This window comes from Apodemus sylvaticus, chromosome 1 (assembly GCF_947179515.1).
Source record: "Apodemus sylvaticus chromosome 1, mApoSyl1.1, whole genome shotgun sequence".
Taxonomy (NCBI): Eukaryota; Metazoa; Chordata; class Mammalia; order Rodentia; family Muridae; genus Apodemus; species Apodemus sylvaticus.
Window position 1 is genome coordinate 74898167 of NC_067472.1, and position 60948 is coordinate 74959114.

The following is a 60948-nucleotide window of genomic DNA, read 5'->3' on the forward strand; positions in this document are numbered from 1 at the left end:
TTTGAGGTCAACTGTGCCCTCTGGTGGACAGGAGTGATTTCTCAGAATTAAAACAAATGAGTGTGTGTGTGTGGTTGGGGTATGGGGGGGGAGCTTAGGGGGTTCTTAGAGAGGCTGTATTGATACTGTATTAGAGGATGATTTTTTTCTTCTTTTCACCAGGGTGGTAAAATAGATTCCTAAGCCTGTTGTTTCATGGGTGTTGAGGGTACTAGGAAGGAAGGCAAATGTGTGTGGCACCATGAGGATCTTCATTGAGAAATGGAAGCTTCTAGACTGCAGTCTTTTCTAGCATCACCCACAGATCTCCTGCAACCATGTATTGCATAACCCATTTATTTTATTTATTTATTCATTTTGTTTTTTTGAGACAGGGTTTCTCTGTGTAGCCCTAGCTGTCCTGGAACTCACTCTGTAGACCAGGCTGGCCTCGAACTCAAAGAACCACCTGCCTCTGCCTCCCAAGTGCTGGGATTAAAGGCGTGCGCCGCCACCACCAGGCGCATAACTCATTTATAATGAAAAACAATAAAACCCCTCAAAGAGGCCCCTTCCAACCATGCCAGAGGGTGTGCCCATCTCTGTTCTATGTTTTTGTTTTCTCTCTCATTGTTCGTTAGTAACCCATTGATAAGACCACTGACTTTTCTAAGGAGTTTCCCTACAATGCCTGTCTGGTAAACTGTACCTCCAGGCAACTATGGTCCAATCTGAGACATGCTATTGGATGAAAGTGTGCGGCCACAAAGGATGCCTGTGATGGTGAACGAGGATTGTCAATCTGACAGGACCTAGAATCACCTATGAGACAAGCCTCTTGGTGTCTTTCAGTGAGTTCCTAGATCAGGTTAACTGAGGTGGGAAGACCCACCTGAATGTGGGTGTCACCATCCACCAGCTGGGGCCCCAGCCTGAAGAGAAAGGAGAAAATGGATGAGAATCAGCATCAACCTCTGTTTCCTGACAGCAGAGGCACTGCCACCAGCTGTGGGGGCACCAGCTACAGGGGCACCGCCACCAGCTGCGGGGGCACCGTCATCAGCTGCCTCAAATTCTAGATGTCACGACTCCCCTGCACCCTTAGTTGTTTCTTGTCAGGTATTTGATCACAGCAACAAGAAAAGTAACCAGCACAATGGCTGAGGTGCATTTCTGTTTATCAGTCAGTCAGACACCATGACCAAGGCAACTCTTATAAGGACAACATTTAATCAGGACTGTCTTACAGGTTCAGAGGATCAGTCCATTATCATCAAGGTGGGAACATGGCAGCATCCAGGCAGGCATGGTGCAGGAGGAGCTGAGAGTCCTACATCTTCATCGGAAGGCTGCTAGCAGAATACTGACATCCAGGCAGCTAGGATTGGGGTCTTAAAGCCCACACCCACAATGACACACCTACACCAAGACCACACCTACTCCAACAGGGCCACGCCTTCTAATTGTGCCACTCCAGGGGCTGAGCATATACAAACACTGAGCACTTGTGGGGCTTTGTTACTTCATAGACTTTGTACCTGAGTGTCTCGCTGGCCCTCACCCTAATGTGAATTATGGAGGCCATGTTTCCCAATATCTATCGCACTGTGTCATACGTATCTCCAGCTCTCCCAAACCCTTGCTATATAGCCTGGAAAACATAAAAACAGAAACAAAACAAGACAAAAACAAAACAAAACAAACAAAAAACAAAAAAACAAAAACCCAGGCAGTTGAAGCAGAGTAAATGGAATATGAAGACCCAGACATACTAATAAAGCAAGAGCTAGTTGGCCAAGCAGAGGAGATTAGTGCAGCCCAGAACTGCTTTGACAGATGCCTCCATCACCTGAAGGCTGGTAGGTGGCTAATATCAGAAGAAGGACAGGGCCCTGTGTTGGATCCTGGGATGATGGAAGGAAACTGCTGGGTGGCAAATGGCGGTGCCAGAGCAAGCTGGAACCTTCGTGGGACACAGTCACTGCAGAAAGACGACCCAGGGACCCAGAGGTGATAGCTACTCCAGTGTCTCTCCTCTCCTGTCTCCCCAGCTCCCATGACTGCTTCCCTTTTACTGGACTTGAGTAGGAGCAACAGCATAGAAATGTAGGACATGGGAGGGTGGGGGCAGACCTGGAAGCAGGCTCCCAATATCCAGTGCCTGGGTTGTGGTTCTCCTCCCAGGCCCACCTCCCATGGTCCCACCAACCCTTCTCCCGAGATTCTCTGTTGGATCGAAGACTCCCTCAGCTGTATGTGTCCCACAGCAGCCATTAGACTGGATGTGTCCAACTTACTGTCTTCATAACTCTACCAAGTCTCTGGGATCTCAAAGAAAACTGGCAACACGGAGAGGTGACAAAGGTGACCCTTTGTACAACCCTCTCTCTTAGGAAAGGGTGCAGCATGTGACTTAACTTCTAAACCAGAGGAGATGGGATATCTTAGCTCTGCAGAACACTGTGTGAAACCATTAGTAGCTGCTAAGGCCTTTGATCAGGCATCTGCAAGATTAGCCTGTCAACAGCCCCAGTGAGCTTAAACGTGAATTATCCCAATCCTATCTTCAGATGGAAATGGAAGCAGATTGCCACTAAACTCTAATGCCTGAGCAGAGGATCCAGGGGAGCTGACAAGCACAGGCAGCGGGACACCACGCTCCCCTCCTTAATGTCATTTTTATTTCTCTTATGGAGTCAGGCTGGTCAGGGAAGGGGATCCTGTGAACGCTATCAAGACGCCGGGAAGATGAAGGCGAAGCTGGCGTAGATCGGGATGCCCACGGTTTGGATTTTCAAGGCCTGAATATAAGAAATGACGTGATGTGAGACTCAGATTAACACTGCTGTGCCAAAGGGTTGTATGAGTTGGTGGTTCCCAGACCAGCCTACCGCAGAGCAGCCCAGGGAGAGCATAAGTAAACATTTCAGACATAGTTTAGATAAAGTGCTTAAGTACTTGGGAGTTGTCGAAAGACTACACCTGTGTTGTCACCTGATCTAGGTGAAGCATTTCCAACCCTCAAGGCTTCCTTCCCGGTCCTATGATCAGCCTAGCCTCTCCCAGCCTTCGACAGAGAGGATGGCTGTGCTGACTCAAGCCCCCCACAGAAAGCCTTGATAAGCATTAAACCCAGGTCCCATCTGTGGAGCATTTGATCTCGCTATTTGTGTGGTCTCTTGATCTCCAATGGGTGCATCTCGAAGCCCCAGGTCACTCTAATGCGTCCCCAGGGTCAGGACTGAGAATGGCTCTGTGGTTTGTGGTATAGCACCAGTCTCAATAGGGTACCAGGGTGAGTCCCAACCTCAAAGCCACACACAGCCTAAAGAGACTTTTTTTTTTTTTTGTAGCTGTCAAAAACCAAGCAAGTACTAAGTCTACTGAGATGTTGGTTCCACTCTAGGGTTGATGGGCTCTGTCCTTCTGTGTAAGCCAGAAGGAGGCAGAAAACCTGGGAGGGATTTCAGAGGGATTGAAGGGTTATGACTCCTTCCATCTATACACAAATGCCTATTGACGTTTACAAAATGGGTCTGCGGTGCCTCTGACTTGATCTGTTAAGAGTGACCCGCAGCTAATGCTTTTCATTTTAGAAGGGGTTTCTTTGGCATCATTTGGAACCATTATAATCCTAAAGAAACTGAACACAGTCCTCAGATGGATCACTGGTGATTTGAAGATAGGAGTGCCCAAAGAGTGGTGAGGGAAAGGAGGAGACAAAAAGGAAACAGGTGAGAGGGAAGCCAGAGGCCAGATGCACACTCACGTGGCTTTTGCAGCCTGGCTTGATAAACCCAAACTTCTGCATGATCTGGTTTGTTCCGAACTCCTGCCACCTGCCGTCCACCAGCGTCTGGGCGCGGATCTCATACTTCACCAGGCGCTCCGACCTCAGGCTGATGGTACTGTGCTCACAGACTGGTGAGGAGCACTCCAAGTCTGTGTGTCTTATTCTCTGCAAAGAAAGTGACCCGTGCCAGGGAGCCCTGTGACTAGGGTGACCAGAGCTAGCAAAGGGTTCCTGACACACTGCCTTTCTGTTTCAAGTCTATACAGACAGTATGAGGCAGGCCATTCTCCAAGTGGCATAGTTTCCTGAAAGCCACCACTGGAACCAAGATCTCGCCATGTGCAAATGGTTTTCGACAGACTGGGGCTTGGCCATCAAATCAAGCTTCCTTATTGCTTTGCTGGGATAAAGCTCCAACAGTGTATGCATAAAGGTCTTCTGAGTGCCGGTGTTACATAATTCATCTCTTCCACTCAGTTAGGAAGATGCCTGAGGGTCTGGTGACTAAGAAGAGAGGACCCAGAAAGAGAAGGGACTTTCCTGCCGAACATGCTAGAAGGTGGTGGGCAAACTGAGACTAACATTCTGATTCCATCATTTGCTCGCTCCTTCATGCATCCGTCCTCTTGTCCATTTAAACTCTCCCTAGCTTTGCAAGTTGGGGAGTTAGAAGGAGTGGGGGGAGGGGAAACTGTGGATGTAATGTATTGTATGAAAGAAGAATCTATTTTTTTTTTTAAATGTCCCCCAGGTCCTAGGTATGGTGACTGGCGGTGAAATCAAAAAGCCAAGTTGGAGATAGTTTCTCGGGGAGCTTGGCACTTAAGACAAGAGAGATGCTAATGCTAAGTGGGCTACAGCCGTCCTTCACCACAGGAATCATCACTGTCACCACCCTTATTGCTAAACATAAGCAGTGCTGGTCTGGGAGCATGGCTCAGCAGTTCAGCACATGCTTAGAATGCACAGAAATAAAATGCATTCAAGGCTTTCTGTGCTAAACCTGTGGCAAACCCTTTGCACAATTATTTAATACTCTGAGGTTGGTCCTGGTACTGTCTTTTGTTTTTTAACCCCAAGACAGGGTTTTTGTGTGTTAACAGAGCCCTGGCTGTCCTAGAACTACCTCTGTAGACCGGGCTGGCTTTGAATTCAGAGTTCCACCTGCCTCCCCTTCCCCAGCGCTGGGATTGAAAGACTGAGTCTCTACTGTCCAGCTTCTGTTACTGTCTTCATCTTAAAGGCAGGAGACCCATGGGTTGTGCTGAGCGTAGCGAGTCTAATTGCACTTCTCTGCCCTTACATGGTCTTCTTCACCCTCTCCTGGGGCTCATAGATAACAAGGAGACCTCACTCTCTCACCTGATTCCTCAGATGTCACACATGCTGTCCTTCCGTGTCACTTTGATAGACTCTTCTCCTCTGCTACTTGTAGGCACTGTCACTTCCTCAAAGTGACCACTCAAAGAGTGGCCATGGGCCAAGTATTGGCCACTGTGTACAAACTGATGATGATATGGCCCCCAGTTCACACAGACTGAACCCTGGCTTTGCCAAGAGGCCACGTGACATGAAAGTGCAGTCCCTCAGAGGCGACAGCCTCATCAGTACCAACCTCCCTGGCTGCTTGTGAAAATCACATGGCAGTACATGTGACTGTGAACAGCGCTTATGACACAGCTTGTATGAATGATGAACTAATGATTTCTCAGTTCCTTCTAATTCCATTTGAATTGGCCAGCAGGAGGTGGAGGGGCTGTTTTGGAGGCCAACCTTCCCTGAGCTCCTGCCTTCTTACCTGCATAGAAAAACTGTAAGAGGTAGTGTCGTGTTTGATTCCCTTTATTTCAAAGAAGTATCCGTATATAGAAATCCTTTCTGAGTAAGTGGTGTATTCCTACATTGGGAAGAGGAATCGACAACATGAATGGGGTAAACACCATCAGTATCCAAAGGTGACAGGATGTAGCAAGGTTAACTCTAGTGACAATCAGAGGGAATCACTTAAAACCTGTCACTGCTCAGAAACAGCTGCTAATGTCTTCCAACGTTTCTAATCATTCTTTTGCATGATCCTTTGGGGAAGAAATAATGAGTTAGATATGATCTTAAATCACCCATATGTCACAGTGCACTTTTATTTTCAATCAGATGGACATGCCATACTACTTTGGTGGGTCACTGCAACCAGGTACTGAATCAATCTCTCAGATGGTAGGTGTATGTCCCCAATTTCTGAAACATGAGTTCTTTAAAGATCTCTAATTACCTTTAAGAAGTCATGTAGCAGCATTTAAAAAAAATTATGTCTATTGCACGCTCAAGACAGGGCACAGTCACCAACCCCAGACCCCGTCCCAGCTCCTCACTGAGATGTCTCACACTGGAGCTCCTTGGCCAGCCATGGTTTGATTGCGATCTACTGAACCTGCTAACAGAGTGAGGCAGGTCTTGCGACTTTCAACATGCACTTGAACTTGAGACTTGTTGAGCATTTGGCAGCTGTCAGTCCATGTGTGTGTGTGTGTGTGTGTGTGTGGACTACTAGCCCATGGTTTCCCCAGATGTTTTCCTCTTTTAGGAAGAAAACTCTCAACTCCCAGGAAATCTCTTCCATCCTGGGAAAAGTGCTATTGTTGGTCATCCTATAGGAAAAACTTGGATCCCACCCATGAGATTGCTGATTGGCCTGTTCCAGCCTTCTGTCTTATGAACTCGATTTCCTAGGACTTTGTTGGCTCTACTACCAGAGGTCAAAGTGGCCATAAATGCCCATCCCCCACCCCCAGAGCTCTATTGCTCAGCATAGAAGGGACTTTCCTTTCCCTTGGTTGGGTCAAGTTCTTAGTACCTGCCTAAAGAGCAGCCCGAACCTCATGGCCTGTGTAGAAAGATCTTTCAGGTGGACCATGTTGCCCCCGCTCTCCAGCTGGAAAGGAAATGCACACAGCTTACCTGATGTATGTACAGGAGCACCCCTCAACGCTTCCCATCTGCTCCTCAATTCCCAGCCCTCATGGTTCTGTCTTCAGACATTTACTGCAAACCTACCGTATCTAAGTACTATTTATATCCCCAGTGTCTCCAGATCACGCAGAGGAGAGAGGGGGGAAATGTCTAGGCAGAGTGACGGGGGATAAACTATGTGTGTCAATAGCCCCTTCATGGGAATGATCATGGTCACAAACTCAATGAGCAGGATCCCTGCATGACATTCCATGGAGAAGGCTGGAAAGGTGGGGTGTGGATCTCAGGAACGTGAGCTGCAGCCAGGGGTGAGAAGAAGGGTCAGGTAGAGTCAGTGTGGGTAGGAAATGGAGCTGGGAACTTTCTCAGTGTGAATCTCTTTGGCCGCTTTGGGAGCAAAGCTCTGAATCACGGCCTAGAGAAGCAAGGGTCTTCCGTGGAGTCATCCTCACATGTGCAGGGAGCAGGGCGCTTGGAGGGCTGGTTCCAGCATCACAATGAGGACTTGTGAAGTCGGCTGAATTTTAACTCGTGACTCATGCGTGTTCAGAACTCCCAACACAGCCCAGCTTTATCTCTGAAAATGTGCCATTGGAAATGTACAAGAAGCAGGGCAGTTTGTATGGACAATCCACAAAGCCAACACATGGAAAATACCCGCGTTTGTCAGTCATAAAGGAAATGCATATTGAAAGACGAAGTGCCTTTGTTCCCTCCTCAATGAACAAAGGTGATTTGAAATTTAAATGCTCTAAGCTGCTGAGTGTGTGTAGAGTGGGATGAGTTCATGTCTTGCTGGGGGCAGAGTCATTTGGACCCAACATTTATTAGTGTGTACCAGGAGCAAAATGGTACATATGTTATAATGCATTTCTGTTGTGGAGAATCTCCTATAAACAAAGCGTTAACAGACAGAAAATAAGCTATTCTATGGAAATGTGATTGCTACTGAAAGGCAGCAGAGACAGAGGAGTGCTGACTGTGGCTGTTGTCTTTGGCTGATGGTCTTAGGGGGGTTCTTTTCTATGCAGTTTCAATAGTTTCAGTGATAAGTACGTTTATATTTGTGTCGAGTAGGGCCTGGGTTTGGAGGGATGGGATCTCACTCCCTCCCTTCCCCTGGAAGAGGCTCTAGATATGCCCTGACCTCAGAGGCCCAGAGATTTCAAATGAAGAACGTATTTCCAGAGAAAGCAAAGCTGAGGACACAACACATTTCGCTCACTAATCGCTCGCTTGAGACGCCCACTCACTGCGTGATAATGGTTGGCTGTAACCCGGACCAGCCAGGACTCAGGGAAGAAATTAATGTGCTTTAACTCCTCCAGATCCTTGCCTTAGAGAAACACAAGGGGAAGTGGTTACAGGCTTATTCATAATAGAACCTCAAATGTCTGACTTATAGAAAGAAAAGGGGAGACATCAGACACACAGCAAGGGCTGGTTTCCTCTGAATGTTCATAAAATGGGAAGATGACGCCTATGAATCACTATGGTTGTACACAGAAGTGTATTTTTTCCCCAAATTTATTCTTAAAGGAAAAACAACTTACAGGACCAAGGAGATAGCCCAGTGGGCAGTGTATTTTCTAGGCAAGTGTGAGGATTGGAGGTCTAAGTGGACACCTGTAGTCCCAGGGTTGAGGAGGCAGAGACAGGTGATCCCTGGAGCAAGCTGACTAACTAGACCAGCCCAACTGGCGAGCTCCAAATTCAGTGAGAGACTCCACCTCAATACAAAAGACGGAGAATGACGAGGAAGATGCTTGATGTCAAATTCTACACGAACACACAAATGCACATGCTTGTATGCTTGCATATATGTGAATGTGGATATACACACACAAACTTATGTAAAATAAGTGAATCACTCCACATTGGAGGGAAATTTCAATCTGAGAAGAAATTCCTCATGCTATATCCTGTTCATTAAAGTTTAACTTAGCTAGGCATGGTGGTGGTTCATGCCTTTAAGTTCAGCACTTGGGAGGCAGAGGCAGGAGGATTTCTGTGAGTCTGAGGCCAACCTCCTATACCCCCCATTGAGCTTCAGGCCAGCCAAGACTACACGGTGAGACCTCATATTAAAACAAGCAAAAAAAAAAAAAAAAAAAAAAAAAACCAAAACCAAAACAAAACCTAAATATAGCACTTAAGTTATATTATTTTAAAAGAAACATGTTCTCAGCATTCCTGCAAAAACTCTTCACTGCCAAATGGTTCTCAGGAAACTATATTAAAGCAGAAAGTTGATGTGGATGACCAGGCAGGGCCTCACCCTCTGAACAATCCACCGCACACTGCTAAGGGTTTTGCATCCTCTTGACATTGTTATCAACCTCCATTATGCTGGGTTCCACCCTAGCACCTACATCAGGCCGCTAGCTCCAAACGAGGGAACCTGACGTTCTTCTCTGGCTTCCATAGGCAACTTTATTCCCAACCCCATACAATTAAACATAATAAATCTTTTTTTAAAATCTGCATCTGACCAGGCATGGTGGCACACAGCTACAATCCCAGCACTTGTGAAATTTGAGGCCAGCCGTAGCCAATTCAAGGCTATTCTGGGTGACATGAGACTGTCTTAGAAAACAAAACAAAACAATACAATACAAAACAAACAGCAGTAGCAGCAGCAGCAGCAGCAGCAGCAGCAGCAGCAGCGGTAAAAACAGCCAATGAGATGACTCAGTGCAAAAGGGTGATTGCTGCTAAATTTTATGACCTGAGTTCAAATCCTCGGGATTCATAAAGTAAAAGGGAGTCGACTCATGTGAGTTATCCACTGACCTGCTTCTGTTTTTATCCCCTCCCCCTATAGACACACTTTTCCAGAGTCCCTAAGATACTCATAAATTACAGAACACACCATTTCTCCCCACACCCAGTTCAAACATTTTAGTCTCCTGGCTGCAATCCTGCCTGCCAAGGGGTGGGGCTTAAAAGGATGTTATCAATGTCACTAAAGCATCTGGAAGCAGCTTGTCCAGAGCTCCCTGACTCCATCAGCTGTTCCTAAGTTTGCAGCTATTACCACACCCGCAGGTCTGGCAATGGCTTTGAAATAGTTCTCAAAATCCCTTCAGGTACCTCTGTCTCAGAGTGCCCACCCGGGGAGCCCAAATCATGTGGGCAATGTTTTCCTCCTCTTTCCAAATCAGTTGCCTTCCCGTCTCCCTGAGCGTGAGGTCCAGGCAACAGAAGCCTCATTTAGGGAATAGGCCCGGAGCTTTGGGATTCATTGAATATTGCCTTTCAAACGTATTCAAATGAAATAACCGTGTCCCTGGCGTATGCAGCCAAGGAACCATGGAGTTAGTTTGTAGGAAACTGGCCCCATGTTTGTCATAAAGGGGAACTGAAAACATTGTCCCGAGGCCTGTTGGACCACATCAGTTCAGCCAGTTATAAAACCAACGAACAACCAAGAACTCTTCGGGCCTCATGCTCCGTTTCCCATTCGCCTCAGGAGGGGACAGGAAATCGAGCTGAGGTTGATATGCTTAGCCTGAGCATGGTAGAAACCAGAGAGAGAGAAGGAAGCTCACAGATGGGTAGGAAGGACAGAGCAGGGGCCGCTGTGCGTTGCAAACGAGGCAGCAACTCTGAGCAGAAGTCACTAAAGATTTCTAAAGAACTGGGGTCTGGTTGATGAATAAGCTGGATCTGTGAGGCAGAATCCGGGAAACCTGTTCTTCCTTCTCCAGAGAAGAACACAGCACGCTTCAACTGCTGGGACAAAAGGTTCCAGCAGCTGAAATGCTTCAAGTGAGAGCCAATTTCTCTCCCAAACTGCCCAACAAGGGACCCAGAAGCCAGTCCTGTGCTGCAGCAGGTGACTCAACTGGATGGCAAGAAAACAGCCTTGGGGTATGAGTGGATCGCGCTGCTCAGGGGGTAGAGGGCTTTCCCAGCATCCATAGCTCAGCAGGATCAGAACCCCAGAACCCCATAAACAGAGCGAGGGAAACATCTACAATCCTAGTACTTGGGACATGGAGGTGGGAGGACCAGAAGTTCAAAGTCAACCTTGGATCCATATTGAGTTTGAGGCTAGCCTGGGGTATAGGTACCCTGTCCCAAGAAATAAACAAAAGAGATTGTTAGTATTTTGTCTAGTCTCCACCTCCTCCCCCCATTACCTGGTAACAGCCGGGTGTGCCTGACTCACTTTAAAAGGGGCTGCTTGCCCCCTCTGCTAGCTCTTGCTTTCTTGCTCCCATAGTCCTCTCAACCCTTCCCCTCCCCCTTCCTCTTCCCCCTCTATCTTCACATGCTCATGGCTGGTCTCTACTTCTCTATTCCTCTACTCTGTCTCTCTCTGTCTCTGTTTCTGTCTCTGTATCTCTCTCTCTCTCTCTCTCTCCCCCCACCCTTTTAACTCCCCTCCCCAGGCCCTGAATAAACTCTATTCTATGCTATACCTTTGTGTGGCTCAGTGGGAAGGGATACCTCAGCATGGACCCACAGAGGCACCCTCCTTCCCCCATACCTGTCTACGCCTCCACCAAAACACATTTCTTCTCTCCTTATCTTTTTATGAACACAACAGAGATGAGAAGGGAGAGCCTTACAAAGGCCTGTCATCTCAGCACTGGGGAAGCTAAGCTGAGAAACATCACAAGCATGAAGTCAGCCTTGGCCGTCAATTTGACATATCTGGGAGAAGGGACCCTCAGCTGAAGACTTGCCTCCAGCAATTGACATGTGGGCGTGTCTGTAGGCCATTGTCTTGATTGCTAATTAATGTAAGAGGGCCCAGCCCACTGTTGGCAGTGCCATCCCTAGGCCGGTGGACATGGCCACATAAGAGAGATACCTGGGAATAAGCCAGTCAGCAGCTCTTCTCTGCTTCTGCTTGAGTTCCTGCCCTGATTTCTCTCCCTAACAGACCACTACCTGGAAGTGCAAGCTAAATGTACCTTTCCTCCCCAACTTGCTTTTGGTCATGATGCTTAATACAACAACAGAAAGCAGACTATGTACCCAGCATGCTATTCATGGAACTTCTAATTATCTCCCATTTTACAGGTGGGGTTACTGAGACCAACGTCAGACATCTTAGGAGTGACAATCCCAAGAAGCATTCCTGTGGCAACATCTGCTGGGGCTTCTGGGGAATATCTGGGACAACATCTGCTGGGTGTTCATTCCAAACAGCCTTCCCATGCATGCATCACGTGGCTGGTGACACTTACCACTGGTGATGCCGTGCAGACGCAGGCAAAGGAAGAGCGGCATCCAGGTCTGTCCTGGATCCTGTTCTAGGAAGCAGCACTTCTTGGGAAAGCTTGGAAGATAAGAGTAGAAAACCTTCAGAAAACTCCTCTCTGGAATGAATGAGCTTTTGAAAGCCATGACCTAGAGACCGGTGGTCTCCCCAGCAAGGCTAGAAGCAGGCGCATGAAATCAGGGACAGCTTAGATAATACAGAGATATGAGTGGCTGTGTTCCCCTCTACCTCTGAGCTGCACACTCAGTTGGTACTTAGAGCATACATAGTAAATGACTGATAGCAACATATGCCATGTACAGAGGGCTTCAACCTGCGCTTTCTTCTTTGAGTCTCACAAATCTATGGAACAGACAACTTAAGTTCTGTCAGCTCTGTTTTTACAGAAATCTGAGCCTTGGCCAGGACTTGAACCCCTGAATTGATCATCTGACTCCTGTACAGATGTCTCCCTTGCAGCAAGAACCAAGCCTTTCAAAGTACTGCTAGTAGAATTAGGAAGAACCTAAGAGCCAAGTATGGGTCCCTTGTTTGACTACCTGTTTTTCGATGGCCTGTGGCAATGCTAAATGCTGATTAATTGTGAAATATGCTAAAGGTCAGGGACGGGTAGAGAAGGTCAGAATCTCCAGGGAAAAATGCTCATGGAGACACACTCCCACCACCCCTGACATACTCTTTCATAAAACTCTTTCTTCACATGGGGGACAATGAGGGATACTTTCCCAAGCCTCTTTGGAAATGCCTTCAGCTACTTGAGGAGGTTCCCGAAAATTATCCAAGGGCATGTTTAGAATATTCTGTTTTTCTTTTGCCTTATTTATTTGTTTGTTTGTTTGTTTGTTTGTTTGTTTGTTTGTTTATTGGATGGTTTGGATGCGCAGGTCACGGTACACAAGTGGAGGTCAGAGGAGAACTTGTAGACCTTGCTTCTCTCCCATCACGTGGGTTCTAGGACTCAAACTTACATCACCAGGCTTGTGGCAAGTGTCTTTACCTTCTGAGGCATCTTGCTGACGCAGAGTCTTTTGCCATGGACCAAGAATTCAAATCATACTCTGCCCTAGCTGGACTGGATGTACCTTTGGCTACTGGGAACTGTTACTGGTCAGGAGACCTGGGCCCCTATAACTCACCAGCTCCCTTCAATGTCAGGGGTTACCATATATACGCCTAGGGGTGCTACAGAGCTATAGCAGGGCATGGATTCAATTCCATGAGTAGTTATCAGATTCTACTGTGCAGCAGTCTCTTTTGGGGTTGTTGATGCGTTGGTTCATTCTCTGCCACACATGACCATGACAGTGTTCTAAGCCCACTGGTATCTTAGTGGGACAGGTGACACTGACTCTTGCCCTTTCTATATCCTGATATGGATGACACCTGGAGTACCAGGTAAGGAGGTGACAAGTGTCAAGGAGGGCCAAGCTGGTGTGGTCCTCCCCAGCTTCCTTGAGTGCTCTGGGAAATAAGCCAATACTCATGACCAGGGCTTTCTTAGCCCAGGCTAGCCAGGATCAGTGAACCTAGGTTGGTCCAGAGCCCTGAGCCCCAGATGGAGCTGCAGGCTAAATACAGTCAGATGCAACCACAGAGGGAGAAGGCCAGGCCTACAAGAGGCATGACTTCCTCCAATGTAGAAGTCACGAGGTTCCCATTTTCCTGCTCTGCTTGGAGTGAGAAGCTTCTGGAAGAGACCCAGGGCCTGATCCTCCCTTTGGGAATCACTTGGGCCGGAAGGACAGCCAACCAAACCCTCTCTGGACAGTCCTCCAGTCTCAGAGAACTGGAGAAGTGCTTTAAGACTTGCATTTGAACTTCATAAGGAAAGTGGTGTTCACACACATTGTTATGAATAGTCTGAAATGTCACAGGCAACCATATGGAGTCTGGAGTCAGGCATACCAACCAGGTTCAGTCCTGGCCTGGCCACCCATCAGTCATGCGACTGAGCCTGTCTGAACTTAATTCACCTCTATACAGCCAAGAGCCAAGTATCTCCTTGGGTGAATAGGAGAAACTGAGGGGACGCTGCTTGGAAGTACCTGGCACAGTTGTTGGAACCCAGCAAAGACCTCTGTGCCTTATAAATCTTCTCACCCCAAAGGGATCCGGACTCAGACACGTTGGGATCATGGAGTTGCTCCTGGTGGCATTCGTTATCATTGCTGTCCATCAAACCACCCAGCACAGGCCACCAGGATTGGCCCCTGATTTTCTAAGTAAACTTTCAAGGGGCCTGAGGGTTGGGTCCCATACTCTGGACCCAGTCAGTTTCTCATCTCCTATGGCCCAGTGATACCCTCTGTCTACATCACCTCACAGGTCTAGCCCAGGACTTTTCTGCCTGTCTTGATAGTGAGAGCAGACATCATTCTAATGTCATACAAGGGGAGCAGGAGGTCTGGGAACCTCCTGCCTGGCTGTGGTGGATTCCAGGTCTGCACGTCTTTCTCTCTCTCACTGATGGTGAGCGCTTCTCAGGGGCAAATCGTCTTAGGTTCTTCAAACCATAGGGACTGACCCCTTGAGGAAAGACAGTCCCTGGAAACTAAAACACAAACTGGTTGCCTCTGGGTCCTGCTTTCAAGGTATACTTCCCCTGCCCTCACTTCTCTCCCTGCCCCCAACCCCTAGACCTCCAAAGAGGTGACACTTGGGGTAAATCCCCTTCTGAGGTGGCAGACTGTGATCTTAAAGCTCAGGGCAGCCACAGTTTTCTCATTTCTCCTTCTCATTATCTGCCGGAGTCTGTTTCCCTTCCTGATGAGTAAACCTGAGACTCAGAGCTCGGTGGTCCCTGCATTTCAGATCTGAGCCTCGAGGTACAGACCTGAGCGTTCTGACATGTGCTATACTGTGGAGGGATCTGAAGATGTTATACCTGGTTAAATTAGATTAGTTACATTTTGTTTGCTCCTTGCCATGACAAAACACCTGACAGAAAGGAGAGGTGGGTTTTGTTTTGAAAAAGTTTTTTTTTTCTTCTCACAACTTCAGAGGGATTTCTGTCCCTCATAGAAGGGAAAGCATGGTGGAGAAACCACTCTCTGTGGGCAAGAATCTGCCCTCACATCTTGGCAGAGCAGGGAGCGAGGAACACAGGATGGAACTGTGTCAGGCAAGACTTTTGAAGGCCAGGTACGTCCACCAGCCAGGACCCAGCTTTTAAAGGATCTATAGCCTTCAGACAAGCACCACAGAAAGCAAGCCTGGAGCCACAGGCCTATAACCCAGGCTTCTTGAGACTGAGGCAGGAGAATAGCAAACCTTACATGGACTAGAGAGTGAGTTCAAGGCCAGTCTGGAGAACTTGTGTCCCAGTGCATGCCAAGCATCCATGTGACACTATGCTCAGTACTCACAGACTCCCTGACTCACACATGTGCACACACAGACCACAAACTGGGGACCAAGAATTTAAAACACGAATCTGTGGGGCCATTTCAGATTCAAGCCATAGCACCACAGACAGCATGTTCCAGGGCAGACACCAAGGGCAAATAACCAGCTTTCTAGTCCTCCAGGAACTAGATCAGCCAAGTCTATAGAGAACTGAGGCGAGGAAGGGCATGGCTTAGGATAACGGATCACAAGCTTCGGTTTGTGAAGGCAAGAGAGTTCTGAAGGTGGATGCATAACTGCATGATGTTGTATGTAGCGTATATTTGGCCACAATGTTAAAAAAAAAGATTTAAGGTTTAAAAATTATTTTGCTTCTTTGAGAAGTGTTTGAAACTATAGAATGCTAGGGTACAGTTTGGGAGGAAAATACATTTGGGGGCAACAGCTCACCATGAGGAGAGAATATGGTTTTTTGATCAAAATTTGGTGTGGAAGACCTAGACATATTATGGGATCAAAGAGGCAGGAAATGGCCTCTTGCTCCTAACCTCAACATGGGGTAAGCAGCACAGGTCTACAGGGTCTAACTATGCTACTGCTGCTGCTGCTGCTTCTGCTCAGTTCCTCCTGCCAAGGGCTTCCTGGGTCGCTCTCCTCAGCTCCTGTCTGGGGCATGAGCGTGTCATGCACTATAGTTAGGTGTCTGGTCCAGAGCTTTGGTGGAGTAAGTGGCAGATGTGATAAGAGGTAGCATCATGTCAGTAGAGGAGAGGCACATCAAGGACCTGCGCCTTACCTATGTCTTCTCTCCGCTCCCCCATCTAAGCTGTAGGAGGAACAGGATTTGTGTCCCTTCTGCTTGCCCCTTGTTCCCACAAGGCCTTGCACAGGCCCCGGCACCTTGTCTTACAAGGTGTTGGGTAGATTGACTGGCAAGACCCGGTTCCTGCCAACCTTCCATCTCTCCATCCACCCACAGTGTGTGTAGTGGGATGTCAAGGATGCAGGTCCTGCTACACCGTGGGTTTGTGTGAACACCTCTGTGCCCACAAACTTGGTCTGCTTGTCGCCAGGTTCCTCTGTCAAGGCAAGCCCTATCAGCTGCACTGCAAGACCCAGTCTGGTGGCTCTCTAACAGTGAAGACAGCTCTTGGCAAATGCCCAAAAGGGGAAACGGGGCAAGATTCAGTCACTCGAATCTGTTTGATGACAGGCCACAGCTGTCCTTTGGAAGGACCTCCTATGTTCAGGCTCCTTATGGGCCTCCTCCTATTTCTCTAGGACATTGTAGGATGTCTTGCTGCTTCGCCATATTCTGAAAGCCAAGAAGGTACTTGGAGGAGTAGAGAACTGGGAAAGACTGAGAACCACAATACTGGGGGCGGGGGGGACTGAGAGGAAGGAAGACTGAGGTTTTAGAGAGCTATGCAGAAGGCAAACAAAGGCAGAAGCTCCAGTCAAAGCAAGAGGAGATATGGGCCAGGCAGGGAGCATGGGAGCTGGGTGCAGGAAAACCTTTGTCCCAGAATATGCCTCCCCACTCCCAGCACAGGGTCTGAGGAGCTGTTCTAAGACAGAACAGCTTAATGTTTCGTGCTGGGTCTGTGCACAGCCATATTCATACGTGAAAAGTCTCTTAAGGTCTCTAAAAACACTTCAGGGCTGGAGAGATGACTCAAGAGTTAAGGGCCCTGCATACTCTTCCCTATGACATGGATTTGATTCTCAGCTCCCACACAATAGCTCACAATGTCCTTTTTAAACTCCAGTCCTAGGGGATCTCATGCCCTCTTCTGTGGGCACTGCATGCATGTGGGACAGCTATGTACATGCAGACAAAACACCCATACGCAGATAGGTAGATAGAGAGATAGACAAGACTGATGCTTTTTGTTGTTTTGTTTGTTCAAGACAGGATTTCTCTGTGTAGCCCTAGCTGTTCTGGAACTCACCATGTAGATCAGGCTGGCCTCAAAGTCACAGAGATCTACCTGCCTCTGCCTCCTTAGTGCTGGGATTAAAGGCGTGTGCTGCCACCAGCCAGAAATAAGTAATATTTTAAGAGGACTTTGAAGTTTCCTGCTTTGGTCCTTCCCAAGTTAATGTTTTTTGTTTTTTGTTTTTGAGACAGGGTTTCTCTGTGTAGCCCTGGCTGTCTTGGAACTCACTCTGTAGACCAGGCTGGCCTCGAACTCAGAAATCCACCTGCCTCTGCCTCCCAGAGTGCTGGGATTACAGGCGTGCGCCACCACCGCCTGGCTGAGTTAATGGGTTTTTACCAGCTGTTTGATTAGTTTTTGTCAAATTGATATAAACTAGATACACCCAGAAGCATGGCTTCTGTAGACTGGCCTGTGGTACATCTGTGGGGCGTTTTCCTGATTAATAGTTAATGTGGGAACACCCAGGACACTGTGGGCCCTGGCACCTCTGGATACATGGTCCTGGGTAGTACAAGAAAGCAGGCCAGGCAAGCTAGGACTCTTCTATAGTCTCTGAGTGGCTTCCTTCTATGGTGGGCTTTCTGTAAATCAAAATCAGTCTTTCCCTCTCTAAAATCTTTTGGTCAGTGTTGTTTGGTTGGTTGGTTTGGGTGTTTTTTGTTTTGTTTTGCTTTGTTTTGTTTTGCTTTGTTTTTGCTTTGTTTTGTTTGCTTTTGTTTTTTAAATCCCAGCACATGTGTGTTGCCTTGTGTGTGTGTCTAAGTGTTCACATGTGTGCTTATGTGGGAGCACCGGCTCCCTTCCTGCACCTGGTGTCCTTCCCAACAGAAACACAATTAATGATGTTTCAAAAACGCCGGGCTGAATAGGGAGACCTCCCGTCAGTGTGCCAGGCACATGGTGCACGTTCGGAAAAACTTGGTGAGTGAATGAAACATTTTGTGGAAGTCCATGAGAGGAAGAAAATGGAGCTCAGACATAAACACCTACATGTGCTTCCAGCCTTTCTTAGGGTGCAGCTGGAGCAGGTGAAGAGGGAGCTATGTGACTGTTGCTCCTGCATGGATAGTATTTTTAGGCTCCTTTAGGATGCCCTGCCAGCCAGACCCCCCACCTGCCCCCCAGCTGGGACTCTGCCTCCTCCGTGGAAGGTTGCAAACCCTTGCTCTCTAGCGTTTATGCAGCCTGTCTTGCTTTTACCACATTCTGATGGTCTCACCTTGGAGATTCCCCATGTGTGGTCCTCAGTGTCCACTCCGTCTCTTCTCAACAAGATGGCTTAAGAGTACTGTCATTTAAATGCCTTCCTCAGTATGTGCACTGCCCCAGAAGAGGATGCTATCATCACTGCTTAGGCTGGTCCCGTGAGATGGAAGAAGGCCTGTACGCCACGAAGCCAGCCGTGGTAGTGGCCTCCCCACACCAACTCCCTGCTAGCACACTTTTTTCACACGCCAACCACAGCTATGATGAGTCACATGATAACTCCCTGCCTATCTCCCTGTGCCAAGGCAGGAGCTGACCTGCAGCCAAGCAGCAATTTTTCCTGGTGGGTATGACTCACTGGTAAGTGTCTCTGAGATATTAAAAGAGGGAGGGCGTGGAGCTAAAACATTTGGGTTCAAAGCAAATTATATAGAAACGAAGCACAGTGCACACAATTCTGCCACCAGATAAAGCTTTCCCCAAATAACAAGACAAGAAGAAAACAGGCTTTGTAGTTAACACTGAGCACAGATGGTCCAGGAATGGGTGAAGTGTCTCAAAACAATACAGATGAGGCTTGGCTGAAACAGGGTCAATTTGCTCATTAATATGTGAAGATGTACTTATCTGCTAAGTTCTTATGTGCAGAGAACATGCCTCCTTATGCTAAGAGGCCCCAATTCCTGTTCCTACAAGAACATGGACCAGAATTGAAAGCAAGGCTGCCCAGGGCTTCCTTGCTAGGGCAGAGCCTTTACAGCTACTGGGATAGTCTTTGGCTACAAGGTCACCACACTTGTCTGCCATCTTGGATGATACAAAGGTGATTTTACATTTAATATAGAAGTGTTATGGTTTGTTCTTGAATACCCCCCCCCCCACTAAGTGCAGGTATTAAAACTTGGTCATTAGGCATGGATAAACATCAGTTTTGGGCTTAGTGGGAGAAAGTGAGGTCTCTAATGTATGCTAAAGGAAGAGATATTGGGACCCTAATCCTTTCTCTCTTTTTGTTTCCTGGTTACCACAAAGTGAGCAGCTTTGCGCCCGCCATGGTGTTCTGTGTCTACACAGGCCTAAAGGTAAGAGAGGCAGCCAGCCACATATTGAAACCATTACAACAAAACAGGAATAGGCCTTCAGTGGGGAAAGTGCTAGTCATGTAAGCACGAGGGCCTGAGTTTGGATCCTTGGGATACATGAAATGCCAGACCCAGGAGTAGCATGTGTGTCTGTGACCCAGTGCTCCTGAGGTGAGATAGGAGGCAAGAGACAGAAGAATCTCCAGAAGCTCGAAGACCAGCTGACATATTGCCCCTAACAGCAAGCAAGAGACTATGTTTCAAACAAGGTGGAGCATACAGACCAACACCCAAGGCTGGCCTTCTCATGTGTGCTGTGGCTCACATATCCCTGCACTCACACATAAATCCATGCAGGCACACACACACACCCTCCACACAGCACACCATGCACACACACATATATGTCACACACTATATATCCCATATACACTACGTACATGTGCGCGCGCATACACACACACACACACACACACACGGGGAGAGAGAGAGAGAGAGAGAGAGAGAGAGAGAGAGAGAGAGAGAGAGAGAGAGAGAGAGAGAGAAAGAGATTAAAATGAACAAGAGACTAAGAGACTGCTGGTCCTCCTACAGGGTTTCCCTTCTCCTCAGCTTCTTTCAGCCTTCTCTAATTCAACAACAGAGGTCTGCTGCTTCCGTTCAATGGTTGGGTGCAAATATCTGCATTTGACTCTTTCAGCTGCTTGATGGGTCTTCTGGAGTATGGTCACACTAGGTCCCTTTTTGTGAGCATGTCCATAGCCTCAGAAATAGCATCAGGCCTTGGGACCTTCCCTTGAGCTGGATTCCACTTTGGGCCTGTCCTTGGACCTTCTTTTCCTTAGTCTCAAACACTGGACCACCAACCAGGCAGCATACACCAGCTGATATGAGGTCCCCAGCATACATACAGTAGAGGACTGTACAATCTGTGTTCATTCAAAGATGATGCACCTAACCCTCAAGAGACTGAAGGCCCCAGGGAGTTTAGAGGTCAGGTGGTGTGGGGTGGGGGACATCCATGTAGAGACAGGGTGTGGGGAGGAGGTATAGGATGTGGAATAGTCAGAGGGTGGACGGAGGTGGGGAGAATAAAATATGGAGTATAAAAATTAAATTAATTGGGGCTGGAGAGATGGCTCTGTGGTTAAGAGCACTGATTGCTCTTCCGAAGGTCCTGAGTTCAAATCCCAGCAACCACATGGTGGCTCACAACCATCTGTAATAAAGATCTGACCCCCTCTTCTGGTGTGTTTGAAGACAGCTACAGTGTACTTACATATAATAAAATAAAGAAATCTTTAAAAAAAATTAAATTAATTAAAAAATGAACAAGAGACCTTCAATAATGTGCAGATAATCAGGGGTAATGAATAGAAAACATTCTCAAAAGAGCTCAATAAGACATACTTAAAGTATTATCAATCTAATTATTATTTTTCTTTGAATGTTGAAGTATATCAATTTTATATCATTTAAGTTTAGAGAGTATAAGAAACTGGACTCATGCTAAAAACCTTGCACATCCAAAAGCTTTCCGTTTTTTCCAGAAAACCTAGAATTTTATATACAATTAAAAAAAACATAAATGAAACATCGGGCCTGATGTTTTAAGGTCTGCGTAGCACAGTTATTTTCCTGAACAAACGGTTATTACCCTCTGCATCATGGCTGTTACTGCACATACCAGTTCCTGGAAGCATGCAGCTACCTCATAGAGAAACAACCGTGTGCTATCAACTCTTCTAAGTGTTTGAAGAATTCTATAGTCACAGTCCCCCTATGCTCTCCAGATGGTGCTAATGAAAATTGTATTGCTGACATTGCTTTTTTCTATTTTATTTTACTATTTTTAAGCAAAATAGACAGCTACGGGGATGGTTCAAAGAATAAAGACACTTGCCACCAAACCTGACAACCCAAGTGTGAGCTCAGGGATTCACATGGAGAGAACTGACTTGTCTGCCCTCCAGGTGCATTCGGTGGCGTGCACACCCATACAGTAAATAATTAGTTAATTTAAATAGTCCAAACATACACTTTATCGATCGACATTGAGGCGCATTACCTGTTGAAAAACGCCAGCATGGCTCGTGGATCGGGATCATCTGGACCTTGCAGTTCATCTGCAGGTAAACCCACATGAGTAAGGTTTTCAGGAGGTGGAACTCGCTGAAGGTGAACAACCTGGCCAGAGAGACAGGAGATGCATTAGGACTAGGAGGGAAAGACCATTTGGAAGAAGAAGAGGAGGAGGAGGAGGAGGAGGAGGAAGAGGAGGAGGAGGAAGAGGAGGAGGAGAGGAGGAAGAGGGGGAGGAGGAAGAGGAGGAGGAGGAAGAAGGAGGAGGAGGAAGAGGAGGAGGAGGAAGAGAAGGAGGAGGAAGAAGGAGGAGAGAAGAGGAGGAGGAGGAGGAAGGAGGAGGGGGAGGAAGAAAGAAAGAAAGAAAGAAAGAAAGAAAGAAGAAAGAAAGAAAGAAAGAAAGAAAGAAAGAAAGAAAGAAAGAAAGAAAGAAAAAAAGAAAAAAGAAAGAAAAGAAGAAGGGGAGAAGAAAGAAAGAAAGAAAGAAAGAAAGAAAGGAAAAAGAAAGAAGAAAAGAAGAAGAAGGGGAGAAAGAAAGAAAGAAAGAAAGAAAGAAAGAAGAAAGAAGAAAAGAAGAAGGAGAGGAAGAAAGAAAGAAAGAAAGAAGAAAGAAAGAAAGAAAGAAGAAAGAAGAAAGAAGAAAAGAAGAAGAAGGAAGAAGGGAAGGAGAGAGAAGAAGAGAAGAAGCAGAAGAAGAAGAGGAGGAGGAGGAGGAAGAGAAGGAGGAAGAGGAGGAGGAGGAGGAGGAGGAGGAGAGAGAGGAGGAGAGAGGAGGAGGAGGAGGAGGAGGAGGAGGAGGAGGAGGAGGAGGAGGAGGAGGAGGAGGAGGAGGAGACAGAAGTGAGGTCTGGGGATGAGACAAGCCAGCCTGAGTCTGTAAGCGACCTCAGACAGTGAGACACTGAACAACTTATTCAAGACAATCAACTCAGCTCTGAGGGAGCCGTGGGAACCGGATGCTGGGCCCTGCGCTTCTCAGCCACCTGCCATGCCATTACACATGTGATGTGCTCATTCAGTGAGCTCTCCAGATGCTCTGAGCTCCTGAGTCCTTCTAGTTTTAGCTGTAATTCATGGCAGGAGCCTATGAAATTGAGACAGATGTACCTTGCTTTGATAGCTGTTGAAGTTGGTCCTTGCTTGTGTTTGTTTAACATTTCAATTAGTGTTTATTGTGGTGCTTTGCATTAATTTTTATTTTAAACATTGCACACAGATACACTTATCCTAATAAGTTAGGTGTGTCAGTCAGCCATTGTCCCTTCATGCCTGCTAAATTTTACAGCCCAAGTGTCTCTTAGCATTGGCCTCACTGGACCTCGGCCTGCTTAGAGGCTGAAATGAATAACTTATCAGGTCACACAGTTCTGGGCTCAGTCCCAGGCATGGGTCGGGAACCTCTGGGGTATGACTGGGATCACTCAGCTGTGAAAGGGCAAGTGTAGCCACTTCTCAGAAAGGCAGTGGTAAAGATCAGAGGACGGGATTCATCTTGTAAGTTTCTAACTGATGCTGCAACTGTTTCAAAGCACCTTAAGCTCACACAAATTCATCATGGTTCTGGGCATCAGAAGTATAAGATGGAGTTGGCTGGGCCCTGATCATGGTGTGAACAGGACCAGTTACTCTCCTGGAGGCTCCAGGGAGAGCCTTTCCCTTGCCTTTCATGGCACTTAGAACGCGCTGTTATTCCATGGCTTTTGGCCCTTTCTTTGGCTGAGTCAGCCATGCAGCATCTTTTGATTCCTTCTGTCTCTGATTCTTCTTCTGCATATGGAAAAGACCCTTCCAGTGATACTGGATATACCCAGGGAACCTCACATGTTGAAGTTGGCTAATTAGCAGCCTTCATTCCACTTAGAACCCCCAACTCCCCTTTGTCATGTACTCTGACATAGTCACTGGCTCTAGAGACTGTGTGGACATCTTTGGAACCGTTGCTGTGATGAGCACACACAGATAAAGCCGTTAGGATAGAGCTCAGTGTATGATGATACATATGCTCAGCGATGGCAGATCTTACTCAACGTGCCAGGGATGGCTCCTGGCTCCAGAGCCCAAGCTGGGGCCACAGCAGCAAGGGACATCTCCTCAAGAACCCACTATGCCGCCCGATGATACATGGTGACACATGTCTTTAATGCCAGCACTGGGGAGACAGAGGCAGACAGATCTCGCTGACTTTTGAGGTCAGCCTGCTCCATATAGTGAATTCCAGGACAGCCAGAGCAACATAGTGAGAACCTGTCTCAAAAAAAGAAACAAAGTTCACTATGACCAAAGTCACCTCGACCCTCTATCTTTTCTGCTGGCTAGACTCTCAAAGGAACTGTTGCAACACTCCTTAAACCCACTGATACTTCTGACCCTAGGCACAGCACCTGGTTATAAAGTGTCATAGCCTCTGTATTCCCTACCCCAAGGGTCACTGTAGGTGAAAAACCAAGCTAAATCATGTCTCTAGAGAGCAAGCAATGCAAGCAAAACCCTCCCACTTCCCCCCACTATTTCTGGACACAGTGTGTAATTACTTCATTGTTTTTATTTGTTTCCAGGCAGATGCCCTTTCTTGAGTCTGGCCAGACAGAACCAAGCTGGTCACTATCTGGTCCACAAAGAGGCTGATGCTGCATCCCCATAGACCAATGGTCCCCAACCTTCCTAATGCTGTGACACTTTGGCACAGTTCCTTATGTTGACTTGACCCCCAGCTATTAAATTATTTTTTGCTACTTCATGACTGTAATTTTGCTGCTGTCGTGAATTGTAAACACCTGATATGCAGGACATCTGATATGCCTCCGTGGGAAAGAAGTCATGAGCCACAGGTTGAGAACTGCTGTCATTCATAGAGACTTTAGGTCAACTGGGTGAGGGAAGCTGTGTGGGTTCTAGAGCAGATGCTGCCCTTGCAAACCTCAAGTCTAGAAAGTTTCTTGGGCTTTTACCAAGGAGGAGTCAGAAGTAGCAAGAGGGATGGCTCTGTCACACAGGATCTGGCTTTTATAAAGGCATTTGCTGAAGTTAAGGTTTAGAACACTATCAGTCTCTGGAAGCATTTCCAGGCGTCTCCAACTCATGGCCTATGTGCCACATGGACCCTTAGGAGAGTGATGGGTGTGGTCAATATGCAATCATAAAGTTATTGAAAGCATTGTGAGATTTTTTTTTGAAACTTGAACATTATAGATGACAATAGTGTCTCATTGTCAAAGGTTAGACATGGCTGGTTTAGCCCCACTGTAGGAAGTAACCACAAGGAGAACATTCACACATACTTTTAACTAAGCCAAGAGCTTTAGAGACTTCAAAGAGATAGAACTCAGTCTCCCACCCTGTGCTGTGCGTGTTTCCAGTCGCTTGCAGCCGTCTCGCGTAACTTAACCGATGCTTGTTCTTTAGGAGAAAAATCATTGTCTTCCATGAGACACTAGCCTCTTATTTTATGTTCAAGGAAAATGCTGTGCATAAACAATAAGCCTCCTTTCTGAACACTCACCATGGAGAAAGCCACGCCCACATGAGCAGGCCAAGAACAAGGGCGTCCATTGCTGTGCTGTTTGCCACAGCAAAAAACTAAATAAAATAGAAGGCCTTCAGAAGAGGGATAAAAGAGATGGCTGGGGAACCCTGCCCAGTGCTTAGAACTAGAAAATCTGATTAAATACATCAGTGTGGCCTGGGACGGAGCATGAGAGCTGGCCTCACAGTGAGCAGGCGTGATTTCTTCCTCCTGACAGAAGGATGATGATTTGCAAGACGAAATAATGTATTATTTGTGAATGTACAAGTATGCAGAGAGAGCTCACTTGCATGATGAGGGAGTCTACAAGTTCCCACCATCCAGGCCCTGTTTGGAGGAATGGATTAGCACTGAGGAAGAGAGGTGAATGGCTCTGTAGGTAGTGCTTTAGTTTTTGTTGTTCGTTTTGGTTTATTTGTTTATTTGTATTTTATTTTGTTGCATTTTTGAGAGCCTTCTCACTATGTAGTTCTGGTTGGCTTGGAGCTTTCTAGGTAGACAAGGCCAGCTTTGAATGCATAGAGGTCCACCTGCCTCTGCTTCCTGAGTGCTGGGATTAAAGATGTGGGTGTCACCCACTCCTGGCCTATTGTTTTCCAAGATTTATTTATCTTATGTGAGTACATTGTCACTGTCATCAGACACCAGAAAAGGGCATTGGATCCCATGACAGATGGTTGCGAGCCACCATGTGGTTGCTGGGAATTGAACTCAGGACCTCTGGAAGAGCAGCTAGTGCTCTTAACCACTGAGCCATCTCTCCAGGGCCTATTGTTTTCAATATTCACTTTGTCTCTATTTCTCTGTATCTCTGTGTCTCTGTCTTTCTTAGTCTCTCTGTCTCTGTTTCTCCTTCTCTGTCTCTCTCTCCTTTTTCATGGCAGGGTTTCTCTATGTGACTCTTGTCTGTCCTGGAATTCACTCTGTAGACCAGGCTGGCCTCAAACTCAGAGATTCACCTGCCTCCGCCTCACCAAGTACTGGAATTAAAGGTGTGTGCCAACACCACCTGGCTTTTTTTTTTCTTCCTTAATTTATGGCAAAGTGTTACTATTTGTTCATTTAGAACAGTAAATGTATTGTATTCTGTATAAAAACTTTTACAGTACAATCATCCAGAGAGGGATGGAGAGATGGCTCAGTGGTTAAGAGCGCTGACTGCTTTTCCACAGGTTCTGAGTTGGATTCCCAGCAACCACATGGAAGCTCATGACCCTCTGTGATGGGATCCGATGCCCTCCTCTGGTGTGTCTGAATATAGCGACAGTGTACTCATATACATAAATTAAATTAATTTTTTGTGTGGTTTTTCGAGACATGGTTTCTCTGTGTAGCCCTAGCTGCCCTGGGACTCACTCTGTAGACCAGGCTGACCTCAAACTCAGAAATCTGCCTGCCTCTGCCTCCCAAGTGTTGGTGTGCACCACCACTGCCCGGCTCATAAATTAAATTAAAAAAAAAAAAAAACTTTAAAAAAAATAGAATCACAAACCTAAACTTAAAAAAAAAAAAAGTCATCCAGAGAAAAGGCTTGGCAGATAAAGGCGCTTGTCAGCAAAGCTAATGACCTGAGTTCAATCCTGGGGACCCAGGGTGGAAGAAGAGAACTGATTCCCACAGGCTGTCCTAACACACACACACACACACTACAAACTTTTAATGTTTTTAGTGCAAAACAATAAGATCAACATCTTTCTTGATCTTGACCATCAATAAGGAAACAGGAGGTCTCGTAGGTAACTAGACTCTGGAGCTGGCCCAGTGGGCATTCTAATCTGGGTTCAGATCCAGCTCTGCCTACTGTCTTGGAGAGGGGAAGCACCACTTTGACTAATCATTTCCTGCGATCTCACAGGTGAGAAGCGTAGGCAACAGTACCAGCACACTGAGTTGCTGTGTGGATGAGCCCTCTGGATAGCACACTCAAGAGTGTTGTGTTTGACAACTGCTCAATAATTGGTAGGCATTGTTTTGTCTGACAGAGAGGGATCGACTTCAGAGTGGGACAGCTCAGTATCACTGTCAGAGCGCTGGACAGGTGTGACCAGGACAAGAGACATGTCTTCTTTTTCTTTAGTCTGAAGAATATTACATATGTACGTGGTGTGTGTGTGTATGTATGTATGTGTGTGTATGTGTGTGTATGTATGTATGTGTGTATGTGTGTGTGTATGTGAGTGTGTATGTATACATGTGTATGTGTGTGTATATGTATATGTCCGTGTGTATGTGTGTGTGAGTGTATGTGAGTGTGTATGTATACATGTGTATGTGTGTGTATATGTATAATATGTCTGTATGTATGTGTGTGTAAGTGAGTGTATGTAAGTGTGTATATATATGTATGTGTGTGAATGTGTATGTATATATGTGTACATGTGTGTGAGTGTGTATGTATGTGTGTGTGCATGTGTGTGTATATGTGTTTGTGTGTATGTGCATCCCATGCTATGCTATATATAAGTACATGTTCTGACCTGTATGTGGAAGTCAGAGAACAGCTTTGGGGACACAGCTTTCACTTTGCACTTTGTTGAGGTAACATCTCCCTTGTTTCTGCTGCACCTTGCACCCCAGGCTAGCCAGCCCTTGAGCATTTTGGCCTCTATCGCCCATCTCAGTAGAAATGCTGGAGTTACAGATTGCACTACCACACCCAACTTTTTACTTGGATTCTGGGATGGAACACTGGTCACCAGAGTGGCACAGCAAACACTTCTACCTGCTAAGCAATCTCACCAATGTCTTTTGTTTACGGAATTTCTGAGATGCTGAGCTTCCCTGAGTCACAGACAGGAAGCAGGGACCTTGGAGACAGAGGGACTGGGGCCCCTGTTCTAAGGTATACTTCTGTGTAGACGGGAACTGGATAGTTGTTGGGGCTGGGCCTCCAGGAATGCAGAACTTGGAATGAGGTTTTCATAAATTGGAGTTATGAGAACAGGGTCACCTAATGGTGACCTCTACAAGGAAAATGAACTGAGAACCACATTCTAGGCAAACAAATTAAGCCCAGAGGGCCAGGAAGTCAGGAAAAACTGTGTATATTTGCATATGATTTTACTCTAGATTGTTTACAAAATGGAAAGTGAAACCCAAAGAAGCTGAGGTGAAGCTCAACTGACTTTCAGAGAGAGAGAGAGAGGAGAGAGAGAGAGAGAGAGAGAGAGAGAGAGAGAGAGAGAGAGAGAGAGAGAGAGAGAATATGCTGGATAGCTCTGAGGCAGAGGGCTCTGCTATTGATCCTCGTGTCTTTCTCACAGGCTGGGGGTCAAGTGACAGTGGGTGGCTGGCAGGTCAACTGAGTGGGGCCCAGGAATGTTCCCTCTCTGGCCCCAAGGTTAGCCACTTCCATGTTTCCTGCTCTGGACTCACACAACCTCGCAGACCTGGTTGACTTCTTTCTGGGAGGCCTTGCTTACTTGATGAATTGGGGAAGGGGCCATGTTGGAGGCAAGATGTGGGTCCAGGAGCCAGCAGAGGCCCTGCCCAGATCCCTGTCAGCTCTCTGATGTACTGTAGTGTTGGGTTTGGGGCAATGAAAGGGTCACCATGCAGTTCAGCACCTATCAAAAAGACTTGGCTCCTGGAGGGAGGAAGTATTTCCTCTGGATTAGATGTGAAGAGTGGTACCAACCTTTCTCAACAAATGCCCTCTAGCCTGGTTACATATACATTCTCTCTCTCTCTCTCTCTCTCTCTCTCTCTCTCTCTCCCTCTCTCCCTCTCTCTCTCTCTCCATGTGCATATCTATGTGTTCATGCACGGGCAAGGTAGAGACCAGAAGTTGACATTAAGTATCTTCCTTGATTACTCTCTACCTCATTTTCTGAGAGGATCTCTCGCTGGCCTGGTGCTCACTGACTGAACTGGGCTGAACGACCCGTGAACTCCTGAGATCCATCTGACTCCAGTCCCCAGCATGGGATAACAGACAGGAGCTGCCTTGAAGTCAGTGGCTACTGAAGACTGAGGCCCACCTAAGAGGCTGTGGGGAGTCTGGACTGCCTGAGTCTTTGTCTACCCCAGGGTGTGTGGACTGAGGATGCAGGCCCTTAGCCAGTAACCCCTGGCCTATCTGGACAGGTGCCCCCTGCAGAGAGCCAGAGGATAGGACCCAGTTTGCACCTTGTGTCTGCCAGGTTGGCAGGTCCAGACATTTGACCCTAATGCTCTGGGACTGCCTGCACAGCATGTTGTCCGGCCTGGGCCACCGTCACCAATGTTCTGCCTGTGGTTGGATGTGTTTTCCCTCTTTTCCAGTGAAATGTTGCCAGTTCTGGACAGCTCAGCCTTTCCAAGGGAGGGACGGATGGTGTTATGTAATGTCTGAGGACCCCATGTTTACATGTTTTTCAGTCCCTGACCTTTGCTCTGTTGAAGGGTGGAGTGGAGGGTGGTGGGTACAAGAGTGAGGAAAACATAGGGAACCAGAGTGACTGGGGCACACAGGGCGCTGCTGCTCTGGAACTGATTTCCGGGGTCCTCTTAAATAATGGGGTCCCTCAATACCAGGACTCTGCCTTGCTTCCCTCCCGCCTCTGTTAATGTGAGGGCATTGGGTGTCAATTGGTAAATTTAAATTGTGGGATAGGTTAAGATGCAGCATGGAGCAACTCTCTCAAGATCAATTCTGTGTGTGAGGGGGCGGTGATAGGGGTAGGAGCTAGGTTCTTATTCAGGCTAAGTACACACACACACACACACACATACACACCCAGATACACACCCAGACATACATATCCAAATACACACATCCACACATACATACCCCCCACAGACACACAGGCACAGGCATACACACACACACAGACATACAAACACACAGATACACACACACAGACACACATAGGCATACATACACAGATAGACATACAATTATATAGACACACACACAGACACACACACAGGCATATACACATAAACATACACACACAGGCATAAACACACACATAGACATACAAACACACAGACAGACACAGAGACATGTACCCCCCCCAGACATAGACACACATATACATACAACACACACACACACAAACATCTTTGTGAACTGGAGTAAACTCTGTTCAAGTGCTCCTTCATCCCAAATGCTATCACTAATGGTTTCCTAAAAAAATATGTTTTTAAAAATATAATGACAAAGGCAGCTTATGAACTTCAGGAAGCTCTCCCTTGGCATAATACTCCGAGATCATTCACTCAATTCTGGTCCTAGTAACATTATTGTTTTTCTCCTCTACTTCAAGGTTTAGTTTAGGACTGCCTGTCATCCAGTTATCAGTTGTACTGGGTCACTTTTATTATCAGTTTGACACACCTAGAGTCACCCGGGAGCAGGGAACCTCAGCCGAGGACCTGCCCAGGTCAGACTGGGAGTGACCGTGGTCTGATTGAGTTTTCTATTCTTCCATGGCATAAAAATTCATTCAGTAGAAAGCAAACTTCCAGTCTTTATCTTTTCCTTGAAAAGCGGTGTGTACTCCTTTCTTATGATGTTGGGGAACCACATTGACATGGCGGCCATGTCATCATGACGACATCATCACATGACATCAGCCAGCAGTGAATGATGGACACCCTTATGGTGGCTGTTGGGTCAGAGAAATTCAAGGAATTCCCTGCATCCTCAACTTGGACTGTGCTTGGCTTAGGATAAATGCAGTAGGAGGGAAACCACTGCAAATTGACAGCCAATGCTCTTTGCACTGGTCTTGATTTTCCTAAAGTTTGAGACTTGCAAATAAATATTTTTAAAAAAGAGGAATTAGGATCAAACAGTCCTTTTATGTTGGCAATCTCATTTCTAGAAGGGTAAGAAAATAATCTGAGATGAGGGAAAATGTATACTCAGATGTGAGTGTTAGTAAAATGTTAGGCATCAGCGAAGCGCCATGGCTCTGTGAGGAGATAGAGAGAGGAGGAGACAGCTTGGCAGGACAGGGCAGGGACTGCAGGCAGGAAGAAGCATGCACAGTGTGGCTATACCTCTGTGGAGAGTCCGAGGAAGGTCCCTGTGGAACTGTGTCTGACCATGAGATGATGCGGCTAGATTACACTCCTAGGGGTCAAAGCCAGAAGCAAGGTCCACACTGGAGGTGTCTTCATTACCACAGGGCCATGAGCCATGATGGAGACTCGGCCTTGGGGTGGCGCTGGCACCGCGGAGTGCTCAGTTTGGAAACAGAATTGGCCTTGTGGTCAAGGTGAGGTCAACGTAGTGTCCAGATGACTCCCATGTGTTCTGAGCATGTTGTGCCGGGATAGGGATAGGATAGTGTAGCAAAGGCAGGGGTCTCTGAAGGCTGGGGTACTTAGCTTTGGCAGAGAGGCCAAGTAGGCAGTTGGATAACCAAGTTTAGAAATATTTGGCAAAGGAGTCAAGACTAGAGATAAAATCTTGTTTAGGATGAAAGATTTTTCTTTAATTTTTCTCCCTTTTTTTAATGACTTAGGCAGTAGTCCCTGCTTCTCTCAGCTAGGCAGGTAAGGAGACAGCGGATGCCAGTAGGTCCTTACCCTAGAAGGAGCAGGAAGGGTTCCCCTCTTCTGGACCCCACATGTAGTACCCTGAATTTTGGCTCCCACCCAAGGCCTGGCTGTCCAGAGCACGGAATTGCGAAGTAAGTGGCAAGTTCAGGGGGGTGGGTGTGGCCACTACTTCCGGCAACTCCTTTCCCCACCAGCCCCTGCTTCTTGCTACACCCACCCTGGAGGCCACACACCAGCTCTGACCTGGGCGACTTCAGCACCTTGTACAGCAGAGGTTCAGGGATCTGTCGGAGGTGGATCTGCGTCCCCACTAGAGGGACCAAGTTCATTGCCAGCCACTTCTCACAGGCGGTGGTGAGCTGCTCTTCCTTGTACTGAGGAGGCAAACAGTAAGGTAAAGACAAGCACGCCTGGCTCTCAGCCCCCTCTGCTGGCGGGTAGTGGCATTGCTTACACATACACCCAATTTTCATACTACCCAGAGGCCTATGGGAGTGGGGACTGAAGGGGAGGTGGTGAGGATGGAGGGCAAGGGTGGTGGAGGCTGTTCATAACCGTTAAGCACCTATTGAAGTGCACTGCTTTAAACCACCCCTGTGAGGTCGGCTCCCAGCTACCCCTGTATCAGCTATGGAAAACCTGAGGTTCCAAGGTGCCATCTCTTTCTGTGGTCACTGGTCCAGCTTCTTACTGCTCAGGCTGCTTGAGCAGAGGCCTGTATCCTGAAGGCCCCGGGCGCCTTCAGTGACCTACTGCAAGTCTGGGTGGGCAGGATAACTCATGGGGAGCTCAATGGCTGCCCAGCATACATTTTAGAAGCAAGAATTAAAAGACAGGGATTGTAGGGAGAGGTGGACATTGAGTCCCACCCTAGCTAAGAAGCTATTGGCCATTGATAACTTCCAGGAGAGAGACTTTTTTTTTTTTAAATGTGGGCCCCTGGTAGGGCAACCACGCTCTGGTTGGAGGCAATAATATAAGGAAGGATACAGACTGTATTCTGTGGGTTTTGACAGAGAGAAGACACGGACTTTGGTGTTTAGGGAAAAAGGAAAGGGAGTGGAAGGGGCTGGGGGAGAGGGTGAATATGATTAAAATACGCTATATGAAATTCTCAAAGAGCAAATAAAAACCGAGAGAGAGAGAGAGAGAGAGAGAGAGAGAGAGAGAGAGAGAGAGAGAGAGAGGAGGGGAAAGGATCCTAGAATTGGGGGTCTTGGAAGATGTTTCAGGTCTCTGGGATTTAGGTTAAAGTCTTCCTGAGAAATGGCAACCAGGGTGCACAGATGTCCCCAAGAGTGACGCTCCAGTACTGAGCAGTGACTATGAGAGCCAGGTAGTTCTTGACAGACACTGAGGATATTTATTCTTAGCTGTAGCATCATGCCGGGCTGGTTATGTGTGAACCGACGCCCCGAAGCACACCTCTCTCGTAGTGCACCGCTAGTCATCGAGAGCGAGCAGCTGCTGGGGGTGGCCTGGAGGTTTGATCAGGGGCTGAGGCTTAGGATTCAGCACTGGCCTTCAGCACTGCTCTGAGCTGTTTGTGCCTCTCTTCATGTCTACTGTCCCCTAATAAGGAGAGCTGCACTGCATTACCATTCCCACACTGACACACTGGCTGGGCCCAGGCGGTACAAGAACTCACGACTCCGTCTGTGTTCTAGAAGGTATCAGATACTTCGGTGAGAAAAGCCCTCCTACCACTCTCAGCCCTGGGATTAAGGTGTTTTAAGTCACTTTTTTTGTTTGTTTGTTTTGTTTTGTTTTGTTTTTTGTTTTTTGGATTTGGTTTTTTTGAGACAGGGTTTCTCTGTATAGCCCTGGCTGTCCTGGAATTCACTCTGTAGATCTTTTGGAGTTAGGCCAAGTGGGTGACACTCAGGATCTGGGTGCTCTTGAAGCCCTAGCACCCCGGGGGGGGGGGGCCCACACCCTATCCAGACACTCTCACCTTGCAGCCAGCCAAGTAGAAGTTCTTGATGGTGCTTGGTGTGAGTCTATTCAACATTGTGTTGACACACCTGTGGAGAGAGAGCTGCAGATGCTGACGCCTCCACACACCTCACGCCGTCAGAGGAGGAGGTGGCAGCGGTGGGGTAGAGGTGGGAGCAGAGACTTTTGTTCAACTCTAGGATGGCAACAGAGACCTCAAATGGGAAGGGGGCTTTTATTTTAGGGATTTGACAAAAACCAGATGGCCTATTATGAGAGCTCTGGGCTAAGGCAGGGAAGTGAGGCCGGACTCTTTAGAAGGCAACTGAGCAGCCTCTTCAGCAAGGAATGGTGCTGTGGCTTAGAGCCAGATAAACTCACAACTCAGGTTTTGCCAAGATGGCCTCAGGATGAGCTCCTGCCCAAGGCATTTTCTTCCTGTCACACTGCGAAGTGGCCTCAAATGCTGTTCCTTCATGTCCACCAATGGATTCCAGCAGTAACTTCCTGATGAATATCTCAGTCCTTCCTCATAGCTAGGCCAGGTTTCCACTGACTAGTTTCTCAACAAAATCCTATTTACTGATCATATACCATGTGCCTGGCCCTGGCCCAGGACTTTGAGGGTACAAAAAACAAAGCTAATGACCAATGGGAAGATACACCCTGCTACGTACACACATGAACAGTTATAATTGGTTAGGGGTTAGGAGAGACATGTCCAAACTGTGGTCCAACACGTATGTAGATAACATTGTGTCTTAGTGTCAAAGAGTTGGACGCCTTTGGGCTAAATAACCTAGAGAATCTGGTACCATGGGAATGCAGAACAGAGGAAGCCTGACTCTGCTTAAATCTGAAAAGCAATCAGAAACGAAAAGACTGGGATTTAGAACCTGAAACACAAGGGCGTTGAGGTGACTGGGGCCCGGATAGAGAGGCCAATATCCTTAGAGAAGAAAAAGCATGCTTTGGTGGGGGGAGGGGGGCTCAGCGGTTAAGAGCACTGGATGCTCTTCCAGAGGTCCTAAGTTCAATTCCTAGCAACCACGCGGTGGCTCACAACCATCCATGATGAGATCTGGTGCCCTCTTCTGGTGTGTCTGAAGACACAGTGTACTCACATATATAAAATAAATAAATATATTTAAAGAAAAAGAAAAAAGCATGTGGGAAGGTCTGGGGCGGGAGCATGTGCAGATTGTAGCAGAAAAGAGAGGATGATTGAGTTGCTGTGGGGGGAGAAGGAAGGGTAAAACTGAAGTGAGCTGGAAGCAGGGAGCTGTAGGAGGGCGCCGCGCCACATGGAAGGTAGCGCCTCCAAAGTGTCTGTGACTTAACCTTCTTATCTGACATTAAGACATGAGACGTGTTCATTTAATGGAAGAAGGCACTGAGAGAAGCCGCCACAGAGCTCTCTCCTGTGTGTGTGTGTGTGTGTGTGTGTGTGTGTGTGTGTGTGTTAGTGTGGGTTCAGAGGGCAACTTGTAGGAGACAGTTCCCTCCTTGGGGGATTCTAGGAATCAAAGTCAGGCTCTTGGCCTTGGTGGCATGGCTCTTTCCCTTGAGTCATCTAATCGGCCCCTGTATTCTAAACATACTCGTCAATGAGCCAGAGAGGCTAAGGAGCAGGGGACTCCCAAACGCCCATGACCTTAGAGAATTGCCGTTCCCGACTTATGTTTTGCTCTGACATCTTCACCAAAGTGAAAAGAACAGAGGCTCACTATCCAGTTTCTCTCTGGCTTCCACCAAGGACTCTGAAGATATCCACAACCATTGTTGTGCCTCTACCAAGTTATTTGTTTCTCTGGATTTTTAGGTAATCTTGAGTCCTATCTCATATCTCTCATCAAGTGTCCTCTAGCCTTGGCTGCTAAGATGTTCAGTCCTGAATGTGTGGTGACCTGTGGTCAGGGCATAGGGTACTATGGTGAGCAAGTTTCAGTTTCTCCATCCTCCTCTTCCTCCTCCTCCTTCCCCCCCCTCACAAAAACTACGGTGTCCAGTTGTTTTATTTCATGTACTGACTTTAAAGCAAAAGGTGAGAACCAATGACTGAATAAACAACCCGGTCATGACCAGTGATCCTCCACCCTCGGGATCTAGGATGGCCTCACAGACTTGGGGAAACTGACTATCTATGTCTTGGGGCTTGGACTTGAGCACAGGAGAAGCCATGCTGAGTAGATTCTCGACCTGTAGAAGTCTTATATTGAACTTAAGGGTCACAACCTGTGTCCCAAGCCAGGTGTAGCCACCCATCCTCAGTAAGTCGATTAAAAGAGTCAAATTAGAGGCTGGCGAGATGGCTCAGCAGTAAGAACACTCACTGCTCTTCCAGACCAGGATTCAGTTCCCAGCACCAACCTGGAAGCTCAGAACTGTCTGTAATGCCAGGATCTGACACCCTCACACAGACGTACATGCAGGCAAAACATCAATACACATAAAAAATTTAAAATATATTAAATAAAAAAAGAGCTAAGTTAAAAGCAGAAAAAAAAGGAGATGGTATCCAATGTAATCCCACTGGAAAGAGAGACAAGAGCCACACCCTATCCCCAAGTCTGCCTTCGGGGTTCTGATGTGAAGTTAAAGTTTAATTAGAAGACCAGGGACATGCACATATAAGCAGTCCCGGTCAAGACGTGGTCTTGCCCACGACTGGCCCATCACTGTCTGGCCTTCAGTGTCATCCTATACGGTCATGTGATGAGTTGTTGGAACTGTGTGAATGACCTTTTAGGGAGACAAGTTCCTCCTCTGCCTGGCACCTTTACCTTCTCTCAGCGTGAGACTCCTGGGGAAATTTTCACTTCTGTGTGTCCCATTGTTTCAATAATCTGATGGTCTGACCAAGAGACGCAAGTGTCTTTTATAGAAAAATCTTCATTTCTTCCAGGGCCTATTAGAATTCCCTTCCTTCTGTTTTAACACCTCTAGTTCATAAGGTTACGAAGTCCATTGGTTCCCTTCTTCATGTCTCTTGGGCCTGGCCCTCTGCTCCACAAACTTAGCTCAGATCTTCTGTGCCTCCCAGCTGCCTCAGTACCAGCTTCCCACATGCCTGAAGTACTATGCCCACGCCACATAGCGGTTCCTGCTAACCGCTCACCATGCTCTGCTGACTGAACCAAGTGAGGAAGTTGCTGATGTCACCTCTGAGGTCCTATATGACCAGCCTCATTCTAAACTCCTGGTTCACCTCTTCCTTCCCCTTCTGCTCCAGCTACCCTGAGTCACCCTGTGTCACCATGATCTCAGCTGTGATCCCAGCCCAGGTACCAATGCAAACTTCAATGAGAGAATCTATACAACATGTGTGCACAAGTCCCATCCCTTAAAGACCTCCAGGATGTGTGATTCAGACTTGAGCAGCTGTCAGTGTGATTTCTCATGAACCAGGACTCCAGATGAGATAACTTGCAGGGTCTCATCTATGGCCTGAAGTTACCGTGTTATCAAAGTGACCCAGGGGACTGCTGACCTACTTCTTGAGCATGTATGTATGCACACATTCTCACACACACCACACTCTTAAGCTTGGCTGGCACACCCCTGCCAATTGTACTACCAGCTTCTCAAACACAGGCTTGGCTGCGTGGCAGACCTGCCCTGGCCTCTGACCTAGAATACTACGCTCACTGGGGTCATGGGAAGAATCTGGGGCAGGTCTCGTCTGCCCAGGCTCATGAACAGGCCAGTAGGCTTGGCTCATTGTAAGCAACATTCTTCCTGCTCTGGCACCCAGAGTAAGGCAGGGGAGGAGGCAAGAGAACAGAGGACCTGCGATTCTTGGCCCAGCCACAGATAAGCCAGGAGCAGGGTTCAAGCTGTTGTATAGGGCTTCCGGTATTGGCAACAGGATGGTGAGGGGTGGAGTCAGAAGGTGGCTAGGGGCTCCCTTCCAGAGGAAAAACACTCTCCTGATATGTGAGCCTGGGAAGCAGCTGCTCAGAAATGCCCGAAGTGAGCAAGTTGAGCTTCCACAGTTTAATAACCAGCAGCAGGCGAGGCCAAGCTGAAGTGGGTGTCATCTACGACGTAAGGAGTTTGGGAAGTCTCAGGCAAAGTTCTTCCCATCAAGAAGAGTCAAGGCCAGCTTCCTTAGACTGCAAGAGACTGCGCAAACTGACGCTGACTTCAGCTGCTCTGCTCCCATCATGCATAGCTACACAGACCTCTGGCCACACAGACATCCTGGAAGACTTTCTCAGTTCCCCAAATCCCTCTCACTATGTGTCTTACATATCATTCCATCCTCTGGGCACCCGAATCCTCGGCTTGGGGAGCATCTGTATCCCTCGATAAGCCTGTGAGAAGCTCCCGGTGGAGTGCCTGGCCCGAGGCATCCTTAGGTACCCGCCCCGCCCCCCAGTGCTCAATAGCTCAGAAACATGTTGCGTTTAATCTGAGTATGTGACCTCTAAAATTAATGAGTGGAATCCTTCCAGATTCCCTGGGAGAAAGCTTATCCCAGCCCTATCAGAGCAGATGGAGTCTTCTGTTGTCTTGAGTGGGATACTCAGTCATGTATACAGACAAACTGAAGCTTGTCAAGAACTGTGGGGCATCCTCGCAACCCAAGCACTAAGGTGGTTGAGGTTGGAGGATTGTTAGTTCAAGGCTAGCCTGGGCTGTACAGTATGACCTTGTCAGCTACGACCCAAACTAAAAGTCACTGAGGCCTGAGGAGGTTAAATGAGACAGACCGATCATCCCTGCCCTATGTCTTTGTACCAAATTGCACAGAAAATCAGTCAGCCACATAACTCAGCTCCATTCCTGTCTTCAAGACCAAACGGACACAGTATGTGTACAGCCCTGTGACTTGGAGAAGGAACAGGATAGTCTAGAAAGACAAATCCCACAAAGGGATTTCCATGCGGCACACAAACACTTTAAGAAACATCACCACAGAGTAGCTTCACATAAGCGAGCCAGGTTTGAGGGAGGTCACTTTATATCCCAGCATACTCTCTCCCCATGGTAGTGTCTCCCTACTTGTAATTCCTATGTAATTCATTCCTATGAATCATGAATCACTTAGCTGACATGCACAAAAATAACAAGGGCTACCAAAAAACACTTAATGCATCAGCATAAGTTTCATGTTGTCCCTTCCTGGGCTCTGAGTCAGGCTTAGTACAGAGGAACTCCAAGAAAGAGGGATGTTTCCTAAAAGAAGCCTCACAGGATACTCCCAGTTTGCCCAGGCTGGCCTGTCCCTCCTGTGGTCCTTACTTTTGAAACAGCCGGTTGAACTGGAGGATGTGAGCAGAGGCCAGCACGCCCAGCACGTTGTCCACGGTCATCTCCACCTCATTCATGTAGAGGTTCTTCAGAGCCAGGGCAAAGGCTGGAGAGGCAGCAGAACAGGGGACCCATGAGCACGGGCTCTGTAGCCGACCTGGGGGCCTCACTCCTTCTGCAGCTGGGGTGGGGAGGAGATACTCAGAGGAAAGGTGAGAAGTGCTGACCTCGGTATGGATCCTACCTGGTCAGGTGACCACCTAGACCCACAGCTTCCTGGAGAGGCTGAGGATGGAGGCAAGGAAAGCTGATCTCCACTATAAAGATGCTCCTTTGAGCCTGCCTTCAGAGTATGTGTGACAGATAACCACAAGGCCAGCATGTCCCCCCGGGGGTCCCTTAATCTGGTCCAAGGTCCCACAGGGCTGTTTCTCTAGATCTATGAAGGAACTTAATGACGGGTTTCTCTTGGATCCTGAGGAAAGGGCAGGCATTCCTGGGAAGAGCTGGGACGATTTAATGATTTAGGAACCAGACCGCCTGGCTAGAGATCAGATGGAATTGGCCTCCTCTTAATGCAACATGTTCTAAGACAATGTTCCAAGAGCAGTATCTCTGCTGTTGCAGTGTGCTCTGAGGACCACAGGTTGTACCAGTGCCCTGGGGCATTTGCTCCTGACCTGCCTATCCACAGACCTGTGTCACCAGAGCATGTCATGAGGTCTGTGTTCACATAGATGACTGATTGGGAAAGCTAGGGGAAGGATGAACTCTCTGTAGGAACCTTCTACTGCTGCTGTCCCCCAGACAGTGGGGGACAGTGGAGAGGGGGCAGGCCAAGTACTGCTTGGGAAGAAGCACAGGCCTGTCGGTATCCTTGGACCTACAGGTGTAAGCTCGGTAGGGAAGTTCTGTTTTTGCCAGGCATGAGAAGCCTGTACTTCCTTCCTTTCCTGCATCTTGGTCCCTAACCAGTGGCCACCATGATTTTTAAAAGTGATCTGTTTTCTTCTATTTTTTTCTAGTGTGTGTGAAGGTCAGGGGTTGCTGTCAAGTGTCTTGTCAATCACTTGCCACCTGGTTTTTTTGAGGCAGGATCTCTTGCTGAACTCAGATGTCATCAATTAGGCTAGCCAGTGATCAGGGATCGCCTATGTCTGCCTGCCTGACCTTACCCAGCACTTGGGCTACAGATGTGCATACATCTGGCTTTTTACTTGAGTGCTGGAGATGGAGCTCAGGTGCTTACGCTCATGCAGCAGGCTCGGTACTGACTGAGCCACCTCCCCAGTCCCTGCTCAGTATTCTTGAGGAGGAGCGTGTCTCATTTGCATGCTGCGTTTTGATGTTTTGTTTTGTTGTTTCGGTTTTTGGTTTTTGGTTTTTGTCTCTGGGAGGGCCGTTCAGAACACGAAGGTGGGTTACATTACCAACTCTGGTGACTGCCGGGTCATTGATCCTCAGGGAAATGATGATCTTCTTGACAGAGGCTCTTTTTTTGATCTTCCCGGGTGGATGAGCTAGTGAGGGAAATGCAGTATGGAGATGGAGAACGAGGCCCCGCCCACACCCTGTGCTCAGCCTGGATCTTGACACACAGGCGTCTGTATCTAGTTCCATTGTTTGGTAGGTGCATTTTAGAGGGGACTACTTATTTTGAAAGAGCTTATGACTCACAAGAAGCTGCAAAGTGGCCCAGAAGCTCCTGTGACGCCCTCTCCCAGCTTCCCCGGTGAGCTCAGCATTGCCAAAATGGGTGACTGAAACCTGCGTTGTGCTGGACACGGGTACCACGGCTCGCCCTCTGCCCCTCTTTCTGCCCCCTCTTACATTCCCCTCGTCTAGGCTGTGAGCGGTTTGAGGGCAAGCTGGGCCCCAATCATTGTTTTGGGGGCCTGGGCTCCATGGGCAGAGCAGGTAGCAAGTGGGGACACAGGCCACCTGCTAAAGGATGGGGGTATGGGACTGTGACATCCACATGGTGGCTCTCTTCTTTTTTTGTCCCTTGATTGGTTGGGGGACGCACCATGGCACATGCAGAGGTCAGAAGACCATCTGTGGGAGTCAGTTCTCTCCTTCCACCACTGGGGTCCCAGAGATCAAATGCAAATTGTCAGCCTTGGTAATGAGCACCTTTGCCTGCCAAGCCACTTCACAGTCAGTGAGTGAGTGGCTCTGCACAGTGTGTGGCTCTGCACAGTGTGTGGCTCTGCACAGTGTGTGGCTCTGCACAGTGTGTGGCTCTGCACAGTGTGTGGCTCTGCACAGTGTGTGGCTCTGCACAGTGTGTGGCTCTGCACAGTGTGTGACTCTCGTTGCTTTGCCCCATGGGTTTTAAATGGAGGATCCCTGCCTCTGAGGAGTTCTGGGGGACGGGATAGGGCGAGCCAATGAACTGCTAGCTAATCAGTGTCCTTGGAGCTGATCTAAGCTGAGGCTCTCAGAGGAGGTCTCCAAGGCCATGCCCTCTCCCTGGCACGGAGGCCAGAGCTCTGCCTGGGATCCCAGGAACTCCATGGCTGCCAGCTTCTCCCCATTGCTCTTCTTCCTAGGCCCTAAGCTTTCCTGTCTGAGTTTGCTTCCCTGAGTAGTATTAACACTCCCTTCCTGACTTTCTCCTTCTCTAGGAGGCCTATATACAGGTCCCCTTAGAGAGGCCTTCCCTGGCTGACCCCTAGGGCAGATAGCCTGTTTCTTTTGTAAAGACCAACTTACACAACCTACTATTAAACCATGGGTCTGTTTTTATACTTACTGGGCAGGCACACTGATGGTTCACTAGCCACACCACCCCAAGAATGTGCCAGGGTCTTTCACATACTAGCCCTGAGTTAATATTAGCTGAATTGACAAAACAAATAGGTCTAGTACCACAAGAGCTCAAGGTGCATAAGACAGGAGCCAAAGAGGAAGTGACACTGCAGAAAGATGAGCTAATAAAAGTTCCTTATCCTCAGCATCCCCTCACAATCCTCGGACATACTAAGTACCACCTTTACCTGCCTCTGTACCTACTAAGTGCCAGGTCTTTCTTTTGCTCTGGATCACGTTTGTTTCCGCCTGATGGCATAGATGCCTGTGTGAATGGTCTTGCCAATTAGTCACCCCCTATTGCAAAAACCAAATGACACTACACACGAATGCCTTGCACACAGTAGGCCCACAGGAGGGGGCGGCTAGTATTATAATGGATCATGCTACTTACTGCATTTCATCATCATTTTGGTGTTCCCCACCCCACCCCCCAGATGCCTGGTATAAGCACAGCACCCAATGTTTGTTGAAGGAAAGAACGGTTTCAGCTAGGCCAGAGTGAGAGACAGAAACACAGGCTCAAATCTCCCCATGTAGGACACCCAGACAGATAGGAAACTAGCCATGTTCCTGAGGTCTGTGGAATCAAGGCAGCTGGAGGATGCTTAGCAGAAGAGGTTGTTTCCTTTGGATTTCGTCCTAGGCAATAAACACCAGCTCCAAGTTCAGTAGCCCATCAGTGTGCGTTAGAAAGAGGATGAGTAGCCCGGGAAGCCCCAGGAACCCACAGGGCTCAGCAATCCAGCGTTTTACCAGAACCCTTGTCCATGCCAATTCCGGGACAGCTCCAAGGACAGACATTCCCAACAAAACCACAGCAAAGATTGTAAGATCAGTGTGTGGCCTTGGGACAGAGGCTCTGCTGGCTTCTAAAGGCATAGAGAGGGTGGTGACTGCTCCATGGGACACCCCAGAGATGCATGACCCAGCACTTATCAGTGTGTGAGCAGTGGTAGTCGCTGCATCTTCTCTGACACCTTTAGGGAGGCCTTGCCACCAGCAGGGGTCTTGGATTAGAATGGCAGGGAATAGGCTGTCCCTGTTAGTGACACTATTCTGGAGCCATTAAAGATAACATGAGCACTGCCCCCTTTCCCACCTTGGGCTCTCTTACTTTCCCCCACCCCCGCCTCTAAGTCACCAGAGCCTGCATGGACTGCTCCATCAATGGCCTGACCTGAGCCATAGGAAGACAGAGGAGTGCAGCCCTTTCTAGAGCACATGGGGCAAGTGCTGAGGAACAGCAAAGACGTCATCACAAGCAGGGGCCCAGGCCTCCATACTTCTGTAGAGCATCACAGCAGCATATCTATCTATCTTCATGCCAAGTCAGATGCTGTTTCTAGGTGGTAGGAGAATGTACTCCAGGCTGAGGGAGGGGCAGTGACTAGGGGCTCTGGTTGCCTGGCTGGGCTCCAGAGAAAGGCATTGCTTCCATGGCCTGGACTTGCAATCCCACCCTGACCGGCATGCTGGCTGGCTTTGGGGACCATGGGATTTCCATGTCATTTGCTTATGAGTCAGTCTGGAGTGGGGCCAGGCTGCCAGCCGGAGAAGTTAGTATTATAACTGGAGAAGACGTAAGGACCAGGAAAAAGGAGGCCTGGGGTGGTGAAGATGTAGAGGAGAGAGTAAAATAAGTGCCCTAAACTTCTCTTTAGAAAGAGATAAGTTGAGAAGAAGAAAAGGAAAATGGAACATCAGGGAAAGGAACAGGAGAACAAACACGTGTAAACCTCTAACCAGCACAAACAGGGAGACATGACAGATTTCAGGACCACGCTTTCCTTCCAGAAAGTTCTTCAGGAGATTCAACACAGTCCATCATGTCTCCTCTAAGTAGGCAGTCTGTCTTATGTGGCTGGATAAGACCTGCTTATTACAAAGACAATGAGGGATTGCACAGAGAGTTTGCCAAGTGCCAGACATTCTAGAACATCACACCCACCACCTCCTCTCAGCTCCAATGTCACACAAGAACGATCATCCCACCTCGACACATGGTGAATGCACATTGCAGAACATGATTTGTCATTAGTGAGGATCCTGGGCTAAGCCAGGTTCCCAGAATTCCAAGGGTATCTATGGCTCCCCGTCCCAAGAACCCTGGGAGACTACCTTTAAGAATCTTGTCCAGCTCTCTCTGGGGACATTTTGTCTTCTGTATCAGGGCTGTCAAGTAGAGCTTAGCCAAGGTCTCAGACTGAAAAATCTGAGGGTGGTGGAGTTCCCACTTGAAGCCGAGGCATTCAAGGATCACGTCTAAGGAAAGAAAACAAACGAATGAACAAACAAACAAAAATGATGCTTGGTCAGATCAAGAACATTGCTGCCTGAAGATGCATAGACTGTTTATGGTCTACAGAGTGAGTCCCATAGCGGCCCATAGCTATTCAGCAGACAATGGGAACAAGTGACTTCTTGAGGCCTTCGTGTTATGTGGGGCCAAGCACTTGATGGCTTTGAGGGGAACTACATAAGTAGTGTTACGGCAATCAGTGTTTCTGGTGCCACTGACAAAGTTGTAGATTTCCAAGGCATCAGAGCTGCCCTGTAACTCAGGGGCTCTTCGGGGACCCTCTTGGGTAGATTCTCTTAGGAGGCTTCATATTGAAGTAAGATGGCCCTGTAAAGAAAGCCCTTGCAAACTGTGGAGTGCTTTATGTGGGGCATTCTGCCCTGTGTCTGTCATAGATGATTAAGAAGAGACCTTGGTAGAGGGGCAGGTGAAAGACACAAGGATGCTAGGCCATGGTGAGGCATGAGCGGAGTGGGTGAGAAGACTCTGAATGGCTCTGCCCTTACTGTTAGCACTGAGCTGGAGGAGGGGCTGGTGAAAGGGACAATTGTTCCAAGCCAGACATGTTCTAGAGGGCCACTCCCTGTTTCTTGGCAAGAAAGTTTGACTGTGTGACTTGGGGTACCTGGGTGAATTTAAGATATCATTTCAAGCCAGGTGGTGGTGGCACACGCCTGTACTTGGGGAGTGCTCTGGGAGGCAGAGGCAGGTGGATTTCTGAGTTCAAGGCCAGCCTGGTCTACAGAGTGAGTTCCAGGACAGCCAGGGCTATACAGAGAAACCCTGTCTTGAAAAAAACAAATCCAAAAACCAAAACAAAACAAAAGAAAAACAAAACAAAAGATATCATTTCATGTCAAAGTTCAGAAATGAGTTTGCATGTTAAATCTTGGATGACCTCGGGTACTTTGTTTATGGAAAAGAAGGCCCGTATATGTGGGGTGGCTTTAGAAAGGAGCAGAATTATAGATCCAGAATTTTCCTTCCCTGAATATCAATCTCAAATTTGAAGATGGCCATTATATGGCAGACATCACTAATCAATCCTGGTATTCTTTCTCCTCGCTATAAGAAGGCTTCAGATTGCTTCTCTAGGTATATCAGAGTTGGTAGATGAGAATAAGTTATTATCTTTCCCTTGGAAAAGAGGCTGTCTCTGACATTAGGCGACCATTCTTTGGGGCTTAACTCTGAAAAACTCCTTTAAGAGGCTGACTTTGGAGTATGGGTAGGGCTCAGTAGGGTAGAGTATGGCTGGTAGATATGAGGGCCCAGGTTCACTCTCCAGCATTAAAAAGATAGGGAAAGAACCCACCACAGCATCTTCCCACTTTCCTCACCTGGCTCAGTGGACCTTTCTTCTATTCTGATTTATGCTCCTATCACAGGAAAGTCCTTTGGGGCACGTGCCAAGCTAGGTATCAGTGACTGACTGGCTAAATCCCAAAGTCACAAAACCTCGAGTCACCCTGTTCCTGAATGCTATGTTTAGACTTCGCTCAAGGCTACTTATTGACATCAGTGTGTTTGTCTTTATGTGCCTACTGTGACGTGCATGTGTGTATGTGTATATGGTTTCACTCATCACATATAGGAGACTGTTTTTAGGCATCTGCCTCATGTTAGACACTGTGGTGCGTGAGAATTGTGACCCACAGAACAGAGACCTGCCAATGGCTGCTTCCCTTCCACAGAGACCAGAGGAGGCCCATGAGGTCAGCATGGTTCTGGTTGAATCCACTGGTGACAACTCACCTGCTTCCCCACTTTGGGTGCCACTGTTCATGACATTCTCAGACAAAAGCTTTTGGAATTTTGAAACACATAATCTTGAGGGGAAAACACAAACAGAAGACCCAGCAGTTAATATTAAGTCATTTTTTTTGCTAACTATAAAAGTCATAAAAGGTGTAGGTGACAGGTTCTGTGTGTCTTATGTGAGCCAGGAGTTGGAGAAAGGATAATGGCCTCAAACCTTAAATTTCTGCACCAGATAGATTGTCGTGCAGCTCCATCTTGCTAGTTTTGACTTTGGTGCAAGTTTGGCTGTGTGACTTGGGGTACCTGTTTCTTCTTACTGATATGGTTACTATTGCTCACCAACTTTATGATAGTGTTTTGTGGCGGGGTTCAGAAACTGGGCCACAACTCATCCTATTGTAGAGTTTACTAGAACATCAGTCCCTACACCATCCATTCCCACAGCAGCCATTCATAAACTATCCTGACAGCATCCATCCCCACAATCTACATCATTAGAGCATCCCTACATTATCTCTCCTTACAACATCCATCCCCACAATATATATCATTAGAGTACCCCTACATCATCTATTCTTACAGCATCCATCCCTAAAACATCACCTCACCACAGCTCTCTCTTTGTGAGAGTTTCCTCAACTCTCACTATGGCTGATCCCAAAATACCGATCCCTATTTATGCTTGTAAGCTTGACTTACCCAGGAGGTGTTTAAGGCCACCCCTGCCAGTAGAATGACACTTCCTTTGGAAGGTCTCTAAAACCATGGTACACAGTAGGTACTCAATAGAGATATCTCCTGGAGAAGAGCATAGGGTGTTCTTTTCTAGGATACTAACTGCTGTCACATGCTGCCATCTGAGAATTAACTCCACAGTCCAGCTCAACCCCTACTCTGTTCCTCTACCCCAGTCACCTGGGCACTGTCACCTGTGTGCACGTGTCTCCGTCTGATGAGACGCTCTTTTCAATCTGTGCCCGCATCTTTGCCTTTGTTTCTCACCCTGCTCCAGGCTGTGTCTTATGTCCCCCGGCACTGTCTGCCTCCCACCCTTACAGCATTTTCCTCCTTGGATTCATACCCCACCCAATACACAGAGCTGCTCTTGTCTCTCCTGATGGGGATCCACCACCGAGTCCCTATAGACTCAAAGCTATAAGTTCCCGCCTCACTACAGTCCTGTGCCTCCCACTCTGGCTGCAGCCCTTTCTGGCTTCACGAACGCAGTTCCCACACACTCACAGGCCCCATTCCCATGCTGAGGATTCTCCCGACTCTCTCCTAGGGCTCTTATTAATTCTCTAGGAGAAGCTTCATCGCTGCTCTCTCTGGGCCAGCAACCCCATCCCCTATATGCCCCAAGACTGTCCCATTAAAACTCCTGCGATGTCTTCGGGTTGCCTCTCTCTTCCTGTGCCCTCTGCATAACAGACAGGGTGCCTGTTTACTGCTGTGACCCTAGCACAAGTCACCGTGCATGTGTTCGGTCAGTGTCAGCTGAGTCCATAAATATGAATAGCACCCCTGATAATGCGTTTCACAGACGCTATGTACTCCACATGAAGAGTGTGGAAATAAACTAAACCGTGAGTCACATACTCAGTAGACGATCATGCCAAGAAAGCCAACTAGCCAAGGGATGCTTGTAGACCACATCTGGTCTGTGGAAGCCAATGTCTACTTGAGGATGCTGTTTCCCAGTGATTCAGAAGCCCTCATGAGCCAGGTGCATGGAGGCGGTTTGGGTGGGAGCTTGTTTCCGGAATAATAGTGACAGCATGACACCCTTTCCAGGACAGAGGTGACTACAAGTGACTCAACGTCAGGACGGCACTTGGGAGCCTGAGTTGTTTACCCATTAAGGGTGATAGACTGGACTCAGCCGCCCTCATCTCTTCCCTCATTCACTTGACATGTCTGAGGAGAGCCAGGCAGGGTTCAGAGTTCAGGCCATTGCCCTTAATGGCGGGAAAAGAGTTTTGGAAAACACATGACACTCACTGTCCATGAGTTCAACTTGCCTCACAAACATCCCTATTACCAGCTGAGCCAGGAGATGCCAGATGACCAAATGGCCACACTGCCTCACCCGGGTATGATAGCTGTCCACTCTAAGTGCTTAGTAGACCTCAAGATGCAGGCTCACTTTGGGATCTCTGGTAGAGTCTTTGATATACACAACATCCCTTCTCTCACCAGGAGGAGAAATGCCCTGTGAAGATGTGGCAGGGAGCAGCGGTGCTGTGCTCATAGGCTGGCACTTGCTCCCTCCAGTTGTGGCCCATGATCAAGGAAGAGAAAAGGGATTCAGGAAGGTTCACATGGGTGTACAGGCCTCCTGCAACAAGCCACGGATGAGAAAGTTGACTTGGTGCTTTCTGGGCAGAACCACACAGACCTGGGTCATAGACCTGGGTCTCAGACCCTTCATTTATTTCCACATGGCCTTGGGACCTGCCTCTTGGTCTCAGTGCTTTTCCCTATAAAACAAAGATGCCTGGCAGGGTGTGGTGGTACAAGCCTCTCTAATCCCAGCACTCAGGAGGCAGAGGCAGGCAGATATCTGTTGGTTCAAGGCCAGCCTGGTCTAAAAAGAGATGTCCAGGACAGCCAGGGCTGTTACACACAGAAACCCTGTCTTGAAAACAACAACAACAATAACAACAACAACAACAATAATAATAATAAATCCTGGGTAGAGTAGAAAGGGGAATGCTGGGAGGCCTACTGTAATTGAACCCACTCTGGCCTGAGGTTTGCTTCTTTGCTTCCCTATAGCCTAGCCGTTTGTCCCTAACATCCCTCTCCCAGAACTGTATGCTGAAAAAATAGCAAGGTCTCTTCTGTTACCATCTTCTTTGCTTTTTAAGACCTTCCCGATCAAGATACAGACTTGGCATTGCAGACCAGATGAAAGGAAAACATCACCCAGGGTCACCAGCCAGAGACCAAGAAGGGCAGACCTGGGCTCATTTCCCAGCATGCCTGGATCCTTAGTGGGAGGGCCCCTCCATTACATCTTCGCTGGGCAGCACCAACCCTGTACTGCCTCTTTTAGGTAAGTGACAGTGTGCCCACATATGCCAGAATGTCCCCCTAAGAGAACTTGGCTTATTTTTACTGAGTGTGTCTGTTCAAGGTCTTTCCAGGATTCCTGTCACATAGGAGAACATATCCAATTTGCAGATAAGAAATAGAACTGTATCAAAGGAGTCAACACCTTCGTGTCTCTCAGCCCCCAGCTCTACACAGTGTTTAGGAGTAAGCAGCCCCAGAGTCTCCCACACCCTAGAAACCCATAGATACAACAAGTGGAGCCGGCCAGCTAGAGGACATGCAGGTCACTGACCTGAGCAAGGCAGAGCTACACACCCCAAGTAACTGGGAGCTGGGAGCCGGGAGCTGAGTGGCCTTTGGTGTGATACATTTACTACAGTTTGATCTGGCTTCTGTCAAAGTTGACAATGAACCCATGTGGGGGAAAAGCAACAATTACAACACAGTAGGTGGGGACAAGACTTTACTGATAGGGCAGGGCTGGGGAACTGTGTGTATGCTTTGGGAGACACATGTGTACTACACAATACAGTTCCAGGCACTTTGATACACACTGGCCTTGGAATGTGACATCAGAGTGTCTAAAGGTAAACAGTGTTACTAAGAATATGTTCTTTATTATCTAAATTAAGTGTTGTCTATCAATATAAAAGATAAATAAACAGAAAAACAAATAGAACCTTTACGGTGCTTCCCAAGAGTTTTTCACAGTCCCAGGGATAGATTTCCACCACAGAGACAGAATTGCGATCTGTGTTCATGGAAGAAAATTCACCTTCCCAACCCCGCTGGGGCAGACTCCACCGAGATAAATACTCAATATTATTCAGTCTACTACTATTCGTAAGACGAATAATAAGTGTTTCTAATACACCCTGATAACTTGTAGCAGATTTAATTATCCATTGAGTTTTCAAAGGCGTTTCTATCATGACCATTTCACAGATGATCAGAGTGAGGTTTAGCCACCGGCTAATGGTCACATTTGACCAGTCACTCAACAAGCATGGATCTTCCATGCCAGCAGACCTTCTATGTCAGATACCACTCCAGGGGGCAGCTTTTGCTTAGCCCAACTTAACCATGGACCCATGAGACAGACACTGCCAGTTCAGAGTTTAGTGAGTGGCATAAAGCCAGGGCAAAGGTACCAGGAAGTGAAGGGACTCTCTAGCAATAAGGTCCATTGCTGGGTCCCCTAGACAGGTGGAACTCACAATTTGGAGATGTGATGGTCTAGCCTGAGGCTGAGACTGCTTACTAGCAGAAGAAAGGGGAATGGTAGGCCAGGTGAAGTGGGGATCCATGGGAAACATCCAAACACTAAGCCTTGGAACTTTTTCCAGAGATCATTTGGTCCCTGGATGACAAATTTAGAATTCTGTGAGGGTCCAAAGCTCATTTATAAAGGATCGGTCACCACTGACAGACCTGGCCAAAGCAAGGAGTCTCTTCAGACCCTGTCCATTCCTATGTGTGGCCCTTGAGTGAAGCTTCCTTACAGACATGCCTATAGACTAGTCCTGAACCGACTAGTGAGCGTGGGCTGGTCATCAATACCTCCCCTTCCCATTTTGGGCTGCCATTCCCTGTCATGGCCCTTTGACCCTCCCTACCTGTCTGGGTTCTTCAGAGCTTCATCAAGGTCTATGTTCAAAACATTGCACATCTGGGAGAGTGCCAGCAGGTCTCCACAGAAATGATCTTGGGGAAACCGCCATCGGTTGGTTGCACCAACAATCCGGCGCTCCAGCCGAATCTTGCGCTGCTTGATCAAAGAGAGGGGGGGCTTTAACTTCACCCACAGGACAGCTTTCCCAGACTGTACAACACAAAGAAAACCAATGCAAATTTTAATCTGCCTGTGAATTCTAGGACCTGCTAGTATTTACCATGGGCCATCTTTCCAAATAAAGGCTGCTGTCTGTATTCTATGGTTCAAACTATAAAGTACTTCAGAAATTGGGGTCTGGAACAAGAGCAGACAGCGTCAAAAAGGTCAAATGTTTTCTTTGTCCATAGCTAAGAATCCACAAGTCGGGATAGTACTATGCTTCACGTACTGTTCTTTGAGTGCTTAGCCTATCATCAGTTGGAGAGATACTATGGACAGAGACTTTTATCTTTGGTAAAATACACAGTCGAAAATTCACCATCTTATTGTGACATACAGTTCAGTGGCATTTGGTACATTCAGAGTCTTTTTTTTTTTTAAAGATTTGTTTGTTTATTTATATAAGTACACTGCAGCTGTCTTCAGACACCAGAAGAGGGTATCAGATCTCTTTATGGATGGCTGTGAGACACCATGTGGGTGCTGGGATTTGAACTTATGACCTTGGAAGAGCAGTCAGTGCTCTTAAGTGCTGAGCCATCTCTCCAGGCCACATTCAGAGTCTTATGCAACCACCACCTTTATCCAGCTCTAAAACATCTTCATCACCCACCAAAGGGCACTGTATCCATCAGCCACCCCATCCGTCTCTTTCACCACTAAGCTGCTTTCTGACTTGAAAACCTTTGCTCACTCTGAGCACCATAAATGTAGAATGTCACAATGTCTGGCTCCTTTCAGTTGCCTTCCTTCCATGGTTCCTCCACATATCTGTCAGCACATCCTTCCTTTTCAAGGCTGACTGATACCACACTGTGTGACTGCACCACCATTTGATTACCTGTTGTCAGTTGGTGACATCTGAGTTACTTCTGCCTCTAGCTGTTATGAATAGCGCTGGTAGGAATATTCACACAGTTTCCTTAAAGGAAGAGAACACTAGGAATCCAGCCTTCTGACTGGTGACTCGGACATCTAACAAGAAGCACTCGCCACAAGGGCTCCATGTGAATGGAAGTCATCCATTTTAAACCATCCAGGCACCGAGAAAATAGGTGGAGATATGGGATCTGAGTTCAATCCCTGTCGGTGTCACTTACTGGTTGTGGGCAAGTCACTTAACTGTCGGAGCCTCTCAGACATCATGCAAAATGGGAATCAGCTTTAATGGGAATGGTGACAAAGATGAAGATAATGATTGTGGTGATAATTGCAAAGATGAATGGTGATAGTAGTCGTGGTCCATGTGCTGGTGATGATGATGATGGTGATGCTGATGGCAGTTATGGCAATGGATAGTATGATGGTGACAATGTTGGTGATGATGGTTAAAGTGATGCGTTAATAGTGATGGTAGTGATGTTGATGATGGACAGTGATGATGCTGTGATATTGGTAATGGTAGCGGTGGCAGTAATGATAATGCTGACCAAGATGATGGTTATAATGATACCGCCCTGTTTTTAGAGTTATTAAAAGGATAAAATGAAACCATTTAGGGAGTGTGTCTTAGCTGCTGCCTAGCTAAATGACTATAAGCTGTGGATTGAATTTAGATGTGGTCTTGGGGCACAAGCCAGGGTCGGCTCAGCCATGGGGCTGCTCTCTGGTTTCTAAACAGTGCTGCCTCGACTTGCTCTTCCCAGTAGACAGCCATTGAAGACTGAGGCACTCAATGGTACATGGCCCTTCTGAAAACATGGGAGACCCACTGTAACCCTCTGTTGCTTGCCTTCCCATGACCAGTGTGAGTGTGTGTGTGTGTGTGTGCATGAGCATGTATGTGTGGTCAGAGCTTGACATTGGATATCTTTATCAGCCTTTTAGTTTCTGAATTAGGACTCTAACTGAACCCAGAGCTTATCAGTTCAGCAAGAATAGCTGTCTAGAAAGCCCCAGGATTCTCTAGTCTTTTCTTACTCCCAACTCTGGGGTGCTCCACCCACACTCGTGTTTTCTATGGATGCTGGGAGATTAAACTCAAGCCCTCAGTCTCGAATGGCAAAGCACTTTATTGACTGAGCCTTGGGAATGAAAGCTCCCATAGAAAGAAGTCTATGAGGCTGATGAAGTGATTAGGAGGACATCAATGACTATGGAATGCTGCAGGTCTGGAGCAAAACTATCTCTGGCTATCTTGTCCCCTTGCAGGCCATTCCTTGCCTGCCTCTGTGCCTGACACACCCTCGTGACTGTCAGGTGAAACAGTTTCGAAATGTATTAACAACCTAAAACCTCAAACTGTCATCAGTTAACACCTGCATGTGTAGCAGAGGTTTCCCCACTCCTTGCTATTTATTCCCACCAATGCACCCGACAGTGACCCGTTAGTATGACATGCCACATAGGCATTACCACGTTAGAAAATGTAACTCAGAGTAACTGAGATGCGCATTCCTGAGCCATGATTGCTTATATTTGGCTCCAGAATAAACCACCCCTTAGCCACCTTGAGTTGAGAACTGTGGATTTTGCATCTATAGCCACCTCCCCAGACCTGCCATCTTGCAAAAGGATCTACTTACTGAATTCAACATTTTCATGAATGATAATGGAGATGACACTGGAGGAAAGCGACGAGTATCTGTAGGACAAAGAGCTAAAGGTGAGCTTTCATATGTCTCTAAAGCATCTCAGTAGAATACCGTAGAGGAGGCTGACCTAAAGAATCCCTATGTCACCATAAAAGGAATCATGAAAGAGCCTCAAACAGGCCGTGAGTCAAAGCCAGAGGATATCTAAGTGGTTGCTTGTTCTATAGTTGGATACAGTGCCTCATACTACACAAGAGCTCTAGCTGGGATGGATGGGTGGATGGATGGATGGGTGGATGGATGGATGGATGGACAGACAGACAGATCTATGCTATCATTTTGGAAAAGCATCTCAGGTAGAGGAGCAGCAAGATATGCCTTCTCACACTGTCAAGAGGACGGAGATCCAGGTATGGGCTTGAGTAGGTGAGCATGTATTCTTTATCTGGGTCAGGAGACTATATGGGTAGCTGTATCAATTAGCCAGGGCTGTGTCAGGGCCCAGTCAACTTATGATTACCTTGGCTTAAAGGCCAGGAAGGAGGACTGACAGAGCATCTGTCCTCCTGCTAGTTCTGAACACAATTAGGATAATTTGATTATAAGTGACAGAAACCAATCTGATCAATGGTATGCCAAAAACAGTTAACAGGAAGAGAAGGGCAGGACTGACTGAAAGATGCTGATGGGGTGAGGACACTCACAAACTCCAGGGAGACCAGGAATCCAATACAGGGACTGAGGTACAAGTACCAAGGGCTGTTTTTGTCAGAGGAGGTCATGAAAATGAATCAGTTCCCCACACTCAAATCTCCAGGAGGTTCTGTTCAAGCACAACCATCACCACCACACTGTATTATACACCACACTAAATATGCACACACACCATACTACACACACATACATACCACACCCACACTTATACCATACAGCATACTAAACACATATACCACACATACACACACACCACATACACACATACACACACATCACATACACACATACATACCACGCACACATTCTATACAATATACTAAACACATACACCACATATACACACACATACACACATATGACATACATATAGACATGCACACACACATACACATATACACAATGCACACACACACACCACACACATACATACATACCACATGCACATATATACACACACATACACACATATACACACAAACATACACACACACTATACTATACAGCACACTAAACACATACCACATATACACAACCATACATACACTACACTACACAGCATACTAAACACACACACACACACACACACCCATGGCACCCACTCCACGCACACATGTTTTTTGTTCATGACTCAGTTTCCATGTCCAGGGAATCATAGGTGTTTCTCTGACCTGTTTTTCATGCTAACGTTAGATGACCTGCACCTCTCTAGCTAAAATCCTTGCCTACTTTCTACTGTTCTACATGTGAGCTCTGCATCTTCATCGTGGTCCAGAGTCTTCTGAGGAGAGAGGAATGGGTTCCAGGCGGATTTCACACAGAGCTACTCGGCCTAGGAAGGAATGCCCCTTCCATGGCCCTCCATAGAACAAGCTCATATCAGCCCACAGGCGACTGCCTAGCTTCTGTTTCTTTTACACTAGAGTCTTCCGAGCTGGCCTTGAACCCCAGGAGTATCTTAGTAGCATTGAAATGTATTTTTATTTTTGTCTCACTGGGATCCGTGCCCTGGGTGAGCTTTAGCTGTTGCTCCTGGTCCTCTGGTGAGGAAGCTGTCTGTGACCCTCCTTTAGCTCCCAGGCAGGAGCCTCTGAAGGGCCAGCCTCCTTGCCCTCCCACCACTCGGTGACACCTGCTCTGCTGTGGATGAGAGTTGTACCAGTCCAACTTACAGTTCTGAAGTCCTGCTGTCTGCAGGGGCCGTCACAGAGGTTGAGAGTGAGGCAGGGGGAGGCTGGTTGCACTGGTCTCTGAATGAAAGGGGAGCTGAAGGCTGGGCACCTCCTGGGCCTGAATCCCGACTGCTCTCATGACCTGGGGCTCACCCTTTTCTCCTACTGGGATGAGATGCTTTGCTGGGGGAGCTTGCCTTTGGCTTCCTGGGGGTAGTTGTGGGCACCATGGTAACAGCAGTCAGATTCTAAGGACTTCCTGTTCCGGGTTCTGGTGTTAACTCAGCTTGAGGCTTTAGGCTTTCTTCTGAGAGGAGACAGAGTTGTCAGAAAACAGACTGTTAGTGACAGTTTGTCACTAACATAACCCTGCCTGGCTGCCAAAATATTTTCACAACAAAAGTCATTTGAATTCCATGGCCAAGATTAACCTTAATTAATTCTACATCAATATTTGTGCACACACACACACACACACACACACACACTTCCTGTGTATTACTGATAATGGTGACACTATGTCTCTTGATGTGGGAGAAAGTTGTAGGTAGTGTAGTCAGCACTCTGACAGACATTAGTGTCTCAGAGTGCAAGACCTGCCACCAGGCTGTGTTCCTTTGCAGAGGAATGAGCTACACACACACTTGGAGAGCCTTTGTCGCACTTCCCACACCACCAGAGTATATGCTGTCTGCCATTTCCCTCCTAGCCCAGGGCCAAGGCCATGGTGTGGTAGTGTGTGTGGAAGGAGATCCCTCAGTAAAAGCACGGACATGCATGTCTGCTCTCTCTGTTGCATCTGCCCTTCCCTTTACCTCAGACTTCCATCTGCAATAAACTTTCTCTGCAATAGAGGGCTTTACACATGATTTGAATTAAGGTGTTTGAAATACAAGAACCTGACCCTCCTGACATCACACCTGACCTCTGGATACTATTTCTGGTACTACCAGGGCTCCTGGCTAAAAGACAGCCCCTGAGCGCCTCCTATTGGCCACACTGGGAAAGTGTCCCAGGGAGCCACAATTCTCACCACCCCTGGCCCTGACATTTGGCCTGGGTTGTGTGGATTCCTTTCTGAAGCCTTCAGCTCCCCACCCCACCCCCAGTCCGCCAAGGACCTCTCCAGAGCTGATCTGTAAGCCAAAGTTAAACGCACATAAATGGAACTAGCTTTAGCTGCTCTCCCCGAAAGTTCTACCTGGTGGCATCTACTTGCTAGTGATGGCGATGACCCACCCCTATGGGAGGGAAATAGAGTGTGTGTGTATGTGTGTGTGTGTGTGTGTTTGTGTGTGTCTCTGTGTGTGTGTTTGTGTGTGTGTCTGTGTGTGTGTTTGTGTGTGTGTGTGTGTGTGTGCAGAGCCATCATCCCAGCTTTGGGGGGGGCTGCTTTTTGTCTCACCTGGCATGTTCTGGATCCTGAAGAATTGGCAAGAATGAATCAGCTTCTGATAGCACCTGCTTAGGCTCCAGAGAGAGACAGGTTAGCAACTCCTCTGCTGAGGAGGTTGTGTGCGCACGCTCAGGCAGAGATACATTTCCAGAAATGCTCTGTAAGGCCACAGTGAGTATTGAGTGTGGCTGGCAAAGGATTTCCTCAAATAAAGCTAGTTTGTGAGGACAGAAAGGAGACTGTTATATAGGAAGTTTGAGGCCAGTCTATTAAAATGAACAAGCAAACAAGTAAAAGAATCATACAGTAGCCTGATATGACTCAAGATAGCACAGATATCTGGTGTGGGACAGCCTGTAATATCAGAAGACAGACTGAGGCAGGAGGATCCTAAGTTCCCTCTAGGGCATAGAGAGAGAAGGCCTTCCCTGTGGGGAAGGCCTACCTCAGTCTCATACCTCTGTGTTGTCTTGACTCAACCCCTCAGAGTTCCAAAGGAGAAGCCAAGGACTGGAAACACACTAGACCCAGTCCCTCAGTAAGGCAGACACTGGAGGAGCCAATACGGCTGTCCCCCATAGCCTCTCACTGACAGCACAGCATCCCCAGTAGGTAACACCAGAAGAGAGGTGACCAAGCACAGAGCAAGTCTGAAGCCAGGCCAGGGCAGCTGAATGGCAGAGAACAGTCCCACGTGTCCCACAGGGTATATATATATATATATATACACCAAGGGCCAGGGCACAGGTATGTGAGGTTTCTGTCCTAGTTATGTTTCTATTGTTGCAGTGAAACGCCATGAGCAGAGCAAGTTGAGGACAGGGTTTATTTGGCTTACACTTCCACATCACAGTCCATCACTGAAGGACATCAGGGCGGGATCTCAAACAGGGAGGGGCCTGGAGGCAGGAGCTGATTGGTGCAGAGCAGAGGCTCACTTGTTGGGTTTGCTCTGCATACTTTCTTACAGGACTACCAGCTCAGTGCTGGCCCCACCCACAATGGGCTGGGTCCTTCCTCATCAATCACTGATTAAGAAAATGCCCTACAGGTGTACTACAGCCTGATCTCATAGAAAAATTTTCTCAGTTGAGATTCCCTCCTTTCAGGTGAGCTTACGCTTGTGTCAAGTTGACATAAATCTAAATCTAACCAGCACAAGTACCAAACCCAGAAGGCTTCTAAGCAATAAGCTTCCTAAACTTTAAAGTGTACCCTGGAGGTGGTGGCGCATGCCTGTAATCCCAGCACTTGGGAGGAAGAGGCAGGCAGATTTCTGAGTTCGAGGCCAGCCTGGTCTACAGAGTGAGTTCCAGGACAGCCAGGGCTATACAGAGAAACCCTGTCTCGAAAAAACCAAAAGCCAAAAACCAAAACAAACAAACAAACAAACAAAAAACACCAAAAAACAAGCAAAACAAAACAAAAAAAACCCAAAACAAACAAAAAACTTTAAAGTGTAGTTCTGAGCCCAGTCTCCAGTACTGCGTAGAACAGGCCATTGTGGCACACTTAACCCCAGCACCTGGAAGGTAGAGGCAGGTGGATCAGAAGTTCAAGGTCATCCTTGGCTACATAATGAATTTGAGGCTAGCCTGGACTATATAAGACTGTTTCAAAACACAAACAAACAAACAAAAAAGAGAAGAGAGAAGAGAAATTACACTTCAAGGTGGCTTCTTGGCTGTTGGAGAGAAAGAACAGGGCAGACCTTGAAATTCTAGAGCTGGCCTGGACCTCATGTGACCTTGGCCACAAGCAATGTCACAGGAAGTCAGCACTGGGCAGGTCACCTGCATTGTGGTGGATAAAAGAACTGATACTACTCTGTAAGCATGTCAGACAGACAAACTTGAACCTGATTTGAGCTAAAGCGAGGATCAGTGTTTCATGGTCCTGAAGTCTAAGGTGGCTCTGCCTCCCTCTTCCTAGGCCAGCTGGAACTCTTTTCTAAGATGTGTTGCAGCTCCTCCTGGTGGACTTCCTGCTTCACTGCAACCACAGTCAACCTGCCCAAACACATTTGGTATTCTTAATGTTTGGATAGAACAGTGGTTTCTGCCCAACCCTGTGTATATGGGCATATAAATGACTACAAATCAAGCATTTGCCAGCAATCAATTATGAAGTTTATTTTGAAACAATTTCGGTAGATATATGTGAAATTCTGTTTGGTAGCATAGTTTGTCATTTATTTAAGATGAAAGCAAATTTGCATGCTAATGAGAAGGTATGCTTATTTATTTTCACATAAAGGATGAAAGCTTGTTGACTATTGGCTATTTGATACTGCAGGATACAGAGCATCTTCTTTTTCAGAGTTGGTCAGTATTTAGATTTTATAATTATTAGTGCTGAGAACACACCTTCACACAGTACAAATGACAAAGGCGTGGTGGCCATTGAAGAAATTGTTGCAAATTCTGTCCTAATCCTGTGCCAAAATCCATCTAGTGAAATTTCAAGGAGCCTGGGCTAACAGCACGGTTTTCATTTAAAATTAAGCGTCCTAGCAACCTAGCAACATGACCTGCGCAACGCTAACCGGATACCTGGACTCTGACAAATGTTGGCAGGAACCATTAACAGCCATTTGTTTTCCATAATGAAACCATCAGAGTAGAAAACTCTGCATCTACAGTCAAAACACTGCCATTTACAGCACAGGGAAACCTCAGGTGGAAGCGGGGTGTTTCAGGCAGTGTTGGCCTTGTGTGGTGTAAGGCTGCACAGTACAAAGCTTGTGTGTTCACAACCCAGGCTGCAGCTGTGAAATGGAACAAAAGAGCCAAATATACCTCATGCATTTGATTTTTAATTGCTTTTGGGGCATTGAAGATTCAAAAATCTTTTACTATTTATTGCCAGTTTTTCCTCAATCTCCACATTCAGTTATACAAATCACATGCTATCATGACCCAGTTTAAGAAGCCGGGGTCTGGTGGGTCAGCAATCACAGTGGCATCTTCAGCCCAGGTGAGCCACTCTAAAGAATTCAGCTTAGGGGCTGGAGAGATGGCACAGCCATCAAGAGCACTTGTTGCTCTTGCAGAAGTTTGGATTCCCAGTACCTACCACTGGGAGGTGGCTCACAACCTTCCATAACTCTAGTTCCAGGGAAACTGATGCCTTCTGGCCTCCCATGAATATCAGGCACGCACATGGTAGGTACATTTACATACATGTAGGCAAAACAATCATACACATAAAAATAAAATAAAATTAAGAGCTGCATGTGGTGGTGCACCTTTAATCCCAGCACTCGGGAGGCAGAGGTGGGTGGATCTGTGAGTTTAAGACCAGCCTGGTCTATATAGTGAACTCTAGGCCAGCCAGGTCTACATAATAAGACTCTGTCTCAAAAACAATCCACAAAAATTGTTCATCTTAAAGGAGTATGTTCGTAGGTACATAAGGGCTCTCAGGTAGTTCAGAACAATAGCAAAGCACTGGACACAATTTAAATGCCCATCTTCCCCAAAAGTTGTTTATTTGGTATCATGGATTGCTATGTGGCCGCTTAAAGGAACAAATGGCTGTATTTACTGATATAAAATTTGCCAGACTGCACTCCGCCGAGAGTGCTCAGGTCCGTGACAGTCAGTGAGCACAGAGTCCCCAGGGAAAAGTAACCGGATGTGGCAGGAGATTCTTAGAAACAGCACCTTCCCTTCTCATCTTGGCTCAGGTTTGCAGAGACTCAGTCTGCTGTGCGCAGCTCCACTCTTCCGGGGAGGAACGGGGCAGCAGAGGAAGTACATGACAGAGGGAGACAGGAAGCAAAGAAAAAGAGTGGGGACCTAGGACCAGGACTAACCTTCAGAGGGACACTTCCAGTGACCTGACATTAGGTCCCACCTCCTAAAAACATTTCCAGAACATCTCAAAATAGAACCACCATCTGGAGACTGAACTTTTATCACACGGAACCGTGGCTTGACATTGAAACAAACTTGTCTGAGGGTTTGTTTCTATTGCTATGAAGAGACACCATGACCACAGCAACTCTTATAAGGAAAATATTTACTGGGGCTGGCTTATAGCTCAGAGCTTTAGTCCATTATGGCAGAAAGCATGGCTTCAGGCAGGCAGGCAGGCAGGCAGGCAGGAAGGAAGGAGGCAGGCAGGCAGGCAGCAGGCAGGCAGGCAGGCAGGCAGCAGGCAGGCAGGAAGGAGGCAGGCAGCAGGCAGGCAGGCAGCAGGCAGGCAGGCAGGGAAGCAGCAGGCAGGCAGGCAGGCAGCAGGCAGGCAGGCAGGCAGCGGGCAGGCAGGCAGGCGGGCAGGCAGGCGGGCAGGCAGGCAGGCAGCGGGCAGGCAGGCAGGCAGGCAGTGGGCAGGCAGGCGGGCAGGCAGGCAGGCAGCGGGCAGGCAGGCAGGTAGGCGGGCAGGCAGGCAGGCAGACAGGCAAGCAGACAGCAGGATAGAATATCACACTGGGCCTGGCTTGATCTTCTGAGGCCTCAAAGTCACCCAGTGACACACTTCTCCAATAAAGCCACACCTACTCCAACAAGGCCACATCTCCTAA

At 47.6% G+C, this 60948-nt stretch overlaps 1 protein-coding gene across 1 annotated transcript; it reads right to left on the reverse strand.

Annotated features, from left to right (window-relative positions):
* Positions 1–2273: 2273 nt before the first annotated feature.
* Positions 2274–53147, reverse strand: Btbd16 (BTB domain containing 16). Its single transcript, XM_052197143.1, is given in 16 exon segments — positions 2274–2780; positions 3749–3937; positions 5571–5669; positions 6624–6701; positions 7993–8075; positions 11941–12032; positions 21620–21641; positions 21644–21738; positions 31892–32022; positions 33603–33672; positions 38831–38945; positions 40270–40359; positions 43772–43915; positions 45708–45781; positions 50387–50535; positions 53130–53147. Coding segments are annotated over 16 exon segments (1518 nt in total). The 3' UTR covers positions 2274–2711.
* Positions 53148–60948: the final 7801 nt, after the last annotated feature.